Raw genomic sequence first — 72089 nt, forward strand, 5'->3', positions numbered from 1 at the left:
GGATTGGAAAGCGGGCGAGTTGGAACCTATCCATTCTAATCATTCCGCAGACACCAGACACCACTGCCAGCGCACAGTTGAGATGCCGAGAAGCTCGACCGCTAGAGCTCACGCGATGGCTCAATGGTTCGTATATCGTCTCGCCACGACTGAACGAGGCGCTTCCTCCCTAAACTAAGCATGCATTATTCTAGAAAGGACATTTAAAAAGCTCGTATCATACAGCGAATGCACGCACCGTACACGAACGTATTGACAATACACGCACATATGTATGGCGTTCGCGGAATCCGGCGGACTTCAGGAGGCGAATATCAGCATACTTCGTACAATATAACTTTTTGCTATTCATGTCTCCCCTGCACCTTTTCCCCCTCCGGAGCGTAGGGTAGCCAACTGGGAATATTTCTGATCCACTTCTCTCTCTTTCGCTCTCGTATCATACCGAGATTCGGATAAACCGCTTCGTATCATCGAGATTCTACTGCACTATATTAAGAGAACGCGTATCGTAAAGATGGTATCGTAGTATAGTAAGACGAAGAAGATCCATGTCGAAGTAGCCGCCAGCTTTAGCATGCGCACCCTTCAGATTATTAGCGGTTTCCAACTCATGTCAGACAATATTGTGCTCAGAAACATTGTGCACAGCCTCAGACGGGCCGCACTGCGACTTGTTCAAGGGGCGGTGCAATCGGCTGTTTTAAGATCTCTGGACTCAAGACAACGTGTTTGAGGGTTGCTAAACGTTCAGAAGGGCATCGCAGCTCTCACTAGAGCTCGGCGAGCCGGGCACATGCATGCCCATGACGATCCTGATGATGATTTCTATTAGCATCCCCTTCGAAACGGGGCGGCGAGAAATAGTCACCTAGCAATTCTGGACTACAATACATGTATGTAGTACCTCATTAGCTCAAGCAGGCCAGGGGCGAGATCGCGCAAGCACCTTATAGTTTTCGAACGTTTGCTTGCCCTATCGCGCAAGCATCTCGCTTTCTGAACGTTCATTTTACCTACTACGTCAGTTAGTATAGGCATTGCTCAATTGGCGCTCGTGCCTGGCAGCGCCGACGACTTCTGATGAAAGCGCGGCGCCGGCGAATCACGAGAGCGCGAACGAACGTTCGGAAAGGGAGATGCTTGCGCAATCTCGCCCTCAAGCTGGCCTGCTCGAGCTAATGAGGTACTATTACATACATGTATAGTAGTCTAGCATTTTGCCTATCTCTCCTTGATATACTTCTCTCCTGATTAAAACCTCTGCATGTATATTGCGCAGTATGCCTGTAACGACTTTAGTTCTATCAATTTCTCCTCTGCTTTTTCTTCTTTCTTTTTTTTTCCCAGCAATACTCCAAAGGTCTCTTGCTTATCTCGACAGCTGGCCAGTTGATGCTTCCATCCGCTTTGAATCCCAGAGCTCCTGGAAGGGAGGACGTTGGTATGGATCATATGCTGGTATTTTTCTTTCACTCTTTGTGATTCTTATTTTTACACTGTTATTTCTTTTGTTTTGTATATACATGTATATTATTTCACTCTACGGATGCCTACTTTTGTTTACTTTTTAATGATTATTTTTTACATGAACATGTATTGTAACCTCGCACTGTTTGCTGCCAAAACTGCTTTACTATATTGGGGTCAGGAATCCCGTCAAGCCGCTATTTCAGCAGCTTTTAATTCCTGTCCTTGCGTCTTTTTCACTGTTTCATTGTATTTTTTTTTTTTTCGTGTAACCACTGTCATTGTATGAATATTGCATCATTGTATTTTTAACATATCATGTGTGAAAAAGAACTGCTCAATAAATGAAAATGAAAAATGAAATGAATCTTGGTGGGAGCAAGTCTTTCCTTCGTTTATGTCCCGCGTGTTTACTCACATCCCGGCGCCATCTACCGGCGTAAAGACGAGGCCCATCTGACTCCACGTGGATTCCCATGATACTCGACCTCGTTTCCACCACCACCGCGGCGCACGGCGTCACCGACACAGCAGGTTGAACGTGCGGTTTCAGCCATCGCGCGCGCGCCAAAAGCGCGCCCAAACGGAGACAAGTGTGCGCTCGCTCGCGATATCTTTCCAGCTCGCGGCGAATGTCTATAGAACACTAACAATGAGCCATTCGTCATCGGTGCGGACAGACGGGTCGCTTCTGCCGCTGCCGCCTCCACCGACCGCGCGCGTCTGTGCGCAGCCGGTGGCGGTCGCGTCGACATTCAGCGGCGCACCCCGGCGCCAGGCGTGCTGCTGCTACTGCTGCTGCCTTGCCATACGCTTCGCGTATGGCAAGGCAGCGGCCGTGGCATAGCTAGGCTGAAGTAGCAGGGCCGAGGAATCGCCCCGGAAGACCGCTGTGCTGCGTTCACAATGGGATGCATACACAACGGCCATGTCTCGAATTGCAGCTCGCGCGTTTCCCGCTTGTCGACTGCGGCATCATTGCGAAAAAGACATTTCATTGTGTTCATCGGTAATTCAGCCTGAAAATTGTGGCTGTACGCAACAGTGAAGGACGTCTATGAAATGTGGACACGTTTTACATGCTTCGTGTCTCCGTATACCACGGAGCGGGAGACAGCCAGGAGCGCTGACTCGCCTATCTTGCATGCGCATTTGGCGCGTCAAACCATTGTCTCAAAGACGCATCGCGCCAAGCTATCCACGGTGCTTTCTTCTTCACGCCTTTGTAACATGCGCTCTCCATTTTCTTTCTTCAGTAGATGCCAGCGCTGTTAGCGCTAAATGTGCGCGCCGCCGTGCGGACAGGGCAAGAAGTAAAAACAGCCATCGCGGGAAAAGGAACGGAGCAGTATAAGGCCATGACATCATAGCAAACGCGGCGGCCCTTGCGAGAAACGCGTCATCGATGTAGTACGTTTCTCGCTAGTTATCTGTAGAATTGCCGCGCTTGAGAACTGCGGTGTTGCCGGTGTTTCGAGAGGGCACGCGAGGCACGCTGCGCGGCTGTTTGATATGTGGGGGAGTGCTAAAGTGACATTACAGTGATGCTAAATTGCAACGCCACTATGTGTTGCTCCGAGAATCTGGAATCGGCAAGACATTATAAAGTTAGACGGCCTTATCAGCCGAGCCGGCCCAATGTTATTCCGTGCTCTGCACCATGAAGATATTCACACAAATGTCAACAAAATCTACACGTCCCCACAATGCCACTGGCAGCTTGTCTTGCAAAAATTGGCTGTTCAAGTAGCGACCTACATTCTGGGAAATTATTTGCATAATCACCTGTTACCCAATTAAGCGGGAGCATTATGTGAAAGCAGGACGCAGGAAAGAAGGAAGCCCCTCGCGACGATAAGCATTGCTGCATTGCTATAAAGAAATGATATGCTTCGTATTTCATGATTTTTTTGCTGCGTTCGTTCGCAGAGAAGTGCAATGCTCTATATGATCCCTTTTTTCTTCTATAATTGTCGTCCCTGTTATTCCGACATCTGCCATCTGTAGTTCAGGTGTCACCTCTATCCGAGTACACGCGAGTCAGCTGCTTGCGTATACTATCAAATAGCCCGCACATGCCTCCGACAACGTGATCTGTGGATTCCTCAGTACGCTAGTTTTGAAGTCAATCTGTCTAAACATCCACGTATTGGCCGCTAGCATAAGACCATAGCTTGCCCGATTTGTTCGGGAACTGTCGTAATACTTCTTCCTTTATTGTATATTACGGTTAATGTCATGTGATGGTGACAACTATTTCGCGACAGTACAATTAACCATGTCATATCCCCCTCCCATGGCGGCGATGGCCACGGACACGTCGAATAATATGCGGTGACACGCTGGGCATGTAGGAAGTAACCCCCCCCCCCCTCCTCCTCCCCTTGCAAAAAATAAGGGGGGGGGGGGGGGTCGATTACTTATGTTCTTTGTTTCTACGAGCCTCTACGCCGCTGCCAAGATGTGAGCGCTCTGCTTTTTCGACTGACTCCCGACAATGTCACGTGACGCTTTCCAGCGACTCCCACCGCTCTACTCTTTCTCACCCGCGACTGCATCGCGAGGTATAATCCTCTCAGCTCGTGCAGCTTCCCGGTGCCTCAATGGCAGAAGTTAGTTGAAACGTCCGATTGTGAAATCGAAAGGTCGCAGGCTCGCAACCGGCTGTCGCGCTTTTTAATGGCTTATAGTTTATCACAATGATTGGCGTCGCCACGGAAACACGATAACAAATCGTGCTGCGGAGCCGGCTGACGCAGCGACTGAGCCGCGCTACACAGGCTTTCGGCGAAAATGACCTCCCCGTATTTTAAGCAGCCTTTCGAAACTCCGCGCGCCCTGCCGCAACGGCCCCATTAGATGCTTAATTGCGACAACTGTATAATTCGCCCTTTGGCGTATCTTCTTAGAAACTTCGGATCGCTTGAAATTCGCCCCTCGATGCCTACGACTACCTTCAGGCTCGCCTTCTCAGACATTTGTTTTCGACACAGCTGCCATCATCATGTCTTCGATATACTTATTTGCAGCCCCACTGCCGCGTGTTATAGGTTTTTTTCTGGCTCTCTTGCTGGGATAAGGTAGCGATTCTACTCTAATTTTATCCCTTTTCGCGTTTCGTCACTCGTCTAAACAGTGCTCCGCCTACGCTATCACCAGCGTCGGCCAGCCGTGAAGAGAGAGAGAGATAAACATATTTAATTAGCATAAGGATGGCTTGATTGAGAACCTGGATGATAACGGAATAGATGCAAGCGAAAGGAATCGCCGGGTCCTTTTGGAAACAAAAATCTTAAGCTCATACTAAATATTCGTGTCTCAGCTTACTATTACAATAGGGAGTTTTAGAATAGGGGCCCCAAACGTTTTGGGGCCCCAAAGAAATAGCGTCGACACCACTGCACATGCGCGAGACGCTAACTGCGTTTGGGTTTTGCGTTGGGCACGCTATTTCACCGATTTAGCGGGAGCTCCAAAAGCAGCCCCAAAAGCTTTGCGTCAACAAACATGGCGGCACCCATCGAAGCGACGGCTCTCCGAGTACCAAACTCGGCTTGATTCTTGGTAACGCGTGAAGTTCGTAAGCTAGGAGAAGTGACTGCGGTTATCGTTTTCTCTCAACTAACGTGTGTAATGAAGATTGATTCATTAGACGCCGCTGATTCCGAATTCGATTGTCGATTTCATCGCTCATAGGCCTAACGTGGATTAGCTTGGCTGGGTGCGACTAAATCCCCACCAGAACACACCAATGTTGCCAGATCTCGTCTTGTGCGGTTCCCTAGATTTGCGAGGCGGAGATGTCCCTAGTGAAGTCACGCGACTGCGTGCCGCGCTCGCCTTCTTATCGCCTCCCCCTCCTCGTACGTGTGTGCGCCAGATTTCAACGTGTGTGCACGCAGGAGATGAACGTGGGCGCAAGAAGTACACTTGCAGCTTATTCTGAAGAGAAATGAAACTATGTTGAATTTATTTATGAAAAATCTAAGTTAGCACGTGTTACGACAGGGTAGGTGAGCCTCAGCTAGGCGACTGGCCACGGCCGTCTGGTGTTGAGCGATCGGGCAGTGACGAGACGCTCTCTCGACTCGTTCTTGACGCCTTTTATGCGGTCCCCCCCCCCCCCCCCCCCTCCCCATTCTTAAAATTATTTTCTGTTACGTTAGTCACTGTCGCACTCTTCAACATTCACCTGATTTGTGAACGGCGTGGCGGCGCCTAGCATTCCTATATTTGTTCCTGCGTAGACTTCAAAGCCATTCACCTACCTGCCCTCCCCCCTGTTTGGTATGGCGGTTTCTTAGCTTCCCTGGCCCAGCCCATCCCTTCCTTGACATATCTTGCGCAAGTCAGCGTTCTGTAGGTCGTTCGATCTTGTCGATGCTCAACACATTTACCAAATTTAATGCTATCTATTCCACAAGGCAGTTGCTAAGCTTATGGTGGTGCAGTTTATTTTGCAATCAGCATGTCATCAGCACTGCATGGTTCCAGCTAGCAGGCTGACCTGAACCGATTATTGTAAAAATTTTGCACGTCTGAGAAAACTCGATCTCGGTTCTGTTTGTGCCTTTGCATATTCTGCATCTCATAGCAGCACATACTGCGCGACTTATCGATTCACAAGTTCAAATAAAGTCAGCCTATAACCTGCGTTGACAAACGCGCTGATGATCTACAGGTGCATTGCAACAGTCACCTTACTTTTTCGACCTGCCACGCGGACTTCCCGTAGCTCTAACTGGCAACAGCTTACTGGTTCAAGAAAACGGAAAGATCATGTTTCTAACGTGACTTTTTGGAATCATGAGGTTAGTGGGCGCACAGATGTGAACAGATTGCACAATTTAAAAACATAGAAAGAGCCTGAAGCTTTACCGCAGAGCGAACAAAATTTCTGGTCAAATAAACACACACACAGGTTAATGCGACTAACAGATTCCTTATCACGCACAATCGACCACTTACATACACAAAAAGGGTCAACAATCGTCGCCACCAAGACGATTCATCCAAATGATCGCACATGCCACGCAAGACATAAGGCATCGCCGAAGATGAAGTTGTTGACAGTCTTAACAATCTACCCGTGAGTTCATGTGAGCGCTCGCGAGATAACGCAATCCTGGCTAAAACAAACAAACAAACACAGAAAATATTATAAACAGAACAATGCGCATAGGCGGCTCCACTATTAATCATATGGGCAGCAGTGAAAAAATATGCACAGCTCAACTGGTCGACTTGACTAGGGAATTTCGGCCTCCATTCTGGGTACATGAAAGAGCTAGTTTTGGTGAGCAGCGCAGAGTTGCCAGCATGATGTTTTCTATACCGCTAACCTTGGGCGATGTTGCGGTCGGTATTTAGTCTCGTGCGCTTGGCTGGTGAAGGCACGTCAAGTTGGTTACTCATAATTAGGCGCAACAAATCGCTTGCTGCTAATAGAATAACCTCTCAATTGTAATTAAACGCAAAACCACGAAAGTCAAAATTACTCTTCCTATCATAAAATGGTATAGTTTATTTTAATATTTATAATAGTTTTTCTTTGACACCGTAGTGGCGCTGCAAGCGCAAGACGCTATTCGCAAACGCAAAGCCCTATTCTAAAACACTTCACTCTTGCATGCCCCAACGCTAACACCCGCAAAGCTCTTTGGGGCCCCAAACTTTTGGGGCCCCTATTCTAAGATTCTCTAATATCACAGGTCGTACACTATGTGCTGTTCACGTTTGTATTAACTTTGTAGTTTTGTGTATCTAGCCATGTGTAGATACATCTCGTCTGCCAAACTCTCCACTCGTGCGCACGTTTTCTGACTCGTTTGCGTGCTTCCACTTGTTTACGGAACTGTGTGCGTCATGCGACTCTCTTCTGTGCCTTCCATTACTCCTGTGCCGAACTTCATAAATGTTCGTGCTATTTGACTCTCTTTAGTGTTTTTCAGTGGTTCTAATTTTATTTGTCCTGCAACGAGTAGCCGGCGCATACCTAGCTGTTCTTTAAATCTATATAAATAATATAATCAGCTAGCGAGAGACAGAGGTAATTGGATATCGCAGGGAGAGGTCTTCGTCCTGCAGTGGACATAAATATAGGCTGATGATGATGAAATAATAATAATAATAATAATAATAATAATAATAATAATAATAATAATAATAATAATAATAATAATAAAATTCCTGGGCTACGCATACCGGTCTTACTCCCAACGCCCGCATGCCGGCACCCGACATTGAAATAGGCTGCACTCGATCGCCTAATAATGACGCGGGCCAGGTTGGAGCCCGTTCAGCTTATGTACGTGCCTTTATTTTCTATTTATGACGACGTGTACTTCCGAATGAGCAACAAAGGGGTCAATGTTTCCCACTATGGTCGCCTCGCACGATTCGCGTCTTTGTCGACTCGTTCGAGAAAAAAAATCAAGGTGATTTTTTTCTATTTACTAATTATTTATAATTTTCACAATTACCACGGTAATGTTATCGGCTACACGCCCATACTTCTACTTCCAATATACTGTCTACCGACTCTAAAGCTGAAAGAACTGTAGAAGCAGGCTTCTCCACACAATGCCGTTTATTGCGGAAAAGCCAGCGTTGACAAATACTGTTACAGAAATACGTCGTGAAAAAAGTTGTCGCAGTTTCACCTGAAAGGCGAAGCATCAATTGCAATAGCAAATTTGTAGACAGCTATACGGAGTAATGATAGTAGCTTTATCAGCTGTATAAACTTGGACATGCAGCAGCACCGTCAACACGCAGAACTGTTGTCGACGCCGTCGGCGTTTTGCCCGCGTTCGCACAAAATGCGTGCGGCGTTCGTTGGTGACTGTTGCCGGAGCCTCTGATATAAATAGGCACTTGCCGCCGCAGCTAAACGTCGCCTCCCTTCCCTCCCCCTCACCCCCACGGCATTTCGCGCGTCGGAAGAAGGCGCGTTTGCTCTACATGTTTGGTGATTGTAAAGGAGGAAAGAGACGCCTACTTCTGCAGCCCTTAAGGGAGCACGGCGCAGAACGCGCGTTTGTTCTCCGCCGTGGGTTCACTCCCCGTGAAAGCGCGCGTCCCTCGCGCCCTTTCACTCGCATATACAGCGTTCGGCGGCGCGCGGCGACGATTTCATCTCCATTGACGTTATACGGAACCTCACGGCGACGGCAACGGCAGAAATCTGCTTTGGAGTGGCCATATTATTGCTATCGCAATAAAAAGAGCTCACCTTTATTTTAGAACACCCGTGCCAGGGCGTTTAGGTGTCATCATTACCAGCCTATTTGATTCCACTGCAGAATGAAGGCCTCTCTCCTGGCGGACTCCAGTCTAGCCCTGTCCTACGACAACCGACTTTATACCCATGCTTTGGAAATGTCCTAATCTCATCAACCTATACTTAATCCTATCTGCCAACCCCCGGGAATGCATTTCTTTTCCTGTCACACCAAATTTTACTTTTCTCATATACTACCTGTTCTGCACATTGTGTAACCACCACCCCGTGACCACCACCCCGCGACCACCACTCCACCAATTCCTTGCTCCCTGAACTAGTTCACGGGTTCTATTCACTGCCGCGCGGAAGCCGTAATCCGAGACGTACGGATGTTAGAAACGAATTCGTGCCGGGCTTTGCATGATTGGTTAAGAACCCGGAGCGTCCATAATTAATCCGGAGGCCTCCATTACGCCGTCACTCATAGCATCTGTGTTGATTCGGTATGGGTGAAACACAAATCAGAGTTAATTTACATCATCTACCGGCGCTTGCTCTCTAATCCATATTGCATTCTCTCTATCTTTTAACGATGCACGTATCATTTGCCGTTACTTCGCTCGCTACGCGGCCCTTCGTTTCTTTGTTGTTCTCCAAGTTCGCACTTGCAACTTTGTCTAGTTCAGTACTGACAGATTTCACCGGCCGAGCACATGTGTACCGCTTCGAGGTCCGCATATGTAGAGAATACGTATACGTAGCTCACTTTTTTTAATGCGCGGAAAAAGGAAAAGTGAGAATACACGGCTTCGCTGGGCGTGCCCGCGCGAGAAGGTGACGTGCGCGCTTTTCGCGCCACGCGCACCGGTGCTATATAAACTGTTGAGTTTATCAAAGTCTGCGGTCTAATTGTGGGCGATTCAATGGAAGCACTTAGTGCAGCCCAAACGACACGTAGCTGGCTCGGTGACAACGGCCGGACGAATACAAATGGCTGAAACACGTCACGGATCAGGGGTTACTTGAAGACATTTGAGACACCTCCGGTGCATTTCCTGCGCTGCCTTTATCGACGCTACTTGAAGGACGGCATGAGGTATATGCAGCCACGGTCCACGCAAGCGCTGCGCTCCGTACGCACAGCTGTCGCTGCAAAATTATACGACGGTAGACTGCGGGACGACGAAGTCCCTTCTCCCAATGGCTGCTGCTCGCGACGCTGCGACAACTTAAGTCTCGCTATAAATTAAGCGTCATTAGGCGCTCGCTGCGGTCAGCAGTTATAGCGTTCTTGCATATGCCTCGAGTAGCTCAGTCCACAGTCGGCGCACAGCGCGCGCTGCAGCTCAGTGCGCGCGTGGTCACGGGCACCGCGCGCTCCCATGCTGGTTGACTCAACGTTTAGCCTAGTAACGTTGGGTTGACTCTCGGGACAGCCATAGAGGACAGCCAAACCACGGTGTGAGAAATAATGCTTACACTGTGAGCCAAACAAACGAAGACAACAGCGCAAAGAAAAGCTGCTCCAGCTGCTCGGCGCCTGACGCAACAAAGATGCGAAGAAAGGACGCGTTTTAATCGCATTTTCCCCCGAGCATTCTTACTTGTGAGCGGCATGTGTTGTCGGCGCGTAGAGCAGAGCGCTGTGTCCGGCCGAAGCAGTATGCGACAACGCCACTTCACACGAAGTGCGGCCATGCGCAGAAATCTGTGCCGTTGGCGACAACACGTGATCCGTTTGAGAGATGAACAAGGCGATGCGTTTTAATCAAGTTGTCCGTGCCTGTAGCAATGCCTGAACTAATCCATTACTGATACTGGAAACGTGCGACATGGCAGATTACCAGCTCGTGGAATGACCGGAAAACGTAGCCAACGAAAGCAGGAGTTATTGCGATTCGAATTAATGAGGGTACGACGGCGACACAACTAAGAAGAACACGCAGTAATAGTCGTTCCCGGCGAAGGTCTCTTATGCGGAGGCAAATAACTCTGAGAACGGAGGTACACGTGGCTTCGTCCTTCTTTAATGCGTGAGTGAGTGAGTGAGATAGTGAAACAACTTTATTTACGTCCGGAGAAGACGCAGGGGAGACCCCAAGCCACCCGGCTAGTCCCACGCCAAGGCGAGCTTGACGGCCCGATCGCGGGCGCTCTAGACGGCCAGGGTTTGGTCGTCGAGTTCGGGGCTGCCCAAAAGCGCAGCTCACCTTGTTCGGGTCTCTAATTCGAAACTTTGATTTCCTCAGTAATCACAGAGAAAGTACCCCCGCTGCATCCGGACGCCTACAAAGGCGCATTGTCACGAAAAGTAAGAAAACCCGCAAATCGGGGGAAAATGTGAAATGCCGATGAGGAAAGTGGGGCGATGTCAAGTGATCGTATACCCTCAGAGCGGAGCGAGTGCCTCTGTAATGCTGGCTTAAGTTTCCTTCGAGCTACGTGCGGGCTTTCGACGCTTCCACGCGCTAGCCGTCATCAATTACGTGGAGGCAACGACAAAGACCGCAGCACGACGGGGAATCGCGTCGCGCGCGACCGCGGCTCTGCACCAATATTCAGACAATGCGTCGTGCGAGCGAGTTCCCAAGAAGCAGGTGCGCGATTTAAAATAACAGCCACAGTGGTTCGGCATCGAGTGAAGAAAGCCGTTGTAGGGCCGGCTCAGTTAAGTCAAAGTGCGCAGACAGTACTATAAATGCCCATTTTAAGCAGCCATGATGGTGCACACAGAGCCTGTTCAAACCACACACTGTCTAGGAGAAACCCTGTTGGGCTCGCCTAGCATGGTAGCGAACACTGAACCCACTTCACCAGTAGCTTCGTTTAAAATGAACTCTCTACAAGCAGGTTAAATCGCATTCGGACGCACCTAGACCAAAACATGCACTTTGCTAAGTAGGTCGAGCAAGTCAGTGTAACCCTTTGCAAGTAACTTCACCCAACCCGCCCCAATGCTTCCCCGACAAAATCACTTGTGTTTACATAAATGCGATAACAAGATTCTAGCCTGACAAGCTGCCTCTACCGAACTTTGATTCATGTAAACGTAGCTACAACCGCAGATGCATTTGACTACACATGGATAGGGTGGCCACAGATAGGGTGGCCACATGTATAGGGTGGCCACGCTTTTCCACTGACATCACAATGACGTGCCGTGAACGTGATGTGAATGAGAACTGGGCAGCAGACATAGTGTTATAATGTGCCAAGATATAGTGAGGCATAAGTACAATTACGGTGCAGTAGAGCACAGTCATCTACAATGGAGGTTCCAATAAAGCCAAGGCAAACAGCACCTTCGGTTTCATGACATGTGCAGACAGGAAACTTCAACCAGATCGGAGACAACCCTGAACTTAAATTCTAACACCTCTGCCAAAATCAGGCATTTATAAAGTGATATATGTGCTGTTAAGGGGAGATGCACCTCAGAGATAAATTTCTGTTAATAATAAAGCTAAATGCATTAAGTGTGTGCATGATATAGAGTTAATTCTATTTTCAAATACGATTTTAGTTTCTCAATACTTTATCCAATTATTTTTCTGTTCCCCCTAGAAGTCGAAAAAGCAGGGACTTTTGTGTATGATTTAACTTTATACCAGGTCGAGAAGAGTCAGCGTTACAAAACAGTCTAAAATAGTGCTATAAAGAGCTGGTGCAGACTCAGCCAGGGTTAGTGCTCACTTGTTCATCCTTGAAGCTTCAAATGCCATCAAACATTTCCCACTCTGAGGCGACAGTATTGTGCCGCCTCTGGCTGGGGGTGGCATTTACAAAGGCCTACTTGTTCCGCATTGGAATGGGGGATACGCCCATGTGCGACTCTTGTGGAACCAGAGAAACAATTGAACATGTCTTATGTCTCTGTCCCCAGTTCGACGTCGAGCGTGAAGCTCTCCGGACAGCATTGAACCGGCTGGATTCTCGACCATTTTCGGAAATGAAGATCCTTGGACATTGGCCGTATGCGTCCATGGCACAGAAAACCACGAAAGCCTTGTTGCACTACCTCAAGTCGACAGGTCTTAGTGACCGTCTGTAGACTTCGTGCGAAGTGTCAAATGTGCGCGAAACTGTGCTCTCTCTATTTCCTTTCTCTCTCTTTTCATCCCTACACTCCCTTTCCCCAGTGCAGGGTAGCAAACCGGACGTGCGTCTTGTTAACCTCCCTGCCTTTCCTCTCTTCTATTTCTCTCTCTCTCTGTTGTTCACGAACACTCACCCTGTGGACAATACTTGTGGTTAGGAGCCTCATCAGTTGAGCATGAATGAATAATCGAAGCTACTATGCTACTGTTAGCATAATTTTTCACAGTCAGAAGTTTGAGAAACGCTCGATTTGTTAATGCACGATAAATTGAATGCTGAAGCATAATTTTGGAATCGGTATCCAAAAAATTAATTTTCAAAACTAAAATTCAATTTTTCGACCCACATCTGCCCTCGAAGCTATGGCACTTCACTATAGCAATCTGTGCTTTTCACTTGTAGTTGCAAAATTATGCGTGCATGTGCACAAGCATGCACACACATAGCAACACTAGAATGCAACCCATTGCAGCTATAGAGGAAAACATGCAAGGAATTAACCTCAGAAAGCCCAACATATAATTTTTTCATAGGCCGAGCTTGATATCTCAAAATGCTGATTCAAGCATGGGAAACTAAATGCAAAGCTTATACAGTAGCATTTTGGAAAAGCTGGATTTAAATTTCATTTGTGGATAGTTCTGAAAACAAATGACTAATTAATGAATATGCTATTTAAGTTTCACCTCGAACAACGTTGCATTATTATTATTATTATTATATGAATGTACTCCCCACGGCCTAAAGGTGAACTAGTTCTAGATATGGAATGGTGTTTGGAAATTCTGTGGTTAAACTCTGCTCAGCTGTAGTTCAAGATAATAACGTAAATTTGCATGTAAAAAAGTTTTGTCTTCATTTATCAATGAATAAGGATAAGAAAGTAGGCATTAGTGGCATTGAGCTCGGGTGTTTTTAGCTCTAGAAAGGGGATTTGGCACACAGGAGCGATTCAATTAACTCGTAACACTGAATGCAGGAACAAGTGTGTCAGTTTTCACAATTTATTAAACAAAAGAAAGTAGACAGCCAAGCTCAAAATTCTGGTTCCGCTTGCTTCTAAATCTCAATTATTTCAAAAGCTGACTTCATTTCAATAAGTGCCATGCATGCCAAATGAATTTGTGTTTGTGCTGTCATCCACTTCAATAAGTATGCACAACGCTTCCTGCTACAACTAGCCCGAGTCCTTCACTAATGCTGCCTGCTATGTACTTCAAAGAATGCCCCTTTTGGGCCTATATTCACAAGAACATTCTGGCAATGATGGACAAATTATTAGCAATGGTGATCGGCCAATGGTAAACAGCACTTAAGAGACAAAGAGCTTTGCAATGTTGACCCTTGAAGTGTAGCCATCTAACCTCTTCTGTATGACTTGCAAACGCCAAGTGTGCTGATTTGAAGAAACAGTTTACTGTTTTCCTTGAGCGTCATAGTCAAAAGTTCAATTTGAGACATGTAAATAAAGAAATAGTCGACACAATAATAGCTCCTTGTAGATGTTTTACTGGAATTGAGAGGGGAACAACTTGCAAAAAAGAGGAAAGTAGTCAACCAATGGTGCTTGTGATCATTTATCTAATTCAAGCTTGCAAGCAGTTGAAATTTGTTCACTGCCCTATATTATACTCACTCTGTACTGACTTTTTTTTTTTTATTTGCAGTGGTCTTCAGACATTGCTTGAGCCAAATAGACAATTTTTACTGGTGGATTGGGCAACCACCATGCATCTGGATGCCTTCACACTTGCAAGAGGAATAAATGAAAAAGAGAAAGAAAGACAAAGACCACTGTGACACCAGAGGAGGATGACAGAAGCACATGTCACGTAACACTACTTTATAGTACCTGACAACATTAGATGTAGCCATGGCCACAGACAGTTATGTGACCCATGATACTCCTGCGTATGAAAACACGATGATGCAACGTCCTCCACCCTATAGTCAAGTCTGCAGTACAAATAAAACACCAGTGGAAGACCCCAAAAGATGCAGCCTCTTGAAAGCACTTTGTGCACTGTGTGATAGCGATGAGTAAAGAGCCTAGTGGGCAGGGCTCACACAGCCATTACACAGAAAGCCTATTCCCGTCATAATTATGCCTTGGTCACTTCCTGCTGCTCGAACTTTGGGTAGACAGAGCAAACGTGGTCCCAGGTGACCTTTCCACGTACGAGGTCATGCACCAAGGGAGCAAGGTCTTCAATCTGCATAATGAACCAAATGCAGATTAGTATACACCCGCGGCTCGGGTGTCACTGGCTGCCTAAAACGAGCCTACTTCCTAACTGCTATGCATATATAGATGCGAATATCATAGTGTGTGTTTTGCCTGATGCTATGTTTAGCTACAGCTTCTTGCTTGGGTTATTAGCAAAACTGCTACTACATTTTAACAGTTTAAACGATGGCAGCTAGGACAATTTCTACTTAGCTCTCATCCTGAATGCTTCCTAGTTATATCCCATTTAGAGAAGTATGACAACTGCTATTGTGGAACATGGCTTTGGTTTGGCTCTTGATACAAAGTGTTACCTCGACAAGAAACCACTAATCTACTTAGTGTTTCAGGATAAAGAATTATTTAAGAAAAGAAATAACTACAGAATACTAAACACTTTAGGCCACCTTGATTTGAAAAAAATTAAATAAAAAAATCATGACTACTGATATCAAGCCACAAATAAAGGTAAGCATAAAATGCCTCATTTCCAGCCACTGTCACTATCTTCTCTTATATCTAGTGATCCTACTTTTTCTTGTCACCATCAATGTCTTTCTAACAATGAATTAATTTAGCGACAAGTTATTACTGCCTTACAGTTCCCCTTTACTGTCTGAATTCTTCGTACACCGACATGCAACATGTATCTCATGAGCATTAGTGACCCTTTAAAGTGCATGATAGTGCAGATGAGCTGGTGGCATAGTTAGCAGAGTACTGGCTTTTTATTTTCCTTGCCATACTACTTAATGATGAGACGCATAAAGGATCTATCGTTTACTCAATTGGAGGCAGCATCTACTGTGTATTAGTTTGTCTGCACAAACTTTATCAGTGTTCTCAGATTCAGAATTTAAATACACCAAGTGGCCCATCAAGCTATATAGTGATCAATATATTGCTTGGCCAACTTACAGGGCACCGGACTTGCAGCATGGTGTCTCGTTCACGCAGGGTGGCTGTGTGTGGCTCCCGCAAAGTGTCAAAGTCCACTGTGATGCCATAAGGGACTGCAACTTCATCAGTGCGGGCATAGCGACGACCTATGGATCCACTGCTATCGTCAACCTTGTGGGCCACATCATGCTGCGTCAGTGCAGACGCTGCATGGAAGAATAGGAGCAACTCTTTAACTCTGTAATAAACAATCATATATCACAATGCTATGCCTATTAAGACATCTAAAGCGGACAAAGTTGATGTATTATACACAGCTCTCAAGTGTACCACTAATTTGTGAGCGGGACTTTCGCAAGACCCTCGCAAGCATTGCAACGATTCCACATAAACTGCAAATTCATGCATGTACTACCAAATTTATCCACTTCAGATGCCCACGAGATGCAGTTTACAGAACTGCAATATCTGTTTTTGGGGCAGGGCTAAGGATTTGTAAACTTTGGGCTTAAATGTTTTTTACACTTACAATTCTTCAGCAATTTTTGTAAAAAGTATCAGAACCACATTCAGTTTTCTACAGTCAATATAATATAGCTTTACTTCTTAAATGCAACACATTTCATTCAAATCAGTCCAGTGGTTGTCTCATGAAAGCATATCTCCATTTTACACATAGTATTTGAATAGGAAAATCACAGTTTGCTCAAAGCTAAAGCTCATAGAAATCATAGCCGTCATAGAAATAAAAGCACTGGTGCTTTTTTGTTGGCTTCGTTGTCTGTTGGCTTTATGTGGTTATGACTAATAAAATCGAGCCCCTCGGTTCCCATTCTTCTTTCGTGGTGCTTTTTCAGACTTATGAGCAAACAAGCACCTTCCCTGAAGTGTTATGACTGATGGACAGCACTTGGAATTCCAAAGATGCAAAGGTGCTATGAGGAATGTAGAGTGGAGATCCCAAAATAACCTGAGCCCCCTGGAAATCTGAATCAATCTGAACCCCCTGGAATCTGGAATCTGAACCCCCTGGAGTCCATCAAAATCTCAATACATGGGCATTTTTGCATACACCTTCATCAAAATGAGACCACTGTGTCCAGGAATCAAACCTGTGGCCTTTTGCTCAGCAGCTGAATGTCCCCACACAGTGACAAGTGGCGCTCCACAATATGAGCAGAATAAAATAGAATAGAAAACTTACAGATCTGCTGTACAAACTTGGTAAAGTCTGGATTGTTACTCAGTGGCAGTACGGAACACTTGAGTGGTGCAACCGCAGCAGGCAGGGAGAAGTACTACAAGGCAATACGAATGAAGCTATCACAAAGTGCACTTGCAATGGCATAATTAACAGTCGTAATTAAGCAACCCCTAAACCTAGGCACAGCCCCTGCTTTGAGGATGGTAGAGCTCAAATAAAAAGACGATGAATAAAGATATGTCCCAACGTTCTATGTGCCTTACATAATGAACAGCCCTCCCCATAATGTTTATCACGAAGAATAAATATCGAAAATGAAACAAAAAGCACTTCAGGTCCTATGGAGTGTGTGTTACAGTCAACTTCCTGACTGGACCAACGAAACTGATTGAATTATCTGGCGGGTCGAATAAAAACAAAAGACAGAAATAACACTGAAACACGGCATTGATTCACTTAGCAGTATTTGCCTTTAAATTTAGCTTCGACACAATAGAGCCATGTGGTAAGGTGAATCATACAAAGCCGGAAAAAGTGCTACCGTTACGGGACATAGCATGCATTCCTTAAGTCGCCCACGCACATGCGTCGTTTCCGGTCACAGAACGAGCACTGAGATGTCTGATATGTTTGCTGGCAGGCCTTCAGAGCTTTACACAGACTGCAGCTCTTTTGTTGGCACTTAACGTCCCCTCGACATTGAGTTTTTGTTATCTTACTGCCACACTTTTTGCTAGCTTTCCCAAAACACAGATGGTTTTCCTCTGCTTCTCGGTGCACGGTGCGTGTAATTTAGGAACGCGTACTAGGCCCCATTATCGGTCTCATACACAAGACATGCACGACGGGCGAAATGAGGACTCAAATCGCCACAGTAACGTCAGAAATAGCTCTGAATAGCTGCCATTATGCTTATTAGGCGTCTAGGTGCTCGCATTGGGAACAGAGACGGTGCGTACGCGCACTATGTCCCATGACAGTGGCCTTGGTATGCTTCACCGCAATAAATAGCATGGCTCTATTGTGGCGAAGCTGACCAATCAATTTCGAATGATCCTGCGAAAGCCAATTTTGAGATCGAAATAGGGGCACTTTGGGCTCATAGAAATGTATGGGCGCTGGCGGGGACTTCGGTAGGGATCAAATTATCAAAAAAATTGAATTGCCCAGAGTCGAATTGGCAGGTCTACTGTATACATGCAAGCAGTCTGTGAACAAGTTATGGCATTGGCAATTAAAGTGAAGCTGCAAAAACATTTCGCTAAATGCTACTTCTGTGTTTGTCATTCAAGAAGTCTAGGCAAATGCCACAAAACTGAGCAAGTTTCAGGCACATATAACTAATTTTCATAGCTACACTCAAATGAACATCGACTGCAAATGTGTGCTGCAACAATGCACAATAAAGCATGTAAACTGCTTCACTCACGTCCTTATTAACAACATTCTCCTTCTAAATGTGGCAGATGTTATAATACAACTAACAAAAAATTATGGTGAGGCATTAAAAAAGAAAATAAAAGAAAAGCCTCAAATACAACTAACAGGTAAAATTATCCAGAAGAGCTCTTTGGAGGCACAATTACAATTTGAGTCTCAGACACAGGCAGCAATACGGCATGCTACCTTCAGCTGCTGCTAACACTGACCGATAGGAAATTTGAAAAACCCTTTGCAAACAAACGGAAATTAGCAAGTTGCCCATTCTACTGACAAGACAGTGTCATAGGTCAACTCACCGTCCTTTGCTCATCTCCTTCGCGGACTCTGAAACTGTGCTCAAAGACAGCATACATGATTCTCCCAATACCAAACGATGGCTCAATCACACCAGGTACCAATTCGTCCACTGCAAAAGAGAAAAAGACGTGCTCACACCAAGACATTGCAACTTCCTAAAGTTCAGACACTTCCATACCTAACACATAAAGTAGCATACATATATATATATTCTTTTCCAAAGCATATTCACACATATTCTGAAGGGAGACTAAGGAGTTTGGACAGATGAAGTATTCTTTCAAAATGACATTTTTGCAGTAATAGGCTGATTATCAGAAGAGAAAATGAAGCTGGAAGTTTCCTTTTTTTGAATTTCCATCAATATCCCAACACTGGTATGTCATGTGACATCACAGATTTCAAAGTATTTCCCCTATTTGGTTCATTGTGCCGCAGAAAAAGTTCTCACATTTTGCCAAGTTCATTCTTCAGTTATTTTTGTATATAATGCAGTCCATCTTTACTGAAAAGAAATGAACTAGGCGTGAGCAGCTCCATCAAAATTCATGATGTCAAGGCAAGCCGGTGCGCATCTTGAAAGTGGAGTCGCTTCCAGTCTTTCATTTTTTGGTTCTTTTCCAGCTTATCAAGCCTCCTTTAATGGTAAGATGGCTTTTTAGTATTGTAGAAGGGCACTCTACTAATACGTACAGCTCAAATTATTTTTCTCTCTAGTGTCCCTTAAAGGTTTGCTCTGATGTGTGCCTCGGTGTTCCAAATTCACGATAGATGTGAGCTATTATTATGCTCCCCCACTTAATTTATCTTTGCTAAATGTGCAAACAACCTCAAGTGCCTTGTGTATGTCTGAAGAAATTGAGACTGGCCCTCAACTGCCACTATTCACTACAGAACACCCAATATTCACTCAATTTTATAAACAACCTTCTTTTGTAGAAAAAGGAAGAATGACATAATATTGGCACGCATGCCAGTACTGTATGAAGCCAAGACTGCACCACCAATGGCCATGGTCACTGGTTTTACAATATGGTGGATAACTGTCTTCCATTGAATTCCCGCTTACAACTATTTGCAAATAGTGACCAACCAGCTTTGCATTTGCCACATGTAGTGCAACATCGAGGAGGCCCAAGGTTATTTTTTTTTCTTTTTTTTTTTTTCCTTCTGCGTTGTTGTGTTTTGACTTTGTCAATCCAAGAAGGCTGGCGTGGCTATAACTTGAGCATACTGAGCCATCATGAAAGCTGTGGATAATGTAGAAGTCAGATTCATTATAACACCAGACTTAATAGACTTTTTTCATTGGTGCCACCATATTGTGTAGGCAGTGGCGCCATCTATGGGAAGTTGGCATGCTGGCTTGGGGAGAGCGCTCCGTGTTGTATGCCAAGCATACGCTTGGCGGCCAATTGTGACAGCAGCTCGTGCGGCTGTCTATTTAGTGTGACGTAGCGTCTCCTAAGTGGGAAATGGTTCTGTGAGACGTACTGAAGTGATTTAAGTCTGCATTGCCAGAGTTTCTGCTGGCGTTGAGGTGGATGGAGCACCCTGTGCAATGTGCTCGCACGTGTTTGAGCCTACAATCAGCCTTGGAGATCAGTTGTGTATTTCTGCAAATTATTTTTATGAATGTGACCTTCCTGCAGTATTGTCACTGTAAATCTAAGCTGTGGTTTAGCAGCAATGAGTACTCGTACTAGTTAGGAAACATCAGACGATCCTAACAACATGGGTACTGTTCTGCTGCGGAATAAGTTAGGCTGCTTACTTTGGCAAGAGTTCCAATTGTTACCTGTAGATACAGTGTGCGATTACTGCGTTTGTTGGTCAACGTTTCCGCACACGACTAAAACAGTTTGGTTACTAATGACAGATAAAATGCAATTTGAATCACACTTGTCGAGTGGTCGAGCAGCAGAGTGGCTGAAGACTGCGTGAGCTTCCGAAACAGTGGTAGATGCTGGGTTACAGATCTGGTTGTGCTTTATAGCACATGGCCCAAGCTTGCGGTATGACGATGTGAGGTGTTATTGCGACGTTAGCCAATCTGTTCTTTGTTTTGAAAAAAGAGGACGAAAAGTGATTTCTTTCTTTGTTCGGTTTTGCTTGTCTCGTGCTCTATGACGCATTAGACTGTTTGACGGAAATTTCATCCTCACAAATAGTTGTTAGATTCCCCTTTGGATCTTGCTGTTTTACAGGGCCAAAAGGCAAGACGGAAAAACAAACGTTATCTGTATCATGCTGGTTTACCAGCTGCAGTGATGACTGTGTTGAGCAACGCCGTCCACGCCATGCAGGAGGCTAACTAGACATAGCACAGTGAATTCAGGTCTACTAGACTTGAAATGCATGAGAACAATGTTGGTGGCTGACGCAAATATTATATACCGATGGCACTTAGATGTGTTTTGGGGTTGCATTATAGTTGGCTGTACATGAGCACCCTTATGTTTTAGTTTTTACGCCAAGCGGTCAGATAGTGAGAAGGTTTTCCCATTCACGCTGGCAATTTACAAACGCCGCTGCTCTTTGTTGAATAAAAACTGATACAGCCAAAATAGTTGACAACACTCGCAAACGAGCACACGCGTCGCAAGTTGGCACAGTCCAAAGATATTTTCGCATACATGTAGCTACTGCTGCATCGGAAGGTTACACAGTGATTCTTCAACGACCTCGAATGAACTGACATCACATAAATTTGACAGAACGAGCTAAAACATCTCCAAATCGTTCCGCAGCACGTGACGGCTTGCGCAAGCCAGCTGGTGGGCAACCCCGGAATACGATGCCACGATGTCGCCAGAGAGAAACATGACGCTCACTTCGCACTGCCTGCAGCAGGTAACAGTGGTGCATTTGGGTTATTGCCTATTAAAAGTGTGCAGTGCGCTTCCAATGGCACTACATCACATGTACTGTGAGACAGATAGGGGAAGATGCTTATTACAATGGGTTGGCGGCAATAGCTGTGAATGGTGACATGCGACGACCCAACCCGCTAGGAGCTTTGCTGGTACTGGAATAAGAAACCAAGTGTGTGCGGAATTTTCACGTGACACAGGCGGCTGAGTACTGCAGGGAAGCTGCAGTTGGAGGCACCTGCTGTTCTCTACAGCGTGTGCCTCGCACATTTTCGTGTTACCATGAGATCTAGTGGCCCGAAAATGTATTATACGACCACAGTTTGGTGATATACTGAATGTTGGTGCCGATGATTGTGTCTACCAGGAACGTATGAACCGGCATAAAAGAAGCATAACTGTATTGAGTTATTTGTTGTGTTCTCGATTGCGAATGTTGGCACAGGGAAATCGTATGAAACAGGACCGTATCAAATAGGTTCTACTGTATTACTTTTGGCACAATGAGCCATGTATGGCGCAAAGAATGGCACAGCAGTTTCACCCCTGGTGTTAAGCTCAAAGCATTCCTTACTTTTTTATTTCTGGCCATGAAAATTGTAGGCAAGTTGCAACTAAAGATGCACTAGAATTGGCAGCAATAACTGTGAATGGTGACAGACTCCCGTTGATACGGTAGCTTCTTTCAGTCTTACAAGTGATGCCAGCTTTCATAGCACACTTTCACATGTCCTTCATAGTAAAATTGCTAGTTTTAGCTGAAGCAAGAAAGCTGAAAACGGGTTGTACGTTCAGCACCAGAACGTACCCGCATTATTTACAACTCAGCCCCGGGATAAAGTCACTAGCAAGTACCATGAGTCCCCACATATTCTAAACTTTATCATGCATGAACAGCTTGATGAACCAAGCGAGTACATCTCAAGGGAAAGAAGTGACCATAACTTATATAAGGTAGCCAGCAATGCACGCACCATGCACGGTCTTCTGGTAACGCTTCACTTGAACCATGTCCTTTGTGACCGTTGCCTTTGAGTCACCCACTGCCACTTCAGACTCCCTGCATGGCAAGCCAACAACCATCACAACAATGTTCTCAAGTAACATGAGGGCTTTGCAGTAAACATGAGTGGCTAACGAGGTATGTCTAGGCTGGAGCCCTGACAAAACATGTCCCCTTGTCAAAATGTAGGTTCAAGCCTACGAGCCCCATGTAATTACAGGATAATACAAAACAAAAGCCATGTTGATAAAGCAATTAAGTGAATCAGGAATGAATGAGTATTCTGCATTGGTTGTTGCTGCCTTTATCATTTTCATCATCATCATCATCATAGTTTAACCCGTTGATTACTTCAAGTTTCCATCTTCCTCTGAATCTCTGTCTTATAAGGACTTTGACAAGCACATAGAAGCACTTAGCAAGCACATAGCATTGAAAAGTGCCACGTTACAGATTTAGAACAGGTTATGGAAAAATTGATTATTTAGTATTAAAAACTGTTATGGGCTTTGATGAATGGCTGACTTTTTTAAATCTTTAAACAAAGCCTTTACAATACAACAAAATCGGGCATCATGTATGTAGCACTGCAATCAACTGTATGCCGAGCGAATTTGAGCAAGGGGCCCCCACAACATGCAAAGTGAAGAGTTAAATGAGATTTAACATTTTAAACCAACCCTGCAGCTTTGAGAGATGCTGTAGTGGAGAGCCCAAGGTTAATTTTAGCCACCCGGGGTTGCTTAACATGCAGCTTAATCTAACTATTACCGAGTGTCTTGTCTTTTAATTGTGCTAATTGTATGTATAAAGTTAAGGTGGAAGGTGGAATATTCCCCGTCCTCGCTACAGAGCTCCGAAGCAGCCGCACCGTCGTCTTCTCAGCCATGGCTTCCGATGGAAATACCCCGCACCTCCACCACAATGTTACGCGAAGGGCAAGTCAATTAAACGAGAAACTATTTACAGATTATATTTACAGCAGTGGTTGCAGTGTTGACCTGTTGGATTCACAGCGCAAGCCCAATTCGTTCTTCCTCCTCTTTGCTAGAGTCATGGCGCCCGCGCGCCTTGTTTGAACGACCAAATACAGCACGCTTGTAGCAATATAATGCCAAATAAAAAAGCCTTAATGACCAATGTTTCAAGTATGATTTCGCCAGTGTTCACAGAGAGCTTAGACCAACCACATATTGTGATTTCAGCATGATAGTATCTGTCCTGCCACTGCCTCTACTTCCTCCCCCACTCAAACGGTTAACTGCACTAATATGTATCAAGAACGGACAGCCCCAAAATAGAGGCCACCAAGGTTTAGTTGAGCACAGTGTATCCAGGTGTCACCAGAAGTCACCACTGCTGTTCCCGACCTACTATCCTGGTATTCCACTAAAACAGTAATGCTAACTAGTACACAGATTAGGTAAGCATCCCCAATACCTGAAAATTAAAACTACCACAGTGCACATAGCGCCAGAAGACAACACATGCTAAGGTCTGCAAACTGCAATAATCATCTGATGCTCACCCTTTCTCATTCAGATCCTTCTCCAGAAGGTCAACCTGCTCGGGTGCAAGTGCTGCTATAGCATCCGAAACTGGCTTGGCTTCCTTCTTGAACTGCTTGCCGACGGCTGCCTTGTTAGGAAGGGCTTCCACCACGTCTACTGTCTTGTGCTGACACCACATTGTAAATCAAGGAAAACCATAAAGTGCAAGGAGATTCGTACTTTGACCTCACTGTTGTAACTTGGCAAACAGAAATGTTGCAGGAAGAAAGGCTTCTTTCTGGCTGCGAGGAACACAATGCCACCCGTATTTTTACGCACACTTATTGTCTCCAGAATACATCCTGAATTAAAATCCGAAGCTAAGTTGTCCTCGTGAGTCAATTTTACTGATCGTTTTGATCACCTCAACCATCATCATCAGCCTATATTTATGTCCACTGCAGGACGAAGGCCTCTCCCTGCGATCTCTAATACCTTCAAAATATTTGAAAGACTGTGTGAATGCAGAGCCTTAAAAAGCTGCACAAAAGCTGCACCTTACTCCAGTGAGAGGACACAAAGTAGCCTACAAAAGAGTGATATTGTAATGACAGTTAAACCTCGACATAACGAAGTCAGTAAATTCAGTAATTTGCTTCGCTATATCAAAATTTCGTTATATACTGAAATTCGATCTTTTAAGCAAATAAGTACAGTCGTCAACGAATATTTCTTGCACGGAAGCGGCCGCAAAATTTTGCAAATGGATCTCTCTCTTTCGTAAACAGCATGACGCCACGAGTCACATGCAAAGCAAAGTGCAAGACGCATCGCTGCATGTTAAAGAAACTTGACGAGCCCTCGAATGATCGGAGCGGTTGCCATACATATAGACTGGAACCATTTTACTTATGTTCCACTCATTGGTAAACGAACTGTTAGTAATGAAGCCAACGAGAGCAGCAATGTCGGCTTGTTAGTGCAGAGCTGGTAGGCAAAACATTTCTCCCGCTCCATGGCTACCATGACATCTACTGCAGGTAAATTGTCTGAGTATGTGAGTTCTCTGCCAGAAGCTGCCTGTCAGCGGTACGTCGAGAAGTTGTTCGCCTGCGGCGAGTGGTGCCCTGATGATTTCCTGATAGACAGCTGGAAAAGTGAGACAGACTGTTGGTCGAACATGCGATTCGGCGGCATATATGTTTATCTCGTGAACACGCCTGGATCATACACTCCAGGAGCAATGAAATAGTGCTGCTTCGCTTAAGGTATACAGCTTTTGCATGGACAGACATGTGCAGACATTTGATTGAGCTCAATGCGAATTCAGGGAGCAGACAATTGCTATCTACGATTACGATCCAGAAGCTTGATCATGATTGAATGAATCTGGATCAAGCAAAATTGCGGTCATGCCCCCTGTAGCAGCACTCTATCCAGATCTGGCTCGGCTGCGATTGAAAGTGCCTGTGTGTCACAGCGGCATGAAGCTATGCGGAATTAGCTTTAAGTTCTTATTCGCTACAGCAGCAAATTACTGCTCATGTATTTCAGACTAATCTAACACAATATGCTAATTAGAGAGCTGTCTATATGTCATGTGCTGTTTTCATCGTGTAAGTGTGAATGTGATCGCATTTGTCCCGGCAGTTGCCTCCCGAGTTAGTGCTCTAAATTATAATATCATTCAGCATGAAAGCAGCAGGACACTGCCAAGGCAGCAATCACTTAGTTCGATTTTTTTAGAAAAATGCAAGTGAGCTCTGCAGATGCTGTCGGCATCTGACAGCTGCCATTTGTCACGGTGCAAGTGCCAGCACCCACACGCGATACATGGAGCTGTGAAGCACGAGTCAATGTGTGTGTGTGGTGCCTCTGGTTCACCAAACACTCCCGCATGTATTGGAAGATCACACGACGGACTCGTCGTGATGTAGGCCGGGAAAGGTCTATTATTGGGCAATTAGAAAAAGCAAACTTGAATGAAAATGAAAAAAAAAAAATTATAATTTTGTGGAATGTGAGAGTCACCGACAAAAGATACGGTTTCATGCTGTGTCGACAATATCTCCACAACTACGGTACACGGTGAAGCCAGCCATGCTTTCATGTCCACTCCACCTCCGCGGCTGATAGTGTTGCCCACAGTGGGACAACACTATCTCCAACCCCCGCTCCCTCCAACCCCGCCCCGCCCCCATACCTCTCACCCTCACACGCACTTGATCGCTTTATTGAGAACTTTATTTTGATTATGTTGATTTGATACCAGGCACATGTGATAATCATATTTTCATGAAGGAAGAACATGTCTACAACCCTAAAGGGAAGCTACATTGCATCAAAGTTAGAAAATAAAAAGCTATGAACTGGTTGATGCTTTAATTGAAGAGCATGGGTACGTGAAATGGGCCTTGGAGCCTGAAGGCCCTGTCTTCTCACTCAATGTGCATAAAGCTTTCCATCATTGCACATTAACAGGACACCAAAGCTAAAAAGATAAGACACAGTTGTCAATGCACAAAATGACATTCAAATCAGAGAGCCTAAGCTAAAGAACACAAAACCATGAAGAAATATCTACATATCCTAAGGAGCTAAAAATATGTTTGTGAGTGAATCTTCTTGTGATGGAGACAGCTGCTGCTTGAGAAAAATGCAATTATATTTTACTTCAAAAGCATTTTGGTCATATGAAACTTGCTGTAAGGGTGCAGTGTAAGCTGTGCATTATAAGGATTTTGCTGTTTCAGACATCACACTACATATTAAACACAGCCGTGCTACCAAGAGAACGTAAAAGGATATTGGCTGTGGCAGTGGTTTTTCGGCCACGAGACGCACACCTGTGGCCTTGGTGTGTTGGCTCAAGTCATAGCAGGAACGGTCTGCACAGCCCACACACTCGACCCAGCCCTGAGCAGAAAGGCATAAAAAAGATAATACGTGTGTAGCAAAATGCAAGAAAAGACAGTTGACACCTTAATTGTACATGCTCGCACAGGCACATTATGTCAAAGAATGTAGTCTAGAACAGGACACAAAATTCTATGGTTCAGCAAGGTTTAAAGTTCCACAGCAAAATTTTCAACTCATGTTTTTCTTCTGACTGAATTTTCATGTACGAGTTTACGCAATTTATTGAATATTATTTAAAAGCACTCAAGAGGAATATTAAGTTGTATTTTTAAATTACGGTTCGTCAATAGTAAAATAGCTAGGAAAGACGTAAAAATGAGCCAGAAATGACTGTAAAATGAAAAAGAAGCCCTAAGGTTCTCAGACCAGCTAGCTGTGACATCATAAATTAAGAGCCAGCTAACTGGGATCTACTTAATTGTTTAGCAGTGAGGAAGGACTAGGCTACGTTCTAAATTGCCTAGCAAGCTTCCAGGGCTTCACCCGCACTAAAGCAAACCAAATACGAGAAAATCCTATGGAATCCATGATGTCCCATACAGTACAGAAAAATAATTAAACAAAATTTTTAAAGTTGTAGCTCAGTCTGAAGTTTTGTGATGGTCAAGGCTACAGAAGTGCGTCACGTTCACCTTTGCACATCTCGATGCATGTCATGCATCGTCGCGATGAAGTGTTGTGCACATGTGGCTGCTGATTCCAGCAGTTTGGGCTGTGTTATGCAAATTCGACTCTGTGCTTTCTGCCAGCACGTAAGCCTAAACTATTCCATTCAGTGAGTGCACAGACGAACTTGGTAGGGATGCTTGCTGTATTTGTTGACTGGTCACCTGCAGACTCGAATGCTGCATCTACAACCCCTCAGTCTAGCCTGCGTGCGCGAGCTCAGGGCTGGTCATCGATGATCCATTCATATTGTTACGTGCGGAGACAAAGGAACTAATACGATGCATAAGAGCAGTGCAGCCAGAGACCAAATTGAAAAACAGCTTGTGCCGAGCCCCGATGCCCGTGTTTGTTTTTCTTTGCTCCAGGTCTCTCAAGGGTCTGTTGTATTGCAATGCAACCCCCGGCAGCAAAAGCGGCATCCCGGTGCCATTGAATATCTGCGGCAAGTGGAAAGCTGTAGGGCTTGAGCCTGGCGACGCAAACGATGTAACTGGTTGTCAGGGTGGAGGATGTTGCGAGGCTGGCTGGAACGATCTTATAGGTGACATCAGTGACTTGGCGAACCACGCAATATGGGTCTTAATAACAAGACAGGAGTTTCTCGTAAAGGCCTACTCGATGGGAAGACAACCAAAGCAGCACAAGGGCACCCAGCTAAAAGCGCACTTCATGGTGACAGAGGTCATAGCGACGCTTCTGGTTCTCTTGTGACACTAAGAGGCAAGTGCGTGCAAGTTGTCGAGCACGGTCAGCGTGAGCGATGGCATCACGGGCATATTCACTTGTCGAGGTCGTAATCGATGGTAGCACGGGGAATAGCCGGCAGTGTCAAGGCTAGAATTATAGGCGAAGGTAATGTAAGGTAGAGCGAGGTCCCAATTGTGCTGATCGCTTGAGACATATTTTACAAGCAAATCTGTAAGTCTGGTTCAATCGTTAAGTCAGGCCATTGGTTTGTGGATGGTAGGAGGAGTCAGGGACGAGGTAGGCCACGAGAAAAGTGCTGCACGCTGGGAACATGGGTCGATGAGCACACAGAGTTGAGACCCCCGTTTTCAAATTCCTGTCTGACAACAGCCGTGATCATAGCAATCGTTGCTGGTGATGGAACGGCAGGCATCGGTGAGAAAGATGGCATATAGGCGGCCTCGAGCTCGGGGTGAAAGAGGCGAGTTACGTGGTGACATGGGATTGGCTGGTGGGGATGGTCCTCACAAGTTGACGCAGCAGTGGTATTTGGCAGCGGCACAATGTGGGGCGCGATAAGTCGGCTCTTAGCTTGAAGCAGCAGCATTCTTTGATGATGGCGTCGATAGCAGATATGTCCCCAAAAACCAGCAAATTGAAGGCGTCGTCTATGATACCTTTTAATACGTGCGCCACTTTGTCTGTTTCAGACATCGTGTTGTCAGATTTGCGGCAAAGAACCAGGATGTCTTCGATGTATGAGACGTAGGGCTCTGTGGGGCTCTGAACACAGGTCGCAAGGGCCTTGTTTGCAGTGACCGTGTGCCCGAAGAGATAGTTAAACAGTTTGCAAAGTTCTTTTTTGAAAATGTCCCAGTTTGTTAATTCGTTTTCGTGGGTTTAGGAGCACACACGTGGGGTGCCGCTAAGGTTAGCGAGCGTCATCATTGGATCCCACTTGTTATTAGTGCCGACACATTCATAAAGGTTGATCCACGCTTCGACGTCAGTGCCATCCAAGCTGGAAAATAGACCAGGGTCGTGAGCCTGGGAAAGAGTCAAGACTGGAACAGTCTCACGAGTCATAGCCGACACTGATGGGGTCTCATTTTCGGGAGGCATGATTGGTTGGTGATTGGAGGCATGATTGGCAGCAGAGCTCCCTGGCAAGAATAGAGATTGCAAACTTCCCCCAAAATGTTGCGTGCGGAGAGACACAAACAAAGAAACGAATTACAATCTATTTACAAGAGCAATGCAGCCAGAGACCAAGATGTAAACCAGCTCATCCCAAGCCCAGATGCCCGTATTCGTCTTCTTTCGTGCCAGGTCTCTTAAGCCTCTGTTGTATTGCAACAATGTGAACACGTCAGCATAGTGGCAAACTTCTCATGACAGTTTGCCACCTGCCCACCCCGCTCGCCAGGCGCGAAGTTTATTACAGTCGCACTGCCTTGGCAGTTTGGCTTAACCAGCACACCTTCACCATGCAACAGCAGCCAAAGTTACGGTTTGATGCCCAGCTGATGCAGATGTATTTGCAGTGGCCATACAGCTCTCAGCAAGCTGAGAAACCATCTCATCAGTGAAAGCATATATATGAGGGACAATCTGAATGGTACAAACTGTCTTTATGGCCGCCAGTTACGAGACATTGTGTGTGCGGATCAAGTCCAAAAAATCAAGCAAGGTGCTGTACAGCATGCGAAATTTTGGTTGCTGTTATACTGTGCAGTAGTTCAATAGTTTAAGTGGCACTGCTGCAGGGATGTTCAAATAATTGAGCAGGTGTGAAAAATCTGTAGGCGAGAGTAGCTGAATTAGATGTCTTTGGTTTGTGTTAGCTATGAGCCATGTAAACAGCAAAACAACTTGCTTACCGAAAGCACATTCATAAGTCTATATTTGTTTGTTCCAAACATTATGAAAATTCAAAATACTGAAATTTGGTCAGAAGTGAATAATGAATATCACAATATTCAATCGAATGTTAAAGAATACCGAATATTTGCACAAGCCTACAAATAACCAGTGGTCTCAAAGTTAAAGAATGGGCGCTAAGGGAATTGAAAATGCAGTTGATGGTGGCAGAGAATTAGGTGGAGCGACGAAATCTGAACTTTTGCAGGAGCGAGACGGTGCCGGTTAATCCAAGACAAGTGGAGATCACTGGGAGAAGGCTGTGTCTTCTATGCATCAGCTGATGATGACCACGACATTCAATGCACTTCTTATAAGCTGAACTTTCAAGATGGACCATCTTTGAACAACCCGTTATGTCTATCGAAAAGGTGATATAGTGCACTTTTATTACCCCCCACAGTTGCTATTTATTCACCTGTCTAGAGTCACCTAGCGTTTAGCAAGGGTAAAGAAAGACCAGCATTTGTATGGCAGTTGCAAAAGCAAGTTCTCGAAAAGTGCTGTCGAACATTGCTAACATCCAGAGAAAAGGACGCCCCAAAATGGTCTTCACTGCATTTATCTCCTCCCAACATCAACGAAATTAAACAAAGGCTGCTCTCAATGCCGTGCACAGAGAAACGAGACTGGTCAAGCAGAGCTTCAGTTGCATCAGTTCACACCAAGAAATAAGAGAGAGTGAAGGAGGAAGAAATTAGCACTCACATAGGAAGTCTTGCACTCTGCATCCCAACAGTCGCAGGCATAGTGGGCCATTTCGTTGCTCATGTGTTGCCGGAACCGTAGCCTTGCAGGGTCGACACCCACACGCTCCAGGAATAGCTGAATGCGGGCTAGGAAGTAGCCCAGGGTCTCGTTGGCCACCAGACCCTATGCGCAAACATGACTTGGGTAAAACATAACTGCCACTAAAAGGACAGACACAAAGGAAACAATCACGACGACATGGCCAGCTCCCCATGCCTGTTCTCATACCTTCTCGACTGCATGTCCAATCGTGATCTTCTGTGCAGGCTGCCCATCCATCTGGTTGCAGGCTGAGTAGAGCACCATCTCCAGATTCTTCACAGACGCAAATTTTGGGTGTGCCTTGTTAGAGGGGTCCACAAAGTGCTCAATCTCAGCCATGGTGAACTCACTGGAGAGAAGGGAGAAGTGGCATTTTCAAAAGCTTGACCGAGTTCTACTGTACTGTTCAACCCTAAAAGCCTACATACTAGCTACTAGATAGAGTGATTTTTTCAGGGAGAGTCACATCAGCCTGCCCAAATCGTTATTGCTGCTGTTTGCTAAATAAATGCGTGTTTGCTTTTGCGTGTTGTATTACTACAGAAAGATCTGGCCTATCAAAACTGCTGGCATTTGTTTGCTGGCATTCGTCCGTGTAGTTAGTCCAACACGTTGCTCTTTATTTCTCAACAGCTAAATCAATAGACTTCTGGAAGGTGCAAGATATGCCAATGAAACTTGGACTCTCTGGGTAAATGAGCCTGGCCGCATTGTCCACAGCTCAGACAATGCACATGCATACAAGGTGAAGACAACAGGGAATCAATGGCCACTAAACAGCCAACTATTCAACCAACTATTCAGTGATGTTGAGAGGTGTGTTCCCACATTCACATGCAAATAAAAATGCACCAAAGCCACTAAGCCTTAAGGTTTTTCATGAAGCAAAGTCGCTGTGCAAGCACTAGCCAAATAAAAGCTGACTATCAACCAGATTGATTATCGAGCCTCAGTGACGACACCTATGAAATAAGGTCGCTGCACATTATCACTTGTCAATTCTAGTGAGCAAGCACCATGTTTGTTCTTTTCCCAAGCCCTGCCGTAACAACACGAACCTGCATGTGGCACAAAACTGAACAAACGTCTATATTATCTTGTCAGCAGAGTGTGCATGGTGACATTTAACATGGGACTGTTCCCTTGATATCTGCCATCAGGGAATGGCTCAGATGTTATGTCCGTTGAACTAAGAAATCTCATCCACTGATCTCCAGTGTTGCCGATACGATATTTTTAAGGTGGACTCACCGGACTCGAATAAGTCCCGACCGCGGTGAGATCTCATTACGGAAAGCGTTGCCAATTTGAGCAGCAGCAAAGGGTAGCCGACCCTGATTGAACTCAAGTAGACGCTTGAAGTTCACGAAGATGCCTTGCGCTGTCTCGGGTCGAAGGTACCTGGATAGTGCACAGAATGATTACTGCATGACTGCAAACTGTTGAGGCTCATGCAACAAAAGGCAGCAGGGCTTCTGCTTACTGGCAGTAAGTAGCAGCATGATATTTGCGTAAACAGAAAGAAAAAGAATGTAGATGCGATGGTCAGGATGTTTCCTTGACACTTTACAACAGTCATGTGTTCAAATGTGAACCTAGCCACACACAAGCTGTTTCATTATGAGCATAGGGTTCTGAGCAATTCAGAAGGAAAGAAGCTGATACAGTGCTTTTGATAAAAAAAGCATCAATTATCTTTAGTGAGCTCAGGACAGGAAGCAAAGAGCTCTAAACTTCTGTTGTAACAGGAAAGCAGAACTTCCATTATTGAAGATGCATTGCCTATGCGAAATGGGTCCCGGCACAATGTAAACAAGAAGTGTAGCAATTTGCAACCAAGGTGGTACACACCCTTTAACAAGCCCCGAGGGGCCAATGCATGTAGAGAACATGAGATTGAACTCGATGGCATCAGTCAGTTCATTTCCCGTGATGGGTGACTTGATCGCAAAACGCCGCAGGACAGCATTCATCTCATCTTTAGTCATGCCGTCCAGCTGCAATGAAGACAAACACACACAACTTTATTGGACAAGAATACAACCTTTTAACGCAATGCACCCCCAATGACAGAATCTAATCAGTAACTAAATATGTGACTCAGTGTTGGTAACGTTGAGAGAAAGTTGCTCAATTTATTGAGTCCTTAGTAACCTTAAAAGGGTCCCTGAATCACTTTTAAATGCGAAGCATTTCTTGGTGAACATTTGCTACTTTGACCGTATCTATTTATCTATCTAGCCGCCTACGACGTTGTGCTCTCATGGTCGTTTTGTTAACTTGGTAGGTACCAAAATTGGCATACTATGACAAGAGTATATGACGAATATAAATGATATGTCATGACATGAATATCATGACATGCATGTCATTTAGGTGATGAAACAGCCACCTACATTTTGGTGCTCTTATGGTCGTTTCGCTAACTTGGTAGGTACCAAAATTGATATATTATGACAGGAGTGTATGACGAACATAAGTGATAGGTCATGACAAAAATGTCATGACATGCATGTCATGTAGGTCATGACAATCACCCAGCAAAAAAGTTCAACACTCAAAAACCACTGAAATGGGTTCGGGCGTGGGTACTAAGGGAAGCAAACACTAAAGGATGCTGGTAGAAGTCGTAGTCATGAGCATGACTGAGCAAAATGACAATGACTCAGCGAAAAAAGGTTAACACTCAAAAACCACTGGGATGGGTTCGGACGTCGGTACAAGTGAAGGAAACACCAAAGGATGATGGTAGAAGTCAGTCATGAGCATGACAGAAAAAAAATGTCTATGACTCAGCGAAAAAATCATTAACACTGAAAAACACTGAAATGGGTTTGGACGTGAGTACTAAGTGAAGGAAACACTACAGGATGCTGATAGAAGTCATAGTCATGAGAATGAATCAGCAAATTAACTAAGGTTTCTTAGGTGTAGCTAAAGGGACTCCTGAGGACTCGTGACATGAATGTCGTGACATGCGTGTCATGTAGGTCATGAAAGAGCCGCCTACGTCTTGGTGCTCTCATGGTCGTTTCGTTAACTTGGTAGGCACACTGCGTCGCATAACATCGATTCCCACAGGGCATGGGATCTGCCGGCTTTTTATCAAAGTGGAGAAAGGCATTTGAAGTGAAAATAGGCTATTTCAGAAATACTATGGCGCAAAAGTACTTCAATGTGGTCAGCAGAAGTGGAGTTATTCGATATTTAACAAGGCCTCCGCTGTGCTCCTGTTCCTTCTTCAATGCCTTGCACTGCGAAGGCTACAGCCACAACGGAGGCTCCGCCTTCGAAATGTTACCATGGCGCGCAGTTCAAATTTCATTTTGGATGTTACTGTAGGCACCACGACTTCCGATTTTTATGCCTACGACACGCAAAGCGCAAGCCAAACGCGGTTGTCCACAGTGAGCCGCAGTGCGCTTAGCCAGTGGACTCATGGCGGCACTCCGCGGCGGCCGCGGTGTAGCCGACCGCAGCGACCAATAGCAGTCGCGTACAAGAATGTACTTTATTAAGAAATAAAGCACACGGAAATGAGTGAGGATCATGGCTTCTGTTTAAACGAGAGCATTTGAGAGAAAGGCGATTTCGCGCTCCGCTTTCGAGCACCATGCACAGCGTACGACGGCACAACTTGGCTGAGATCTTCACAGCAGTGTATGCTACCCGCGGACTATGTTACTTCACCAAAGCCCGAGGGGTGGTTCACGGTGCCTTTAAAAACAAGCTTGCCTTTCAATTCTTACAGACCTTTTTGTGACGTATACAGTGAATGAATCTATATTTTTAGACTCTGAACTTGCAGCTAGCACAGAGAAGGTGAAAAAGCCAGGAAATATTCAGTTCTTACTGACAGAGCTGCCATGAGCGTCAAGTTTTGCTATGTTAGTTGCTAAAGGATTTTACACTGCGGCGTTTCAATCCACTGCATAATGTAGACCAACCAGATTGTGAAATTAAATAATAATAAGAACGACAGAGATACACAAGCACAACTTGACCTTTGCCTGGTGTCACGAATGATTCCACTCTTCAGGGATCATACAAAACTAATCCGAAGTGCACACCTACTGAACTATCATTCTTCTCAAAATGCAATGAATGAGAAAGCACAGCACACCTTGACCACAATGTCTTCATACTCTGCCTTCTGTTCAGCTGTCGTCTTCTTATCAGCGCACAGCTTCTCCAGGTGAGCTGTTCCAGGTCAGCAGCATGGATAAAATTTATATGATGCAAATGACCATGAGCAAAAATAATGATATTGCAAAAACAGTGCACTTATTGCATGATCAAGAAAAATTTAATCTAACATGGATGAGCAGTCGTCACTCGAATCTTTTACAAAGCAATCAGCTGCAAGCTCAGACTTCTGCAGTAACACTGCTTACACAGTATAACGTAGCACTACTATTTTCTGAAGTTGCCGGAAACAGATAAATTGAAGGGCTTTACTGCAATTGGGAAAAACAACCAATAGGAACATAGCTTCGCTATGTCGTGTCAAGGTTTCCACGCATGTGCACACCTCCTGACCAAGCTCCGCCCATCCACAAGGGAATGGGTAATTGTGAGCCGCTCTCACTTATTCTGTTATCCTTATGTCTCCACACTGTGATTGCAACTACAAGCATCTTCGTCATACATGCACTACATGTGAAGCATCCATTGTGCTTGACCAGGGAACTCACGATAGTACAATAACACCCAACTTGATGTTTTTTCCCACACTGCTCCACGCTCTACAATACAGTGCACGCAGGCAATGCGGCTGTCGTTCTAGTTACAGCGTGCCATAAACAGAGTCCCGGCACAAACAAAGAGTGGAACAGACAAAAGTTGCCATATTAAAGAGCTTTCTTTGCCTCTTCCTACAACTTTTCCACTGCTGCTGCCTGCTGCTGCTGTCTTGAACATAACCCTAAAATGCTGTTCGCAAAACCCATTTTGGGAACACTCAAGTTAGACAGTGTGCAATGCAGAAAAGCTAACCTTACAATCATGCAAAACATACTGAAACAGGAATGTCCATGGTAGTAATCGTGGAACACTAGATTATCCGCGGCATGTCGGTGCATATCTTATAACACTTGTATGACTCAAAGGGATTGCACTTTACTTAAAAAAAAAAAAAAAAAACAGAAATAAAATGACCCATAAGTTTGGCTTCAGCACAATGAAAGGCTTAGCATCTTTAATGCTTGAGTGCAATGCAGTTCATCTGACATGGTGTTAGTTTCACCAAGCAAGCAACTGTCACTGTAGGGTGCAAGATGACGACTGAACAAATCCTATTTTGTCAAGAAAACTCACAAAAAAGAGACACCACACCATCTTGAACATGTGGCAAGAAACACAGACATGAAAGTTTGCAGTTTTAACACAACTAAAGATTGAAATATTTTAACGCAAAGAAGGAAGAGGAGAACATACCTTTGATAAGGTGGTCGAGCCTGAAGCATTCACCATTCTTGAGATCCTTGACCATCAAGTCTGCGAAGCGTTCCACATGCCCTGAAGCCCTGTTTGATAGGAATGGGACCAATTACAGAGTCTGTAACACACTATGCAACCGGTTCAGGTCTGCTGTAAGTTACTTTTTAATTCCAGCTGATGCATCATGGCAGTAAAAGAATTTTTCAATGATACAGTCAAACCTCGATACTATAACGAAGTGTTATTTACAGTGAAAAACTTTGTTAAATTGTGAATTTCATAAATTCGAAGTTTTGAAGTTTCAGCATTATGGACAACTTCACAAATTCCCACGGTATTCCTGGTGTATAGTACTATCTTGCTAGTAAGCACTTGTAAACAAATAGCAACAAGGTTGGGTCATAACAAACTGGCTATGAGCGCCAGCGCGTGCGGTGCAGACCGCGCCGAAACCAATGCATTGACATGGCTGACGGCGTCCGAGCTTTGTGTGTGCGGCGCCGTAAATCTTGGATGCCATGCTGACTGCACTTAGTGCCCGCAGCCGGTGCCGACAAATTAAAAACAAATGTGTAAGATACGGATATTCAACCTAGAAAAAAGGACAAGAAAAGAGCCACATCAAAGAGACAGCTCTGTCTCTTTGCCCCCTCCCACTCGTGCTTGATCACATTATCGCGCATTAACTCCCTCCCCACCCCCCTTGGGTGGAAGGTATCGTTAGCTCTCGTGTTTCTCCGATCACTGTGAGCTGCCGCCATCCCGCGGCCTCTGCAAGTTGTTTACCTACACAACAAATAGTGCAGCGGTCTTTCCTGCCTACTGGGTCTTAATGCGCAGACTTTAACGGTGGTTTTTACGCTCAAACTTTTCGTGCCGAAGGACGTTTGAAATAACTTTTGTCTCGGCCGACACTTTTATAGTTTTGTGCTAGATTTACTAACCATACAGGCTCTAAGTATATACTTTAGATCACTGAAAATTTTGTTAAATCGAAACCGTTTCCCAAAACTACTTTGTTAAATTGCGAAAAAAAAAAAGAAAATGCATGGATTTCAATGCAACTAAGATCGGCAAATGAAAATAGTTGGCTACATTGCGAATTTCGTTATATCGAGGTTTGACTGCATTGAGAATAGGCAAATTCTGCACCCAGCAGCACAAAATCTCTAAAGCAAATGCTGTACAGCCCTGTTACAACAAGTCAACTCGTAGCTATTGTAATGAATTGTTACAGTGATTGTGGACAGTTGGAGTCATCCATTTATGTCATGAGATTTCTGCTGCACATCCCGAACTAAGCACCTCCCAAGAAGGTGGCACAGAATTAATGTCGAAAGCTACAGTACCCACGTCCAAGTCTGTTACACCTACCGACTTGGCAAACTCTGCAGCAGCAAATCTGCAGAGTAAAAGTGACATCTACAAAAGCAAGTGTTCAATACAGGCCTCAGTGGTCACAAGGTCCATCCTAAATAAAACCATGATTAACATACTGAAACATGTTCACTGATAAGTTCATGTAGCTTTGCTGGTGTCACAGTTTCTTCAGACTATTGGCGAAGCACATATACAGTTCTAATCAAAAGTACACAGGCAACTGTGCGGGTAACCCATGCTTTTGCTGGGTGACCTGTGTGCATTGGGGTGCCCAATCCAAGTTATGGAACAGCTCTTATGCTATGTCGTGCGTGAACTGATTTGGAAAAGCAGTATGGACCTATTCGCACACATGATCCTATGAGTGATTTTCCAATTCCACGTGGCCTTAACAGACGCAACATGGCATGTCTACACTGTATTCGTCTAAGCGTGGCAAACAAAAAGTATTTCCTATTTAAAATCAAACAGCTAACATCACCCATAAGCCCTGCGTGCAAAGTGCGTAAAGATACAGCCCACCTGATCAGCGCTTGCAGGCTATATACAGTATAGACCACTTATAATGTAACCGCTTATAGTGCAGGACCGGATATAGTGCGGTCTTTTCAGACTCCCGTTAATTTTCCCATAGCACTCCGTGTATACACGTATCGCTTATAGTGCAGTTGTGGGAAACGAAATACCGGTTACAGTGCGGCTGCCTGGGAGTACGGAAGTCAGCGGAGACGGCGAACGCTCCCCTCAAATGGGCACCCCAAGGAGTGCTCGAGGAAGAAAGAGAGATGAAGTGGAGGAGAAGGGCTCGTGGTGCGAACGAACAGCCAGTGAGGCTGAAACCAGAATCTTGAGTGCGAGTCGTGAAATATCACGGCGCGCATAGCGAGCGAGGGCAACGTAACTGCCAAGGCCGGCCAACGCTCGCTTCACGATAACGGCAGTAAACGAAACTTCAGGGAGCGGGCGGCACCGGCACGGCACAGCGAAGGGCGCACGCGGAGACCGTGGAATGTGAGGGAGGAGGGCGGCAGGGAAGCGGATTTCGCCTCGGCAACTCCGCTGCTTCGGTGGCTCCCCTCGCCCTCCCTCGTAGCTTCCTCACTGTCACCGTGCGCGCCCGCCGCCGCTCCAGCCGGCCCGGCGCCAGCTCCACGAAGTTTCGTTTTCTGCTGTTATCGGGAAGCGGGCGTTTGCCGGCGTGGGCAGTTTCGTTATCCAGCCTGGGACAGCGCCGCTGCTTCCCTCTGTGCCGTAGCCTCAGCGTGCAAGGTCAACACGTGACTAGAAAGTAGAGGAAGCATAAAGGAGAAAGAAGGGTTCACTGCCATTTTCTACGCATGGCTACGGTAGCGTGGCTGAGACGTCGGCACGGTCACGCATGTTCCGGCGCAACGCAGAATCGGCGACCTTACCATTTAAAAGAGGGTGAAATTTCCGCCGCATTTTTTTTTTTTTCGCGCGTGACATTGAGGGGTCTCTCCTAAGCATTTACTCTATGGCGGTGCCGGAGCAATGCCGGTCGGAGGCGCCGCCACGTGATTTGGTTCGAATTAACGAGATTCGACTGCAAATTGAATGCAAACGTTCTAGCCGCATTCCTCGACTGTCGCATACGCGTGGTGGCTCGGTGCACATGTTTTGCATATGTGCGGGCCTTGAAAATTGTTGCTTTGGTTATAGTGCGGTACCGCTTATAGTGCGGATATTCACGACACCGGCGACTTACGTTATAAGCGGTCTACACTGTACACTACCATGGCCACTGGAAAAAAAAAAAAAAGGTGTGGCCTGCCACGTGCATCGAAAACAGTGTGATCCGCCGTGGTGCCACCAGTCAAGGAATGTTCCCTGGAAACGATGTAGAAAAAGCGTGAGGAACGCGCTAGGAATGCCGTCGACTGTGGAAGCCGACGCATCCCATCCCCCGCAAGTAGCACCGTTCGGGCCAGCCAAGCGGCCGCGACTGCAACTACGGCTGGGACGCTCGCTCCCATTGCAGCCCGCCTGACGCAGTAGGCCGCACCTTTTTTTTAACCAGCGGCCGTGACACTACACAGAACGGCCTTAATGTTCTTACTCATCATTCACCAACTGTAATCCTCTGAACCAAGACATGTCCTTGGCCCATGGACTAGCACTGCTTTGCATCTCGCACGACGAAGGCACCTTTCTGTTTTCTTAGCAACTGGTCTCAATGAGGCACTTTAGTTGAGTGTTAAGTACTGTGGCTTGTGTATGTTGTGTATTTTAATTGTGAACTGTGCACATCGCTTTATTTTCCCCCCTATCCGTCTGGAGTAGCATGCTAAGCATGCTGCCAGGCAACCATCTCCAGGATCCATTCTATCTCTCACTCTCTCTCTGACTACTGGCTCAATAAAGAGCTGTAAGCAGTAGCCAAAAATTTATATTCCACAGGCTGTTACTGCCATCAAGGTGCCACTGCTGCCATAACACACGGCCCAGAGTCAGAACCGATCACGTGCGACAAAGCCTGTACAATTTTGGCGAAGCATTTAACAGCAATACCATGACAAAATCCAATAAAATGGCCTATTTGTAACTTCTGAAAAAGTATAGAGAATGGAGTTAGATGAAAGACAACATGTCTAGACAAGCTATTCTTTGGTACATGCACAACGTTCATGCTTTGGCAGTCAGTTCTCCTTGCTGCATCACCAAGTGCAATGGGGATAGAGGTTTGAGAATGCATTGTAGTTCCAGCACTGCCTTTGCATGAAATTGGCAGTGTAGACACACAAACACTGGACATCAATTTCCACTCTGCCCGTCTTTTGTATTGAAACACAGCAAGTTCGCAAGCAATGAACCAACAAGTCTGCTTGTTTTTGTTAACAGAGGTACCTACTTAAGCACAGGCTCAGGTGTAAGAATGGTGCAGTCCACTTCCAGCATCTGCTCTTCAAGCACGAAGTGGCTCCTCCAGAGACTGAGCAGCTGTGTCTTCATGGCACAGCCCATGGGACCAAAGTCATACTGTCCAGCCACACCTGTGTGCAACAGGTGTACTTCAGTAATACTGGCAGTCTAAACGATAGAGCACATGAAAGAGCTGCACTTAAACGAGAAACTACTGCGTCAAACAAACATGCAATACCCCAAATGAAGCAGATTAAAGGTTGCCCACCAAAGATGGCCTGAACTGAGTCCCACTGTAATGTGACAATGGCTGTATCAAGTTTAAAAGGCACCTACAAGCTAAAAATAGCTTAGCTCAAGCAAGATCATCTTCCTAATGAGTACTGACAGTGCTGCATGAAGTACTCTTTCCCCAAGTCATACGTTCTGACCTGCTACGGCAAACAGCTGACTCCCCCCCCCCAACGCCGCTCAGCAGTCCACTTTTCTTTCAAGAGGCAACCTAAAGACAACTTATAATATCTTGATATTCCACCAAGGCATCAAAATTGGATCATTAGCAAGACTAAAACCTTGGCCAATATACAAGCACGAAATTTTCACGGTAACTTTACTCAACAGCAAATGTATTTTTTGGACGTACATTTGCGTTGGCGTTCCCCAGGGATCGATCCTGGGACCCCTCCTGTTTTTGTTATTTATAAATGATTTACCACTTCGTTTGAAACACACTAATGCTCTTCTCTATGCTGATGACACTACAATTTTTACCGCACATAAGGACCCACTCATACTACAACATTCACTAAACATCGACTTAGATAACGTTCTTTCATGGTGTGAATCGAACGCATTACGTATCGATCCATCGAAGACTACTTTTATGGTGTTTCATTCCCCACAGTTATTGCCGAACATCTCTTCATTAGCGGTGACACTTGATGGACACTTCATTCATACATCTGCTTCCACAAAATTTCTTGGTGTAATATTAGATAAACATTTGAAATTCAGTGAGCAAGCTTAGTCCTTAACTCAAAAAGTGTCTTTCGGTATTCATGTGATTACCAAAACACGGCCTTACTTTTCAACCGAAATCCTTCTTTCCTTATATTACGCATTTATTCATAGCCATCTGTCGTACTGCCTATCATCATGGGGAAATACGTATTGGTCGCATATAGGCCATCTTGAACGCTTACAAAAGCAAGCTTTAAGACTTATCACTTTCAACCCATTTTTATCACCAACAGCCCCCATTTTTCGCAGTCTGAATATTTTGCCTCTGCGTAAACTTGTTAGCCACAAAATTCGTATAATCATGTTTCGTGTTTTAAATCATGAATTATACATTTCTAGCTTTTCTGATGTCACTCTTGTAAATACTAATACAAGGTTTTCAACTAACCGTAATCTACTTTTACCCAAAATACGTACAAACTATGGTCGAATGACGACAAGATTTTCATGTGTAACTCTGTGGAACAAGCTATCTTTTGACTTGAAATCATGCACAATGCACTCATTTTGTAAACGTCTTAAAACTGAATTGTTAAACGATTTGTGACTTTATTGTTTTCTTTTGATTTCTTTGTTTGAAGCAAATTGTCAGTGTTTGTCAGTGTTTTTTTTTTTTTCGCACACTTTTTTCTATATTTTGCTGCAATTTCACCACTGTTTGCTGACCAATGAACTAATCCTCTGTTTAATTTTTGTTAGGAGGTCCCCCTGACAGTTCTTACTTTGGGACCTCTGATTGTTCAATCACAATGCAAAACGAATGTATATAACAAATGTATATATTTTGAATAAACTTCTGAATAAACTAAACAAATGTACGTCATTCTTGAAACTGTGACAGGGCATCGCTTGTTGGAACAATTAGTGTCAGTTCTTATTTGAACGGGCCGTGACATGGTCATCTAATTATACACAGTTTGTCAGTGTAACGAAGAGCAAAGGGCCCAATATGGTTATACACACGAAAAACTGGGTTCTGTGAACTGATTTCAACCTGAAATTGAGATTTCAAATCTGACTCTAAGCCCCTCCCATCGATGGACAGCGAGGACAGCGACTGCCATTTTGATATGGCATCAGTAACATCCCAAGATATGGTGCTGCTGCTGTGTTGTCTGCTCCAACTCTGAAACCGTGTACACGCCTTGCCGAGAGAATGCATGCCCATCACTGTGCGAGTGTTCAAGCAGCAATGACTGTGAGCAATGTATTCCTCTTCCGTATTTCCATCCCACATTGAGCTCCCATGCCATACATTTTGTGGGTTTCTTTAGAAACGCGCCAGATCGACGTTGGACTCTCCTTGTTCTGCGTGCTCCGACTTCCAATAATGCAGCAAGGGCACTGCCAATGCTTTGTGCCAGCAATTTTTTCCCTCGCACATTAAGAACACCACAAACCAAAGAATACCTGCATTAATGACCTCAGGTTGACTGCCGATAGCTGAGATGCACATGTGAAAATGAAACCACATAAAAACCACGTAGCTCATGACATCACACAAAGCTGCCACAATATTGTACAGTTAAAGTGCCATATAAAAAGAATTAAATATAAATTATGTGCTTCACCAAATGCACTCAAATTTTACCAGCTTGTTATGCACGGTTCAGGTTCGAAAATTTAGTGCCATGGTCCCTTTAAGGAGTAGTTGTATGCTTTAATCCTTAAGTAGAAACAACATGTTTGCTAGCTAAAATTTAGGTCAAAAATGGAGATGAGTTCAGTTACTATATGTCATGCATAATGCACATGTGTGTGGTGCGTCAAATGGTCAGCGGTCTTAAAGGAAGACGGAAGAACAATGGGAATCAGTGTAAGCACACAAGGCTCGGCACTTCAGCCAAGACAAAGATCATACGGATTCTTGAAGAACAACAAAACGAACCAGAAGAGTTCGAAACACCGAGAAGAGGAGAGCGAGGTCGGAGAAGACGGATGCAAGTGCATTGGGCAGAGAAATGATCTGTTGGGCTATGGGCCTGAGCTGCAGGACTTCTACCGGGCCAAGGCAACAATCCAGGAGATCATCTTGCGGCTTCTCCACCTTCCAACCAGTGATTGCTGGTGTTCCAGGATACAGAGGCCTGAATGCAAGCAGAACCTGATCCACCATTTCTGCGACACCTTGGTCAAGCTGCGTACTATCATTGAGCACCTACAGCGACTCATCCACATGAGAGTGACGCCGTACTTCCGTATCAGCGCTTCACTTTGCAAGAACAGTTACAGACTTTATACTCTCAAAATTTTTACGCGCAAATAAACAGGGACGAAGAAAAGGAGACACAAGGACGAGCGCTTTCTAACAACTGATGTTTATTATTGAAGAACCACCGGCTTAAATACCCACAGATCTGCGCGATCCTGTCAATAGAACATGTCAAGAGCGCATAAAATAACGCTTGTCATGAAATGCCGCTACGCGGTCAGCATAAAAAGCAGCAATGTTCATAAAACAAGCACAAAAGGCGAAAACGCGTTAAAGATATGATGACAGCAGCGAATTCTCTTTATCTAACAATGAAACAGAAGGATGACTGATGCATTTTTCTTTTAGTTTTTCAATCCAGTGAGCTTCCACAATTTCTCTCGCGGTTTGATTTCTATGCCTAAGCAAAATGGCGGTGCTTTTAAGACAAGGTGAGCACGCATGTTCTTCACAATGCATCGCCAAATGCGTACTAGGGCGACCTTTGAGACTAGACAAGTGTTCCCTTAGTCTCGTGTTAACGCATCTCGAAGTCTGCCGTACGTACACATGACCACACGTCAAAGGAATCTGATAAACAATGTTCATCGCGCAATCGACAAATTGGTTCTTACGTGGATGTTTTATACTACATCCTTTCTTAGCATCATCCTTACTTTCATACTTACTTTTGACCTTAGAACACACACTGCCTATTTTGTTTTTTGCTGAAAACACCACTTTTACTTCGTAACTCCCAGCCACCTTCTTAAGTCTGTGTGAAAGGCCATGAACATACGGAATCACTGACACCTTAGAAGCTAAATCTTTCTGTCTTTGATTACTTGTGCATGATTCTTTATCCTGTTTTAGTTTTTTCATTAATCTAGAGCATGACGCCAGCATCACAGCGAGCGGGTATCCAGCCTTTCTCAACCGATTGACTTGTTCAAGAAATGCAATGTTTACAGTGTGATAACATGATTTCAACAACGCTGACCTGAAACATGAAATGACTATACCATTCTTCACAAGCCTGGAATGGTTAGAGGCATAGTTCATTAGCGGTTTTCCATCTCGGGGCGAGAATGACCAACACACATGTTCCGGTAGAAATTCTAACTTGACATCTAGAAACTGTAGCTTATTATCTACTGGTACTTCAGAAGTGAAAGTCAAGCCCTTGCCCAGAGAATTAAATGATTTTACTACCCTATTTCTGAAAACATCTTTGTCTACATGACAGCCCAAAATCAAGTAGTCATCTACATATCTGTATACCTTATATACTACACCTTCTAGATCTTTTGCCAGCTCTCTGTCTATGCTTCCCAGAAAAATGCTACTAAGGATGGGAGCTACCTTTGACCCGATGCACACGCCCCCTGCCTGTATATACGTTTCATCACAGAATCCTACGTGTGTATTAGCTAAATAAAAATGCAGAAGTTCAAGAAAAGACTCAACAGTCATCCCGCACGTGTTGCGAAATGACACCTCGTCATTCTGATTTGCTATGCAATCATTAACACTGCGCATTAAGGGCCCATGCGGCAAGGAATAATAGAGGTCCTGAACATCTATGCTGAATCCCCAGCTGCAACTTGTACTATCTGATGCCAAAAATTTCACAAGGCCTTCAGAGTTTTTTAATAAGTACGGATCCTGTACTTCTAAGGAATTCAACATTTTCTGCAACATTTTCTGCAACATTTTCTGACCTCTATTATTCCTTGCCGCATGGGCCCTTAATGCGCAGTGTTAATGATTGCATAACAAATCAGAATGACAAGGTGTCATTTCGCAACACGTGCGGGATGACTGTTGAGTCTTTTCTTGAACTTCTGCATTTTTATTTAGCTAATACACACGTAGGATTCTGTGATGAAACGTATATACAGGCAGGGGGCGTGTGCATCGGGTCAAAGGTAGCTCCCATCCTTAGTAGCATTTTTCTGGGAAGCATAGACAGAGAGCTGGCAAAAGATCTAGAAGGTGTAGTATATAAGGTATACAGATATGTAGATGACTACTTGATTTTGGGCTGTCATGTAGACAAAGATGTTTTCAGAAATAGGGTAGTAAAATCATTTAGTTCTCTGGGCAAGGGCTTGACTTTCACTTCTGAAGTACCAGTAGATAATAAGCTACAGTTTCTAGATGTCAAGTTAGAATTTCTACCGGAACATGTGTGTTGGTCATTCTCGCCCCGAGATGGAAAACCGCTAATGAACTATGCCTCTAACCATTCCAGGCTTGTGAAGAATGGTATAGTCATTTCATGTTTTAGGTCAGCGTTGTTGAAATCATGTTACCACACTGTAAACATTGCATTTCTTGAACAAGTCAATCGGTTGAGAAAGGCTGGATACCCGCTCGCTGTGATGCTGGCGTCATGCTCTAGATTAATGAAAAAACTAAAACAGGATAAAGAATCATGCACAAGTAATCAAAGACAGAAAGATTTAGCTTCTAAGGTGTCAGTGATTCCGTATGTTCATGGCCTTTCACACAGACTTAAGAAGGTGGCTGGGAGTTACGAAGTAAAAGTGGTGTTTTCAGCAAAAAACAAAATAGGCAGTGTGTGTTCTAAGGTCAAAAGTAAGTATGAAAGTAAGGATGATGCTAAGAAAGGATGTAGTATAAAACATCCACGTAAGAACCAATTTGTCGATTGCGCGATGAACGTTGTTTATCAGATTCCTTTGACGTGTGGTCATGTGTACGTAGGGCAGACTTCGAGATGCGTTAACACGAGACTAAGGGAACACTTGTCTAGTCTCAAAGGTCGCCCTAGTACGCATTTGGCGATGCATTGTGAAGAACATGCGTGCTCACCTTGTCTTAAAAGCACCGCCATTTTGCTTAGGCATAGAAATCAAACCGCGAGAGAAATTGTGGAAGCTCACTGGATTGAAAAACTAAAAGAAAAATGCATCAGTCATCCTTCTGTTTCATTGTTAGATAAAGAGAATTCGCTGCTGTCATCATATCTTTAACGCGTTTTCGCCTTTTGTGCTTGTTTTATGAACATTGCTGCTTTTTATGCTGACCGCGTAGCGGCATTTCATGACAAGCGTTATTTTATGCGCTCTTGACATGTTCTATTGACAGGATCGCGCAGATCTGTGGGTATTTAAGCCGGTGGTTCTTCAATAATAAACATCAGTTGTTAGAAAGCGCTCGTCCTTGTGTCTCCTTTTCTTCGTCCCTGTTTATTTGCGCGCAAAAATTTTGAGAAAATGAATCTGTTCCAACTAGGCCGACTCGCAGCTATGCTTCAGACTTTATACTATGTGATTGTTTAATCTTTCTTTGAACATTTAGCATAGCATGTCTGGTGCCAGTTGTGTTCGTAGCTTGCTACTACTATTTCTTTCTGGTTGTTTTAGTTAGATACTCTTGATTTGTTTTACAATTGGATTTGCTGTCTTTTTCTCCCACTGAGGGTTCGTCTCACAGGTGAAAAGTCAAATCTTGCAATTCTATCCATGCATTCGGGTGGTCATGCTCACGTGCAACTAGACTGAACATATAATAACACTTTTGCTCACAGATAATAATGCAGCATTACCACATCTCATAGTGGAATAAGGCCAGCAGACATCCAAGTTCAGTGTTGATTTAAATGTACAGTCTTTGCAAAAAGCTTCAAAGCCACTGCAGGTTGGCAGAGAGGTTTTGTTAAACCTTGCGGCAGTGCACTTCTAGCATTTCTGCCTCTTAAGTTCACAACAGTAAACAGAAACATTAGAACTGATAAATTAAACTAACAGTTTCACAGAGGTACCTGTATGGGATCTGGTGTTCCAGTAATGAATGCAGTGGCTTTGGAAGTTATAGCAAAGTGTGTATATGCCACATATGATTGAAAAACTAAAATACAGATAGACAAATGATACAAGCAAGAAGTAGCCATATGGTTAATGAGACCTTGGGCCAAATTTCATATTAAGCTTCATGAGACAAGAATTCCACTCTGGGTTGTAATTATGTTCAAAACCTTATGGTAATGTAATACGTATGAAATATAAATAAACGCTCCTACTCCCAGTGGGTCTCAAAGCATGCACCAAAGCGAGCATGACAGCATTTTATCATATCATTAACATGGACATCAAATTGGCATGTGCCACATTCATTCATTTTGTTGTAATTATAAGCATTGACGTACCTCCGTAAATAGAGAAGGACTGGTCATAGAAGAAGCGCCTTTTTAGAAGATCTTCCATCCGAAGCCTGTCAAAGCCCACCTCTGGAGGTGCCAATTGAAGTTCCTGCGCGTGCAAATACTTGCCATTAGATCGCGATAAGGCACCGAATATCACACTTTGTTCAAAACCCCAGATGCTAACGGTACCGGTCTCCCAACGCGCTTCATTTTCACCAACATTTGCTGGTAGAGTTCTAAAATTGTATTCTTGGTGTTCTCCAAATTCGGGAGTAAGATCTAGACATTGGCCCTAATCACAGGCGTTTTATGACATCTAATTGAACAATTGTGACAAATGGGAAAGCAGAAAGGAAGCAGCGGCGACAAGAAGAAAGGATGATGAAATTGTGTCAAACAGCTGTCAAACGCCGCAATATGTTTACGTTTATGTCTCGTGAACAGGTTATTAACTCGGCGCGGACGACATAAGCACCAGCTTCATATGAAAGCAACAGGACATCGAAAACTCCAAAACACAGCACCTTGTCCTCCAGCACTTTCTTTCTAGCTTTGAGCTCGTTAACAGCTTTCTTGACGTCCAGCTCCGGTGCTCCAGTTTCCTTGAGCTTCCGGACCAAGTCGCCCTACGATGAATGAAAATGACGAGAAACAACCGATAAATTTCCCCGTCACTTGATTAGTAAGACGCCAAATAGTTGGTCGCTTGAATTTCGGTAGCACAACGCTGTTACCTGTTCTTTGACGGCATTTCTGAGAGGCTCGAGAACCTGGCAAATCTCCGGCGTGGCCATCTTCTGAGCAGCAACCAGCTTCCTGAGACGAACTTTCTTTGTACCCCAGTTGGGAGCAAGTTTCCAGCACACGTGGCACTTGGAGAAGTAGCGGACAAGCGGCCAACGCGACCTCGAGGCGGTAGTACCTACGGTTCCTAAAATACAAGCGAAAGTTCCAAGGATCATTCGCCCTGGACTAGTTTTGCCTCGCACATGTCCGCTCACTCCGCCGGCGCGTAAAATCAAGCAAAAACAACAATAAAAAGTTTGTCAATCAGATAGACGTCAGCAATGACATGTTTCAGATTCGGAAGCCCTGAAGTATTTTTGCGTGCGCCGCCATCTTTTACATCAAATCACATGTTTTATATTATTTATATTATATTTGTACGAAAATTGTATTCATACTTTAATGACTTTTGTGAATGCTTTGTTGTCACATTTATTGTCCCTAAATATAGCTTCACTTTAAAAAAGCAACTTGGTATCGCTTTCGTTTGTACGTCCAGCGCTAGTTTGACGACAAAGTTTTCAACAACACTCCTAAAAAAATTACATTTGTAGCTTTACAACAGTGCGAATAATTATGCGGATAACCTGCGTTGCAACACAAGATAAAGCAAGACAAACAAACGTTCAACAGTAAACTGCCCACACAAAGTTGGCTGAAACCAAGGCTGAAACTGAAACCTCGCGCTGAAGCCATTGAAGCTTCTAGCATGTGCTCTACTACACTACTTCCGCTACGTATTTACAAAAAAATCTTCCGAATCTTCAAAAGCCTTATCAGCAATCTTTTTGAGCCTAAACATATTTTTTGTCAGCATTGTTTTGAAATATTTACGTAATATACTTAAATTTTTGTACCCTTTGAGAATGCACCGGCGCATCCGTTGTAATCTCGGAGGCCACAAATTCTTTCACTTGTTGTTGACGATTTTCGACAGATGGCGACGTATTCGCTGGCAGTCTCGTTGACAGTTTCGGTTTCGAAGCGTGAAATGACAGGGTGTAGGGAGATCGGGTCGGCAGCACTAGAATATGTGCCGTCTGCGTCATAAGGCTACGTGTCGCGGTACCAGATAGGACGCTCAATTTACGAGCAGTTTGTGGCCATAGCGAGAAAAACCGTAGAACGCTATGTTCGCGTATACTATTACAGGCTGTAAATGCAAACACTAGGCTGCGTGTTCTGGCTGCGGAAATTCCGCGGCCAGTGCACGCAGATTCTGCGGTCCGAAAACTTTTTGACGCGGACCGTATACATCAACGCGCACATCATGCGTTAACAAAATGCTAACATTACTCTGAAATTGTTGCAAATAAAGCGTTATATTATTTGCGGTATTCGAGGAAGAAGATAAATATGCTTCAATAGAGTTCTACGTACGAAATCGTCGCGTTCCGGATTACACGCCTATTTTCATAGCAGAATTATTGGCGATTGTTTTAGCACTGCGCAAACTACCTCCGAATCAATTGTCAGCTGTCGTAGTAACAGACTCTCGTCCGGTATGTGCATCGCTTTCCTCGGCAACGAACACAACTATCTTAAATGTGTTTTAAAATTTAGTCCCTACAACGTTACAAAAAAATAATTTGCTCTGGGTTCCTGGACACCCCGGCGCAGACTACCTCCCATCTACGATCATTTTTTGTGAAAACCGCAAGGGACTGGAACGGTCTGTCTGCCGACGTCACGCACCACTCCGTCGCACATCACTTCAAGGCTGCTCTCGAATCCCTGTTTTGTTAAACTAAGCCCATCCCTCATGTAATACCCCATCTCTGGGGCCTTTGAGGTACAATAAATAAATAAATAAATAAATAAATAAATAAATAAATAAATAAATAAATAAATAAATAAATAAATAAATAAATAAAATGAACTGGCAGATTTATTAGCCAGAACATCTTTAAATGGACCTGTGATTCATATTTTACCGGATACAGTTTACGTCACTGCATCTAGATTCAGAACGTTTTGCCTACGAAATGACTAAGCAAATTATCGCTGATCCCATCTACAGACTTTCAGCATCTCGGTTTTGGCTGGAATAATCAGTGGTGGTCCTTCTCGGCAGTTACTCCAAATTACGCTGTCATACTCCAAACTACGCTGCCGCATCCCGGAATTGAATTTCTATTTACGTAGAGCTGGTCTGACGATGTTCCTTCTGTGCCACAATTGTAAGGAAATTGAAACAATAGACCATTACTTTTGTAGCGTTAGATACACTGGCCTAGCCAAGCCCGTTTCGCGCGGCACATCAAGAGCCGTGCTGCGCATGCGCAAGGATCAGTGATGTCACACGGCTTGCGCACCGGAGCCACCGGAGCCGGCACCTCTCGCGCACTCTGCCGCCGCCGCGCGCGACTCACCGCCGCCGGTCTGCGCATTCCAGAGGAGTGACGTCGTAGCCGTGGTAGACGCACTGGCGCCGGCGCGCGCTCGCTGTGCAGTCGCCGTCTGACACTGCGCTGGAGCCGCTGCGCTTCTGACTGGCGTTTGCCAGTGTGGTATAGCCATGGAGAAGGAGAGTGCAAATGCTGCTCAACAGCGCAGAAGAACGGAGAAGCTTGACTCATCGGATCCCGAAGTAGTTGCCTGGCAATTAGCGGTTGAGCGTAGGAGACAACCAGGAAAGCTAAGAATAATCAACTGAACCTTTGCTAACGCTACGTATATCCTGGCATAGCCGAGCTAAGCCACTGCAACGTTTTTTATCATACCGACGTTATTCAAACCAGTGAAAGATATTACTCGAAGCTCCACTCTGCAAAATTGGATTAATATTAAATACACCAGTATTATTATCATTTGGAGCCTCCACTCTCGGCTATTGTAACAGAGATGCTTGTTGCGCAATGTTGCAATTTTAAACTGAAACAAGACGATTACCATGCTAATTATTGTAACTTTATTCTACCTATTAGATCAGTATTCATTTCACTGAAATTTGTTTCTCCAAATTCGTTAGCAACATTGCATTTATTCTGAGCTTGATTGTAACCTCATTTAAAAGTCACCCGTCAGTTAGTCTGACAGCTCGTTGGCGCACTAGTCTAGTTATACCAAATATTATTTGTTTTTGTTTTTGCTTTCTTTTAGTTTACGTTTCTCATTTTCAAAACGATTTTTTTTAGCTACCTACTGCCGCCCGATTCTTGGCCGGATCTTAGTGGGTGCGAGCCATGATAAAGTATCATCATCATCATCATCATCGTCGTCGTCGTCGTCGTCGTCGTCGTCGCGTATGTCAACGGCCGTTACAAAAGGCGACGATTGTTACGTGAACATGTGCGTGCTTTAATTATACCCGAAGTTTATTCACGCGTATTTGAAACAGATAAGGCAATGTACCGAGTCTTTGCAGTGCTTCAAGTTGGCCATGGATTTGAACAGCCGAGGCACGTAGAAACACAATCGGTGCCGGGCAGTAAAATATCGTGTTTGAAGGCAGCTGCAAATAAATGTTACGTGAGGGGAATGGACGTAGCTGCGAGAAACCGGTTCCGCGACAGGCGTACGCCTGTTTATGAAGTCGCCATTTTGTTCGCGGAGAGAGGAACTTTTGCGACAAGGTGCGGTGCAGAATGTCCGCACCAACTCCAAATGTCGAAATCTTATTTTAAGTAAACGACGGAAACAGCGCAGTGAATATTTTAGGGGATATTGAGTGTATCAAGCAATGTGTTTCAAAATGTGAAGTACGTGTAGTAATTGGGAGAGTTGTGGGAAGCCATCAAAGTACTGCGCGCTTTGGGGCCTCTGTGGGGAATTCAACAGGGCGTCCTTTCAGAACGATTGCGCTTGTAGAGATGAAGCTTGGTACAAATAAATTGTGTTTTGTGAGGAACATGGTTGAACAATTTTATAGTTGTATGTGGTGTAGACACACACCATGCAGCGCTGGCGTACTTCCTTTGTAGCTTTGTCCTGTAACTTCGTGCCTGAGCACTGTGGGGAATTTCAATCAAAAGTCCTCTGCGTGAGCCAATCCTTCTATAGCAGCCAAATGCGGAATTTCTGACAGCTGTATGATCCTCTTTATAAGAGTAAAAGTCAGTGGAAGTGTGCAATAAAAGTTTTAGAGTCTCAACAAAGAGTGAAAACAGTACCTATCCGGCCTAACGCACTTTGTTATTGGTCAGCGTTAAAACAAACAGTATAGCCTCCCATGTTATGCTGCGCGAGCGCTTTCACTGTTCCGTGCAGCAATAAGGCCATCGGTAATACAAATTTAGGTTATATACTAGCTATTTTGAGTGCTTTCGACTAGTAGGGCCAGACTAATAGAGATCATATTGTCCAATGAAAAATAACGCATATACCTACGCGGTGTTTAATACGCATCACGCATCTCTGAAATTGAAAAAGATTGCGTACCGTTCATGTCGTGCACCAGGAGGAACTGACGTGGACGTTGTAACTATTTGTGGTGACTATTTGTCACCGCCCCGTTTCCAAGGGGATGCCATTAAATCGTCGTTATGACCCTCATCACAAATTATTTCATGAGAAATTTACTGCGCAATGTGATTTAAGCTTACTCGATCCTTCCGTATAAATGGCACGCCTTACACACGTGTATGGTATAGCTGATCGGACATGTGTCTTTTTAAGCTCCGTTTCCTTTTCGTTCCCATTTTATTGGCAGGTCGTAGGTAAACAAACACGTGCTGTAAGCTGAAGAAGCGATCAGTGAAGTATATGGCAAGGTGAGGCAAAACGAGAGAAATATTTTTAAATTTATGCTGATTTTCTTTCTGTTTATAATGATGATTGGGAAAAAAAAATACAACGGTACTGTTTCCCGGGCCCTCGCTTTCTTGGTGTGAGAAAATTACGGCACTAGAATTAATACAAATACAAAATAAGGAGGAGGAATGAACGTTTATTGTTAGAAACAGCGAGAAAGTGTTCTTTCTTCGCCCTAGGTGGGCGGCTCTCTCAGTCCAGAAAGCCGTTGGCTAATGCCGCAGCCCGGGCCCGGTCCACCAGACTTCGCTGATCCTCCAGGCTCTGTGCCGTTAACATTGCCTCCCACGTTTCTTCGGTGGCTTGTATCGGTCCTGAGGCATCGTCTTGACTGTTTTTCTCGCGGTGTGGGCACACCAACACCATGTGTTGGAGGGTGTCTGGTACATCACAATATCGGCATAGGTATGAGAAATTAGTGGGGTGCATCCGGTGCATGATAATTCCATGGACAAACGTATTCGTTTGTAGTCTGCGGAGGGCGGTGGCTTCTTCCTTGCTTAATTTTGGATGTGGTAAAGGATATTCTCTTCTTTCGAGTAGGTAATACAAAATAAGAATGAAAAAAAAAAAGTTGTCGCAGCTTCACCTGAAAGGCGAAGCACCAATTGCGATAGCAAACTTGTAGAGAGCTATACGGAGTAATGATATTAGCTTTATCAGCTGTATAAACTTGGACATGCAGCAGCATCGGCAACACGCAGAACTGTTGTCGACGCCATCGGCGTTTTGTCCGCGTTCGCTCAAAATGCGTGCGGCGTTGGTGACTGTTGCCGGAGCCTCTGATATAAATAGGCACTGCGTGCCGCAGCTAAACGTCGCCTCCCTTCCCTCCCCCACGGCCTCTCGCTCGTTGGAAGAAGGCGCGTTTGCTCTACATACATGGTGATTGTGAAGGAGAACAGAGACGCCTACTTCTGCAGCCCTTAAGCGAGCACGGCGCAGAACGCGCGTTTGTTCTCCGCCGTGCGTTCACTCCCCGTGAAAGACGCGCCCCTCGCGCCCTTTCACTCGCACATACAGCGTTCGGCGACGATTTCTTCTCCAAATGACGTCATACGGAACCTCACGGCGACGGCGACGGCGACGGCGACGGCGACGGCAACGGCGACGGCGACGCCGACGGCAGAAATCTGCTTTTGAGTGTCCATATAATTGCTATCGCAATAAAAATTTATGTATGAAATGTCTCATTTTGTGCCTACCCCAGGGGCAACATGAGATATTATACAGGGATGGGGGGAATGAGACAACCGCAAGAAATAACTCATTTTATTATTTGCAAACGTCGCACTTAATAAGAATTCCCGTGGGCCACCAATCTTCATGGGCTCATTCGCTCCAACTTCTGCATCGAATCCGCAGAAAGCATGGTGCGCTCTTTCTACATAACTTCTTCCAAACCATGTATTGCCAGAGCCATTTGGTGCGAATATAACCCATTAGGATTATAGGAGTGTCAAAGCGGAAAACATTTAATGTATGTGCAATGGGGGAATATATATATATATATATATATATATATATATATATATATGGTGTTACGTATCCCTGGATCCGGCAACTTGACAGGCGTACTTTTAGCATGTGGACGCACCTATGAAAAGCGATATATATTCGCCAACAACTTGACCTTGTGGGTAGATGGAAAAGTGAGCGCAGTTTTGCATTCTCTCCTTTAGCTTTTAGTTTTCTCGGCACTGGATAAATTTCAATGAAGGTTTCGTCACTTTCAGTATACGCCCGCGTATTAGTTCAACGCGTTTGCGCGAATGCCTCTGTGGATTATTTTTTGGCATACCGACAACTTCGACGCAGCTCGAATAAAGTCGTTGCTCTGATGGACTCCTTCAATTGTGCTCTTCGCATGTAATTTCCGGCCACTGTAGCACTGAACGTCTTTCTCTTGTGAGCCCGCGAACAGTGTATAGACAAGAGCGCGAAAATTGCATAGAGCGGTAAAATAAACAATACACTCCATACAAATTATTTTGACGCTGGCGTCTTTAGTCCCCGCTGCCTTAAAATAATAATCCAACAATTTTGCCACAATGAAGATTCAGACGAGCCTCGATGAAAATTTGCGTAAGTGTAGCTAGTGGATAGAAAAAAGGGAAGAAAAAGAAGTACAAGAAAACAAGAAGGAAGATAATTTTGGTTTCTTTTTGTATAGGGCCGCCAACTAACGGGCCCTCGATCCACATTTTTTCACTCCGGTGTACATCGCCCAATTATGAAAATGTTTTAACCATGCAAAGTGGATAAATAGTGGCATCTGTCAGCAAAATCTCACGCCAATTAACGTACGCAGTTTGAAAACAGTAAACGGTAAGCTCAGCATGACGCGGACTCGTGTTAATTTTACAGCGCCTTATATGTATACCTATACATTTAGCGTAGGCATTCGGGCGCGCCTTTGCAGGATGAATAGGCTGCAAGAGCAATGGCGATTCTATCCGCCTAATTTTAAACACTGAAGGTGAACCCGAAGTCAATTCCGACTGAGATATGGTTGCTTATCAACAAAAGCGATTATATTACATTAGATGACAAATGAAAATTCCTCTGCCATATGTGTTCTGAGGTTATCGTTTTCGCCACAGCGCAAACGCTTTCTCGACATTTTTTTTTTTTTTTTGAGGGGGGGGGGGGGGTGGTTAGGTAAGGTGCCAACGTAATTACTCGGAATGATTAACTAAATGAAAATTTTCGTTTATTGCGGTAAAAACGGCAATGAATCCTGGCAGTATGTGGAGTCCAAATATCAAAGCTTGCTTAGTTGTCCTTGGCTGTATACAGCCCCACAAGGTTGATCGTTTCTCAAGAGATACAGTGCAAGCACTGTAAAATATGAAATCGTCAATCGGTAAGCCCAAAGAAAGAAAGAAAGAAAGAAAGAAAGAAAGAAAGAAAGAAAGAAAGAAAGAAAGAAAGAAAGAAAGAAAGAAAGAAAGAAAGAAAGAAAGAAAGATGGTAACGGGCACTATAAAGTGTCCGGTTTATGGGAGCCCGCTTCATGGGCGTGACTTCTTTTCTGATCGATAGATCGGCAGGTGCGATACAGGGTGAGGAATATTACTGGCAAGCGCGTTGCACGTAGTGACCGACCGGAATCCTATAATCGGAGCAATGAAAACATGTTCAAGGTTACGGTTGCTACGCTGCCTTCTTAATTAGGGCGTTTCCGTGTCCTTTATTCACGCACTGCAGCTCTGCATAAAGGAAAAGCCGACTATGTTGTATCTACCATGCGTTGTAGTTGTGCTTCCGTGTAGCGAACTGCTCGCCCCACAAGACTCTAAGGGTGTTGTAAAGATCGACATCGCGGATTTTGCAAACATGCAGAAGAGAAAATGTGTAGTCATTGAAATGACAAAATATTAGGAAGCCTGGAGGCAACTTTTGTCAAGATCGTCTGTTGCCCTATTATTCGCTGCTTAGCAAGACAGTTTGAAATTTCCAAAAACATACGCCCACACATTGCGAAAACGTGTCAGTGCTTTCAGAGTAATGCGCAGCGAATACTTAGCCGGGAAGCCAGACGATCGAATTTAGAAGTTTGGTTAGGCTGTGGCCAGCTGCAACTACCGAGCTGCTTGACCGCACATCTACAAGGGCAGTAAGCCGGAAGTACCGTATTTTCTCGATTCTGACGCGCCCTCAATTTGAACACGCACCTGATTTGAAAAGTGCAATCGTCTCGACTGCTCACTCGCCACATTTTTATTTTAAAAGTGAAAGTGCTCTCACTTGAAACTTAGAAAAAAAAATGTATTGCATCAGAGCCCCAGTGGACTGGCCGGGCATCATTCATCGTCGCTGCCGGAGGTCTCCTTATCAACATGAACATCCCTGCAGAGCATCTCATCTTACGCGCCGTTCAAGTTGTTTGAGATAAACGCCTCGCGGATGATGGCAGTCTTACGAACTGACGAAGTGGGCGCAAGCAATGTCGCAGCCACCGCATGCTCCTAAAGGGGAGCGGTTCTTCACAGTACTTTCCAGAAGGGCCAGCCTCTTCATCAATTCTCTCTGCGTGCGCCTCTTATTTCTTTTGCGCTTCTTTCAGCGGGAAGCAATTTACGTACGCAGTGTGTGGTTTTCTCCTATGAGATCATTAACTATGCAAAAATAAAAAGATAACGCAGGCAAACGCAGCCCCCAGGAGAACACATGAGATTATAATAAAGCGGGCGGCGCAGTACCACCAGAGTCCAGAGCCTCTCGCTGTATACTGTTCTTCCGCAGTGCTGCTCCGATAAACTCCGCTATAGTAAACACGCACGCACGCACGCACATACATACATACATACATACATACATACATACATACATACATACATACATACATACATACATACATACATACATACATACATACATACATACATACATACATACATACATACATACATACATACATACATACATACATACATACATACACACACACACACACACACACACACACACACACACATACATACATACATCATGAGGGCCACACACACACGCCCCTCTCGCCCCCCCCCCCCCTAATCAAACCAAAAATGAAGTCGCTTAGGCACATACGTTTCACACAAATGTACGGCAGGAGAAACTAGTGAAATCTGCCTTCCATAAGCCACTGCACGTGCACAGCGCACATAACGAAAACAAAATCCCTAAAAGCACGCCCTGTCAGTTTATTTTGTGTTTTGTGTATACGTTGATATGCATGTGTAATGTGGTTTTCTAGCGCGCGCACCTCTAACGGCCGAAATTACCTGTATTACTTCAAGTTTACCGCCACTGCAGATGTACAGTACATTCTATACGGGATTGTATTGATCCGCAGAGCCTTTATGTCTTTTTCTTTTTCGAGCATAAGGAGGAGGTTGCCAAGTCCCTCCTAAGATATGTCAGCCACCGTCACATTGTTTGCATGTATACGTACAACGATTGTGTATATAAGCTAGTGCCGTCGTCGTATTATGTTGTGTCAAAACTTCGACTCTTGCACGTGGCACGGTGTATGCAGTATATGCCAATTGTTCCAGTGTACTACAGATTCCCGACAGAAACTTGACCACGCCGCTCAAGCCAGAACGGGTCGCGTATGCTTCGACTGTCCTTCTATACCGGCCGAAGATGCGCCGATACCGCGGCCATCAAATCGACACCTCCCGCGGAGGAGCAAGTTCCGGCGGTTATACTTCGGATATGTCACCGGGCAGCCCGGAGTTCCAGATCGCCATCGCTGCTATAGACCCACGAAGGCCACAACGGAAGGTGATCCGGACCGAGACAGGCTCGCCGACTCGCCTACAACAGACGCCGGTTCGCTTATACATTAGAAGGTCGCTTACGTCAACGTTTCGACGACACGTTTAAAAAAAGGATCGGGAGAGTGAGTTTTGGCAGTGGTGCCTGTATATAGCGGTCCTGTATACTATATACTACACGACGCCCCCCCCTCCCTCCACACATACACACACACACACCGGTCGCTCCAGTTTTCTCTTACACCACGCGGCGTCCCGAGCATTAATGAGGTGCGCCTTTCGACGCCGCAGATAAGAGCGCGGTCGGTTGGTCGAGCCGGCGCGATCTCAAGGCTCGCCCACCCGGCTGAACTGAACCGGCTGCTGCTGCTGCTGCATGCGGCTTGCCGGGGGAGGCACAGCACGAGAGCGCCGGAAACGCTCGCCCGCTGCTGCCACGCCGCGCAATGCCACGTCTCGCGAGGGTTTGCTCGTGCGACGTGCTTGGGTGTTCCGAGGAGATAGCGCGAACAAAAGATATTTATACATAACTGCGAGGCGCCCAGACACCTCCAAGGCTGCGAACCTGTATAATTTAAATGTCGACGGGTCGGCGATTGCGGAAACATTGCAGCGGGGGGGAAAAAAAAGGCAAAACAAAGAAACGGAGGATTCGAACTGAGTTCGATATCTGACTAAAAAGGTGCACTGTATACAGAAAAGTAAAGCAGAGGAGAAGGGAGATATTCCAGGCGATGATACGAGGGGATGCGCATTTAGTTAACCTATAGCATTACAATGGCGTCGCCGCTTTATACTTGGGCGCTCACGAACGTTTCTCTGTTATATGTGTCAAGGAGGAGGCGTATCCTGATTGGAGTTTGACAGCAAGCGTATGTTAGGCGAAGAAGTCACCCTCAGGCAGCAGCAGTGAAACAATATGCGGAGCCCGTCGCCATATATACTCAGCGCTCGATATAACGATTGGAGTAATCTCCAAAATAAATGAATAAGTAAGTGAATAAATAAATAAATAAATAAATAAATAAATAAATAAATAAATAAATAAATAAATAAATAAATAAATAAATAAATAAATAAATAAATAAATAAATATTCCCTAGCAACTACGAGAAAGAGAGAGAAAGACGAAAGGAAAGAAAAAGAAACACCGCCCAAGCACTCCATGCATATGGTTAACCAGCGAAGCTGAAACGTGCGGCCCCGGTGTTTAGCAGTGGGTTAATTCCGACACTGTATTGAAGTGTTTCTCAATTATTGGTTACATGTTTGTGTTTCTACGACAAGCCCGCGCTCACTTCCACGACCCTTTCTCACCGGACACTGTCACGTGCTACGTTGACGCAGAGTATTACCAAAGTCATGGCTCCACTGCTTGTGTGGCAATGCCCATCACTTCCACCGCTGGCCCCTTACTACTTCTTCTCTATCCTTGGATTGGCCGCGATCGTTCACGCGACGCACTAACACGTCTGCCCTCCCTCTCCTCGGTATCACATTTGCTCGGACTCCATGGCGGCAATCCGGGCTCTTCGCGACAACAGACTTCCCGATAATCTTCATGACGACCTTTCTGACGCTCACTCCCTTCTCTCCCCTGTTTTGGTCCCTGTGGTGTGGTTGCCAGGTCATGCGGGGATTATCGGCAATCAGCTCGCTCATGAGCTTGCCCGCGAAATTAATAGCCGGGCGCCGATGATTCCCTGGCCTTACCCGCCCATAGCGGGCGAGGCACACTTTTATAAGAAAACTCCAAAGCAGCACTACAAACACCTCCGGCATTCATTGCAGACTCTTCCGCCACCACACCCTTTTCTCTCCACTGCCCAAGTACACACCCTCAGGGCCATCTAGCTCAACACTTTGATCACTCCAGCACGCCTTTATCGTTACCGCTCAGACCCCTCATGTCCCCCCTCTATACGTACGCAAATGTAGAGCACATCTCTTGCCCCGCAGCCCTACAATCCCCTCACTACCCCCCACCTCCACAGTGGCGGGTGTGGTTGGCGTCGACGGCCTTCGCCGACCAGCTGGCTATGGTCCTCCTGGCGGAGGAATATCTATAGGTCTTAGTCTGACCTGGAATAAAGTATTTTTTCTCTCTCTGTGTGTGTTTGTAGTGGAACGCATGAGCCAATGGAGGGCGGATGCTGCTAACCACGTCGCCGAGCATGCGACAACGGCGAACCGAGGAGGCGGCGTTGCGGGCAGAGCAGGTACGACGCAGACAACGACGTCACTAACGGCGCTGCCAATGGCGCGCGTGCTTAGGTGCGACGTAGAGAACGACGTAACTAACGGCGCAGCCAATGGAGATGTTTATCGAAACATGTGGCGAACGGTTTTTCGTATCGCCTAGCCACATACAGCTTTCGCTTTAAAAACTGGGAGGTCCACACAACAGAAAATGTTGTCTGCCACCCCACATTGGGGGAGGGGGAGGTATAAAGATAAGAATATATATATATAGCGCATGCACACGATCACAGCCGTTTTTTCAGCACATGTTAATAAAACACATGATCACAGTTAGCACCAGCTACTACTAAAGTCATGTATAGCAACTCAAACACACGCGCGCGCACACACACACACACACACACACACACACACACACACACACACACACACACACACACACACACACACACACACACACACACACACACACACCACGTTTCTGCTGTAATCTGCAGAGAGTTGGAGTCGTTCGTCTCAGAATGCAATGTGGCGATATTTCGAGCGCTTTCTGTGCCGTTTAGACTGCTTTCTGAACACGAGCAGTGAACTTAACGAGCGGCATCGCATGCTCGCGCTGTAGGGAGTCTGCACATAATAAGCGCAAGGGGCGTATGTCCTGCTGAAGTATACCACGCTTGTGCCGTGTGTCCGTTCTCCGGCATTGATGCATTCGTATAACGTTCTGCTGTTTTAGCGGAGTCTCTGTTATATAACAGGGGGTGGGGTGGGGAGGGAGCGCCCGAAACGCAAACGAAGAGAAGGCTTGTGTGCGTTCCTTGTTTGGCCTTCGTCCTGGTTTTCGACGCTATATCTGCCTGATGAATTTCGCCCTCTGGACTCTCATTACTCATCGAGCTGTTTTTCTGATGGTGCACCACAGACTCTTGATATCTTATTTTTTGACATGTATATAGTGCGACTCGTGATCTATGTGCGACTCCGCCAAGAATTGGCTCGAGGAGATCGTAAGGAGTGTCAGAAATGATCGCTGCAACGATAGCAGAATGGAAGGAAACAGCGTGGATTAGATAGATAGATAGATAGATAGATAGATAGATAGATAGATAGATAGATAGATAGATAGATAGATAGATAGATAGATAGATAGATAGATAGATAGATAGATAGATAGATAGAAAGAACACTTTATTGTAGGAAATGCAGGCAGATTGTCGGGGTCCTCAGTCCATGGGCCTCGCTTGCAGCATTCTCCAGTGCGTCGCCGATGAAGACCGCAAGGTGCTGTTGGTCTTGATACGAAGTGGCTGTAGTCAGCCACTCGGCAGTGGGTTTAGAGGTGAGGGATGTGAAGGGTGGTATAGGGTGTAGTGTGGGGAAGAAGTGCCATAAAATGTGGGGAGTATTAGGGTAGCCTAGGGAGCCTCCAGGTACCACGTGGAGGCTCCCTAGGGTAGTCTCCACAGTGGCGACACAGCAGTGGGCTTTCTGTGCGGAGGCCATTTAGACGGTGCATACGGGCGGGGGTCAGGAGAGTGCCGGTTTGTGCCTGGCGGATGAGCGCGCCTTGTCGGCTCGTCAGATTGGGATGCAGCTTGGGAAATATTCGGCGTTCATCTCAATACGGCGTGAAATGGGGTGGGGTTGATAATAATTCGTATAGGTCTGGTCGGGGAATGGTGGATTAGAGAAGAAACGCTACAATTTCCAGAAGTATACTCAGAAGAAGAAAACCAAGGTGCGTTGAACAGAACCGGTATGTTAAAGTAACGGGACGAGTTGGGCCTTACATGAGTGTGTTGATTAGCGGAGAGGACAACGGGAGGCGTCGGTGGCGGCAGAAGATAACACGAGCTATCGGGAGCGAAAACTTGTAGAGATAAGATAAGCAAAATTGGTGCAGAAGGGTAACTATAGATGACAACGTTCGACCTTTCTCTGCGATGGACTTCAGTCAATTAGTAACTTTTAGTAGTAGTAGTAGTAGTAGTAGTAGTAGTAGTAGTAGTAGTAGTAGTAGTAGTAGTAGTAGTAGTAGTAGTAGTAGTTGATCGGTCGGTTAACCTGAAGGAAGATACTTGGGGCCATATTATCAGGGGCCGAAGAAAGAGAGAGAGAGAGAAAATGATTATTGAAAGGCAGGGAGGTTAACCAGGACTGAGCCCAGTTGGCTACTCTACACTGGGGGAAGTGAAAAGGGGAGAGAAAGATTAAGAGAAGAATAGAAAGTTCGCTGTGGATATCGCCGACGTAGCAACTGATCTCTGCTCTATCACTGACGATCACTTAGTCCGGATCATAGACAGTAACTCAATCCGGTAGTTTTCAAAAATCGCATCAGTGCTCTTGTGGCCTTTTGTAGCTGCGATATTCGAGGCCATGGTCCCAAGATCTTGTACAAGGTGAGTGGTTTTTTATCCAGCTGATTGAGAGCTGTGCACAGGTCATGTCTTTCGTTTTCAAATGATGGGCAGTAGCACAACAGGTCATTATCGCCTGGTCACTTGCGGGGATACTTTCACTTTTGCATGACGTAGCGTTTGGAACAATTACTAATTGGCGTTCCGCGTTTCACCGAATGAGGGGTAAGATAAAAAGAAAGACGGCAGAGAAAGCAATCAGAAACATTAAAAATAAAAGAACAAAGAAAGAACGTAAGAAAGGTAAACGGAAAGAGAAACCGAAGGGTTAAGAAAACTTGTACGAATTCTGTGACAGTGATACAGCTACCGCACTTCCTAATGGAGCTGGCCATTAGCTATTCCAACATAGTACTCATTCGTTTCAGCCAGCAGTAATAGCACAAGATTCTTCTAGGTTACTCTGAAACTACAAATATTGACAGCGAACATTTTCCGGTGATAAAAAATTATTACAGCTGATCCCACAAGTACAACAGAACTTTTATTTAAAACTCTTGAATGCAAGAAAGCGAAGTTGGCCTAAAGCCCAATTATCACCGTAAAAATTATGTACATTCGACGTGCATGTTGGAATTAATGTGAAGGATGGAAGGAAGCTTTAGTAAATCAGGTATCAGGTACAGCGATGCGTACAATTTTAACGCGATAGCGTTTAGGGCCCCGTGTCGCAGAAAATCCGGCGTCGGCGTCGGCATTGGCGCCCGCGGCCGAGAAATTCATCCCCAACCACGTTTAGGTATGCCACACCATTCTATCATTAATGTTGCTCATACCTTGTCTTGCATTCTTGGCAAAGATATTCCTAGGAATTTTGAGAATGGCAATCCACAAAGAAATCTCATGAAACAAAACACCCACAGCGCATGCCTTTTATGGTAAATCTTCTCAGACTGAAATATTAAAAGTGCGAAACAAATACGGAAAACTGAAAATGATGCAATTTCTTTGGCGCGGTTGTGCACTATCTCCGGGATAGGCCCACGCAAGACGCCGCGTTTCCACCAGAAAGCTCGCCTACGTGCATAGCGTTCGCCGCCAGTGTTTGCCAGTAACCATTACGGTTGCATAAGCTGCAGTCGTCGGGAACCATGAGTAGCAGTCAGGGATCTTTGAATGCTATCGCGTTTCACTCTTAAAAGCGAAGCTCAAGCGTCCTCCCAATTTCAGTTTATTAAGGCGAAAGCGTTAAGTGGCTCATTGCAATGGCTCATATATACCCCCCAACAAATCAGTAGCCCCTCTCCTGTCGAGGAAATGGGGGTAAGCGAAGCTTGTCGTGTGTTTCTTCGGTGTTCCTCCGAACGAATTGCACTGACGAGTACCACGTTGTGCTCGAACCACAACCGGTCACACGCACTGCAGCTGTCTCCGAGGTTCCGGTTGAGAAACTTGCGCTGAAACCTGGCCGTCGCACCGGGGAAGTTGGCGCTAGCGTGGCCGAAGTGCACCGCCGTTGTCGGGTTCCTGGAGGGTTAGACGACGCTGACGTTTGGCCTCCACATCGCGCTCCCGCAACTCGGGGTCGGCGGCTCTTCGCTGACGTTTCGCCTGGGGTTCGGAAGCCATCACGCTAGAATCGGCATGTCGACGACGAGCCCTTTCCCGAGCTCGTTCATTCTGGATGGATTTCCATGAAATCGCTTCAAAATTAAATGTGTCCGTTACGTAAGACAATGAATGGCTCAAACCCCTGTAAACGTGGCCTCCCCATTACGATGACAGAAGAGAAGTGAAATTCTACTCAGCGGCAACGCAGCCATCTGTGGAAGCAGACGACGACGACGAACGCGGGAGCACTGGCACGAGCGCGCGCCGAGCACGAGAACGAGCGCAAACCGAGGGGCGCTAACGAGCCAGCTGCGGTCCCTAAGCTGCGGAAGCAGCTAGACGACGACGCTCGAGCCAGTGCTGATGATGATAATTTTGTGTGTACATGGACGCCACCGAAATCTTCTAGTTATAACAAGCTTCGCTTGAAAAAGGGAAAAGGGAAAGTATGTGAGTATCAGAGTCGTTCTTTTCTAGCAGGTTACATGAGCGTAGAAAATTCAGTAGCGCCTCAATTACCTTCTCTTGTGACGACTATATCAATCGTCACTCCAGGGTATTCTATTCGGAAAACGGCTGCTGTCGACTATAGAAGGCCTAGCGCGGTCCCAAGTGATCGCCTGTGCGCGCTGTATAGCGATATATATGGACAACGGCAAATGATGCGTTCGATAATTTCATCTCTGTTGCAGTAGTCACAAGTAGCCCTGTCGGTCACTCCGATATGAAATACAAAATATTTCGTAACTGTTACATGAAGCCTCAATTGGCAAAAAACAGTTGTCTCTGTTCTGGATAGACTTGGTGCGAGATGAAGTCAGAGAGAGGGGTCCAGGTGATGCAGATGGTTGCGTTGGAAACGACGTGGTTCCCGGAGGACACGGACCGATGTCTAACGTGTAGATGTCCCTCCTGCCTGCCACTGCCAGCCACGGGTCCTGCGACAGCGACGACACTTTAAAAAACGTTTGCACCGCTTTGTGAGTACCTTGTTCCTAAACAATAATCCTCATCCTTCTCGGTTGCGTTTCCTTTCTTGAAAACATTGCACTCACTACTTTACTGTCAAGAATGCTATGTCACGATGTTAACGTGCATGCCGTTAGTGACCTGGAAGTACTAAGCGCGCAGCCTTAAAGAAAGGCAGAGAGAGAGGGAGGGATTGTGGAGAGAAAGGGGGTCTATTTTCTACAGCCCTTTAGGGAGCATGGATCAACGCCTAAACAAAGTAAATGCAAACAAGGCAGATTAAAATTATTGTTTGGGGACAACATGAGCCCGAAAGGGTGCAAAATATTCTTGGAATTGGCCATTTCTCTGTTCTCCTACTTCCTCCCCTTCCCCAAGCGTGAACCGTGCTATCTAAAGGGCAACTAAAAAATAGCGCCTCTTCCTCTCCACAATCGCTCTGTTTCTCCAGATGAACTCCGTGGCGTTATGCGCCAGCATGTGAAGTTTTCCGAGGAGCATATTGCAAGTATTGTTTGCACTGCGCCCCCAGCTGCTGACTGTCTACCCGCCGTGATGGCGTAAGTGGCTATGTTGTAGCGCTACTAACTCCGAGGGCGCGAGATCGAATCCCAACCGCGGCGGCCGCATTTTCGATGGGGGTGAAATGCAAAAACGCCCGTGTACCGTGCATTGGGTGCACTTTAAATAACCCCAGATGGTCAAAATTGATCCGGAGTACCTCACTACGGCATGCCTCATAATCAAATCATGGTTTTGGCACGTAAAACCCCAGAACGCAATGTAATGTATGTAATATTGACTAAATGCATTAGCTCTTGAAGTGAACATCCCTTTCGGCACTTAATGTTTTGCTCCGGTTTTCTTTCGCCCCGAACGGGACTGCTTTCAAGACCTGTACGCGCTATACTTCAGTCTGTTCTCCACAAGTGTTTATTCGCATCACCGCGACCTTGCCGAGACTGGTCACCTTTCGCACCTCGAAACCCCTTTCGAAGGCGTCTAGCTGCCCCGCGGCTATTGCCACCTGCAGCTGTTGCGAATGCTGCAGCATCATGTCGAATCGAGACAGGCGCGTTTCTCGAGGCGGACAGACGGAGGAGCCCAGACGAGCCCCGTTGTTTATGTTCTCGGAAGAAGCCAGCCGAGAGGCGTCGGCATTCTCCCATTTCGACGCCTCTGCAAGTGCCAGGTCTGGTTCCGGAGTGCGGAGCGTCGGGTATTCGCTCGCGTAAACGGATCTCTTTTATACGAAGCTCTCATCGAGCGCTCCTCGCACGAGACGGGCGCGGACCGAGACGGCGGGACCAAAGAGGTCTCGGGGCGAAGCTGCTGCTGTCGTGGATTTCTTCACTCCAGTTGCGATGTTATCGGTTGAAGTGAAGAAGAGGAGACGTTTGCCGGGCGGCACCCCCATAGTATATGCTGCTCCATATTGGAATGGGGTGAAATTAAATGACGCGCACAGTTAGGGGTGGACCAATATTCGAAACTTTCGAATAAAGATTTGGATAATTTTCTGTACGTATAAGTCTTCGAATCGAACGGGGACTATTCTATTAGGTTGTTCAATCGAACAGTCACTATCCGAAAATCCGAGTATCTTTCGAATAGCTTTTTTAACACTTTACGTCGTGAAGTGTACATCATCAAGCATTAAATTGAAGCAACAATGTCGATAACATTTATCCCGTCCACAGTGGACTTGCCGCGTCACATGGACAGCCAGACTTTTGCCACTAAACACGATAACTCCCAATGAAATGTTGTTTAAGCACGCCATTCGTCAGTGGGTATTGTTTGATTCTATTTATGGATGCAACGCCTGTGTCCTCTTACCGGATTAACTATGAATACGTTTCACTGGGCAGGCCATGTAATGCGTAGGATGGATAACCGGTGGACCATTAGGGTTACAGAATGGATACTAAGAGAAGAGAAGCGCAGTAGAGGTCGGCAGAAAACTAGATGGGATGATGAAGTTAGGAAATTTGCAGGCGCAAGTTGGAATACGCTAGCGCAAGACAGGGGTAATTGGAGATCGCAGGGAGAGGCCTTCGTCCTGCAGTGGAAATAAAAAATATACGCTGATGATGATTATGATGATGATGATGATGATGATGACGACGACGACGACGTTTCACTGTAACATGCCTTATGCAATAGTGCTACCATCGACCGCGACTACAGGAACGAGAAAAAAATAAATAAAACGCTAAGCCATCGCCGCATAGGGCACGCAGTTCTGATTTGGTCGCGAAGGTACTGACAGATGTGAAATGACCAATACCGCTACCTTTCTAAACTTGATACGATAATGCATGACAGCGTATGCTCTGAAGTGCCCTGAGCTTGCGAACAAACTGCTTGCTTTATTGTTTCGAATGCTCGTCTTGAGCTTTTAACAAAACATGCTTTACAATGACGGAAACCTTCTGGATGTGCCAGAAATGCCAGGATGTGAAAATGGTTTTATATTAACGATGAGAAGGCTGTACATTATTCGCAAACAATTCGGCAAGTAAAAAAATATAAAAATAATATTCTATTCGCTTTTGGCACTTTTCTATTCGCACTCGATTCGATTCGTTTCGGCACTTTTTCGTTCGTATTGGATTGCGTCTCAAAAACTCCTGTTCGCACACCCGTATGTCAAAGACACGCAACTTACGCAAACAACACCACAACGCGCAACATGCAAACTAATTAAATGATCTCGTTGAGACCAGTGTTCTTTCGTTTTCATTTCAGAGGGAGAGATAAGAAATAGATATGACAGGAATGTTAACCAGAAAAGCGTCTATCAGACCGATGCAGTCTACCAGAGCGATGTGACATCGGACAAGAGAGAGTCACAATAGCTCTGCCGTTTCAGGGCCGGGATTTAATTCCACGGCCCCACATAGAAGAAGGCGACAACGACAATACACATCGTAGGCTATGCTAACACATTGTGGTTGGCATGGCGACACCAGAACAACACGACAATCACTTCTACGTGTATATACTACGATAAACACCAACCTGTGCAAAACAGAAGAAAGGCTTGGGCATCGTACCGAAACTTGGTCTGCAATGCCCACTGAACTAGAAGGCCTGCAGGCGCTCTTTTATAGGCAACCTTGGTGACGCCGCTTGTTTCGGCAGCGGGGCTCTGATTTCGCCGTGGATATCCTGAAGCACGTGGTCAATGTGACGCTATTCCTATCGCGCCCAGTCATGCTCACCAGTGTTCGCTGGCACTCAGAGTCACTTCCATTCACACTTACCTGCACGCACTCCTATTCAACCGGGACTCACTCACAGACATACTCAGCTAGGTCCACTCACACTTGCAGACAGTCACTCAAGTCAATCGTCACGTCAACTTCAGACTGCCGTCAGTGACTTTCTTTCATATTCACGATAACCAGCAGTTAATATTGTTCATACTAAGGCCCTATTACACTCTTCGTCACCCACAAACGCTCTGCCTGCGAAATGAGCATGAAGCGAGTATGATTCAGCGTGTACTCGTGAGTGGGTATGTCGACCTATGTGTTACCTCCAACGAGATGTTACAGCTTCACCTCTGTGCTTAGGCAAAGGAAAATTGTTTTTAATGAAAAGGAATATGAGGAGACGGTTACTTATTCCTCCATGTGATGCTGGCCTTAAGCATGTAACCGAGGTATTTAAACAAACAAAATGGTCGTGGGTTACGTTCGTGCTAGTCGGTAATAAGAACCGACCTCAAAAGCGATTATGTTCCTGAGGTGCATGTCTTCGGGTCTGACGAAGATATAGGTATTTCAGAAGAAACAGAATGAAATATCCTCGCAAAGCTATGTGACTTTGTGGAATGATATGTGAAATAAGTATGCGAATATATGGGGCAGAAACTTGGAGGTTAACAAAGAAGCTCGAGAACAAGTTAAGGACCGCACAAATGGCGATGGAATGAAAAATGTTAGGCCTAACGACAGGAAGAGAGCGTTGTGGGTCGGAGAGCAAACTGGTATAGCCGATATTCTAATTGACATTAAGAGGGGGAAAAAAACGAAACTGGGCAGGCCATGTAATCCGTAGGACGGATAACCGGTGGACCATTAGAGTTACAGAATGGATACCAAGAGAAGAGAAGCGCAGTCGAGGACGGCAGAAAACTAGGTGGGGTTATGAAATTTGCAGGAGCAAGTTGGAATCAGCTAGCACAAGGCAGGGGTAATTGGAGACCGCAGGAAGAGGCCTTCGTCCTGTAGTGGACATAAATGATGATGATGAAACAACACATTTTCCCCAGCGCAGGGTAGCCAGCCGGTACTTAACACGGTCAAAAAACCTCCCTGTATCCTCCTCTCATTTTGCTCCTCCTCCTGAAACAATAACCCTTTGCGAGGTTCCAGCTCTAAATAGTCCATACCCCTGCCTATGGCTATTGTGTTCGCCTGGCGACATATGTTCGCCGGGCATCATGTATACCTACAGCTTTCCGTGTAGTACCTGTCGCACGGGCGGGAATCGCACCGCGAGGGCCGCGCTTCGTGGCTGCTCTAAATGCGCCTTGCACATCGTCAGCTTTAGGCGCGCTGCTAATATAACACAGGGAAGTATACGTATACTGTATGTATCGCAGCGACGTGGAAGCAGGCACGAATGTTGTTCGCGGACGAAAGCAGTACGAACAGGGTAGGGAGGTTGAGGTTTGCTTAAGGCCTTAAAACAAGGTACACCGGAAAGCCGCTAGATCACGCGTCGCCAAATTGTCACACTATATTACGCACATTTCGAGGCGAAATTTCCCATTCATTGCCCACATGAATGAATTTATTTAGAATTTTTTTAAAGTAGTGAAAATGCTTTTTTTTGCGAGTTTATACTTGTTTCTAAAGGTATCACTTCCAGAGCATCTACAGTTATAATAGATTCCTTCAAAACTCACCTAAAAGAAATTAAAACCGATTCGCCGAGCGATCGCCAAACAAGCACGATTGAGTCCCACATATGCTCCTGTGTGGGCGGCAGCTCGAAAAAAAAAGTTTAGAAACCAGGTACAGTGCCTTGATACAACATTTCTTTTTTAAACCTCATACATAAACGTTACTCTCAGTCGTTCACACTTTCAAACGTTTTATTATCTTAATCACCAACATTTCTTTTTTAAACCTCATACATAAACGTTACTCTCAGTCGTTCACACTTTCAAACGTTTTATTATCTTAATCAAGCAAGCATTTCCCGGAAGTATAATATCAGCATAAATTCAAACGCAAGCAACAACGAAACTACTCCAATGAGTTTCACCTTTATTTGTAACACTGGCTTAACTTGTCGCATATTCGGGTGCTTGTTTGAGAGCGTTCCGGCCGTGCTACAAAGAGGATAAAAAAACAGCTTTAAAGCTCTATTGGGAGAATAACTGGTTTAGAAGTGATCTCAATCATTTAATTTTCATCAGTGAAGCCCGTTTATGCTAGCAGTAACTCATAGTTGCCCTTTTATAATATCATTGTGACGCTGCTAGCGCGCTCTCATACGACCATCAGGTATACATACATATATATATATATATATATATATATATATATATATATAGTGCCAGTAAGCGCACCTCCCTGCTCTGAGTAATAAAACAATACATTCCTACATAAAACCTGAACACATAATGTCAGCTTACAGGTATTTCCAATGCACACCGACCTGTTAGTGGAATCATGTTAATTATTTCAATAGATTCTTTGGTTTAGCTATTCGGTATGTACCCTGCAAGCGTAGAAACGGGCTACGGAATGAGTGCGCGTCACACTTCCATGTAATTACACGCATTGCAGGCGTCCTGACGAGTTATTTCGTGCTCGCGTTTCAATT

General features: G+C 45.2%; 1 protein-coding gene across 1 annotated transcript; it reads right to left on the minus strand.

Annotated features, from left to right (window-relative positions):
• Positions 1-13783: 13783 nt before the first annotated feature.
• Positions 13784-49340, minus strand: LOC119442749 (glycine--tRNA ligase). The gene is made up of 17 exons (XM_049662362.1): positions 49033-49340; positions 48823-48924; positions 48302-48404; positions 40906-41047; positions 36654-36742; positions 35341-35417; positions 33069-33214; positions 32469-32618; positions 31404-31566; positions 31134-31298; positions 27038-27146; positions 24269-24413; positions 22712-22797; positions 18864-18973; positions 17125-17218; positions 15939-16126; positions 13784-15006 (listed from the first exon to the last, which is right to left on the minus strand). Exons 1-17 carry the CDS (start codon positions 49258-49260, stop codon positions 14896-14898), a joined length of 2208 nt encoding a protein of 735 aa, XP_049518319.1. The 5' UTR covers positions 49261-49340; the 3' UTR covers positions 13784-14895.
• Positions 49341-72089: the final 22749 nt, after the last annotated feature.

Source organism: Dermacentor silvarum, chromosome 2 (genome assembly GCF_013339745.2).
Source record: "Dermacentor silvarum isolate Dsil-2018 chromosome 2, BIME_Dsil_1.4, whole genome shotgun sequence".
Taxonomy (NCBI): Eukaryota; Metazoa; Arthropoda; class Arachnida; order Ixodida; family Ixodidae; genus Dermacentor; species Dermacentor silvarum.

Excerpts from the sequence above, each read along its gene's own strand:
- LOC119442749 (XM_049662362.1), bottom strand. The coding sequence starts at position 49,260 with ATGATCCTTGGAACTTTCGCTTGTATTTTAGGAACCGTAGGTACTACC. Across the intron at positions 48,405-48,822 it reads AGAAAGTGCTGGAGGACAAG|GAACTTCAATTGGCACCTCC; the intron begins GTGCTGTGTTTT and ends TTGCACGCGCAG. Across the intron at positions 27,147-31,133 it reads CAGAGTGCAAGACTTCCTAT|GGCTGGGTCGAGTGTGTGGG; the intron begins GTGAGTGCTAAT and ends CTTTCTGCTCAG.